This window comes from Neoarius graeffei, chromosome 10, assembly GCF_027579695.1.
Source record: "Neoarius graeffei isolate fNeoGra1 chromosome 10, fNeoGra1.pri, whole genome shotgun sequence".
In the NCBI taxonomy this organism is placed as follows: domain Eukaryota; kingdom Metazoa; phylum Chordata; class Actinopteri; order Siluriformes; family Ariidae; genus Neoarius; species Neoarius graeffei.
In genome coordinates this window covers 38,234,732-38,301,918 of record NC_083578.1, presented here as the reverse complement: position 1 = coordinate 38,301,918, position 67,187 = coordinate 38,234,732, and the positions used below count along the sequence as shown (strand labels likewise).

Sequence of the window (67,187 nt, the reverse complement as noted above, 5' to 3'; positions counted from 1 at the left end):
AGGCTGCTACAGAACAATCTGTTTGCTAAGGCCCAGAAATGCAAATTTCATGTTCCCGAGGTCTCCTTTCTGGGTTTTATTGTACGGACGGGCCAACTCCAAATGGATCCAGCCAAGACCCTGGCCATCCGGGACTGGCCCACCCCCAAGTCCGTCAAAGAGGTTCAACGGTTCTTAGGATTTGCTAACTTCTACCGTAAGTTTATCAGGAACTTCAGTTCTGTAGCAGCGCCCATATCGGACCTCGCCAAAGGGACAGGTGGATCGTATGTCTGGTCTCCTCAGGCGGAAAAGGCGTTCAAAGACCTCAAGCACCGCTTCTGCACGGCACCCATTCTGGTCCTCCCAGACCCTTCGCAACCCTTCATCGTCGAGGTGGACGCCTTGGACAGCGGCGTCGGCGCGGTCCTCTCTCAACGCTCGGAAGGAAGGTTGCACCCCTGCGCATACTTCTCCCACCGCCTGAGTTCTGCGGAGTCCCGGTATGACGTGGGGGATCGAGAACTGCTAGCAGTTAAACTGGCCCTTGAGGAGTGGAGGCACTGGCTGGAGGGAGCGCAACATCCATTTTTGGTCTGGACGGACCACAAGATCCTGGAGTACCTCCAGCAAGCAAAGAGACTCAATCCACGACAGGCTAGGTGGGCCTTGTTTTTCAGTCAGTTCGACTTTACTCTATCATACCGCCCCGGCTCCAAAAACACCAAACCTGACGCGCTGTCCAGGCTGTTCGCTCCCACCAACAGGGAGAGCAAAGTTGGGCCTATTATCCCTGTGTCCCGGATTGTGGCCCCTGTCCGCTGGGGTATTGAGGAGACCGTCCGACGAGCCCAACGCCAGGACCCCGGTCCTGGGATGGGGCCACCGGGCCTCTTGTACGTCCCACATCAAGCCCAGGCCAAGGTTCTCCAGTGGGGTCACTCGTCCCCTCTCACCACCCACCTGGGAGCTCGAAGGACCCTGGACTTCCTGAGAAGACGCTTCTGGTGGCCAAGCATGGAGAAGGAAGTGAGGTCATTCGTCCTTTCCTGCGAGGTGTGCACCAGAAGCAAGAACCCACGACAGCATCCCCAGGGCCTCCTGCATCCTCTGACCATTCCCCGGCGTCCCTGGTCCCACATGGCAGTCGACTTCATCACGGGTCTCCCGGAGTCACAAGGTAACACTGTAATTTTGGTCATAGTGGACAGATTCTCCAAGGCCTGCCGCTTTATACCACTGTGCAAGTTCTCTTCTGCCCTTGAAACTGCTAAACTAATGTTTAATCACGTCTTCCGAGTCTTTGGTCTCCCTCAGGATATCGTCTCAGACCAGGGGCCCCAGTTCTCCTCCCGAGTGTGGCACGGGCTTTGCAAGCTCATCGGAGCCACTGCCAGCCTCTCCTCTGGGTTCCACCCACAGTCCAATGGCCAGACGGAGAGGCTCAACCAGGACCTGGAAACCACCCTGCGAGGCCTGGCTATGGATAACCCGACTTCGTGGAGCACCTGGCTGCCATGGGCAGAGTATGCCCACAACACCCTGCAGTCATCGGCTACCAAGCTGTCGCCGTTCCAGTGCCAATTCGGGTTCCAGCCACCTCTGTTCCCGGACCAGAAGGAGGACGCGGGGGTGCCCTCGGTCAACCAATATGTGAGACGGTGTCGCAAGACCTGGAGCAAGGTCAGGAGGACCCTCATCCAGACCTCCAGAACCAACCAGACTCAGGCCAACCGCCATAGAAGACCTGCCCATGCTTTCCGCCCTGGGCAGCGGGTTTGGCTGTCCACCAAGGACCTCCCGCTGTGGGTGGAGAACCGCAAGCTTGCTCCTCGCTACATTGGCCCCTTCAAGGTGGTGCGCAGGGTGAACCCTGTCGCCTACCGGCTCCAGTTGCCCCGGACTCTGAGGATCAACCCCACATTCCATGTTTCCCTGTTGCGGCCCGTACTGACATCCACGTATGCCCCTGCCCCTAGGAATCCCCCACCCAACCCCGCATCTTCCAGGGTCAGACTGTGTTCATTGTGCATCGCCTGCTTGACTCCCGCCGGGTCCGCGGCAGGCTTCAATATCTGGTAGACTGGGAGGGCTATGGCCCTGAGGAATGCTGTTGGGTCCCCGCCTGGGACATTTTAGATAAAGGACTTTGTCGGGACTTCCATTCGGCCCATCCGGATCGCCCTGGGAATGTCAGGAGACGCTCCTGGGGGGGGTCCTGTTAGGACTGGGACTGTTTTGGCCTCTAGAGGCCGCTGTTATGTTTATCTTGTCATGTTTGTTTTGGCCTCTAGAGGCCGCCACTGTGTTTTGTGTTTGTCTTGATTGCCTGTTTCCTGCCCCGCCCTGTTCCTTAATTGTTTTGTGTATAAATACCCCTCTGTTTGTTCCCTTGTCACGGAGTCTTTATGCTATGCTGTCTTGTGCTAGTTTCCTCTGTCTCACGTATCTTGCCTGTGCCCTTGTGTTTTTGATATTTTTTGCTTTCTTTGGACTTTGTACCTTTTTTGATCTTCTGAGCGTTCAGCATTTTGCCTTTCCTTTTGTTTTTGGACATTTAACCTTTGGATATTTTTTTATTTTGGTTTATCTTCTGAGCTTTTGGATTTTTTTTGTTTTTTCCATTGGATTGTATATAGTGTAAATAAACTGTTTTTTGATACTCTACTTTCACCACATGCCTCTGCACTTGAATCATCCCCCTGGTGGCCTAGTGGGGGGGTTTGCTGGATTATCACACCAGTGACCCGGGCTCGAATCCCAGCAAAACCCTAACAATGTGCGATTGAGCTGAAGAGTTTATGGTATAAATTTATGTTTAACAGAGCGGCGGCTACAATTATCGACACCTTAATGATCTTTTGGCCATTGCAAAAGTAGAAAAGACTTTCAATATGTAAATTGTGCATGAATAATTACTCAAACTTGTGTCAGCCCTGGTGTGATGACCTGGTGACTTGTCCAGCGTGTACCCCGCCTCTTGCCCATAGTCAGCTGGGATAGGCTCCAGCTCACCCGTGACCCTGCACAGGATAAGCGGCTACAGATAATGGATGGATGGATGGATGGATACTCAAACTTCCACTGGAAAAAAAAAAACGAGTTGATTCCCAATTACTTAGCGTATCAGATCACCTGACACCGTTCCACAAGTATCGACACCTTTGTCCACAGTTATCGACACCCTTCCACAATTATCGACATCCAGATGATTATTTGTTTTAAAAAAATAATTGGTATGTGTTAAGTTAAAACATCGTTTTTATTTAAAATTGTTTTACATAGACTTATATTTAGTGCAAAATATCTTTTATATAAATATATCAATGTCGGTGCTTACATAAAAGAGGAAGTAATTCTCATGTTTGTAAACAAATGAACTGATCATGTTTAACCTGTCAGAAAATCCTTTTCTTCCACTTTCTACCCACTTTCTAAGTATTTTCATACACCCCCGATTCCAAAAAAGTTGGGACAAAGTACAAATTGTAAATAGAAACAGAATGCAATGATGTGGAAGTTTCAAAATTCTATATTTTATTCAGAATAGAACATAGATGACATATCAAATGTTTACACTAAGAAAATGTATCATTTAAAGAGAAAAATTAGATGATTTTAAATTTCATGACAACAACATCTCAAAAAAGTTGGGACAAGGCCATGTTTACCACTGTGAGACATCCCCTTTTCTCTTTACAACAGTCTGTAAACATCTGGGGACTGAGGAGACAAGTTGCTCAAGTTTAGCGACAGGAATGTTAACCCATTCTTGTCTAATTTAGGACTCTAGTTGCTCAACTGTCTTAGGTCTTTTTTGTCGTATCTTCCGTTTTATGATGCACCAAATATTTTCTATGGGTGAAAGATCTGGACTGCAGGCTGGCCAGTTAAGTACCCGGACCCTTCTTCTACACAGCCATGATGCTTTGCAATGTGGTTTGGCATTGTCATGTTGGAAAATGTAAGGTCTTCCCTGAAAGAGACGTCGTCTGGATGGGAGCATATGTTGCTCTAGAACCTGGATATACCTTTCAGCATTGATGGTGTCTTTCCAGATGTGTAAGCTGCCCATGCCACACGCACTAATGCAACCCCATACCATCAGAGATGCAGGCTTCTGAACTGAGCGCTGATAACAACTCGGGTCGTCCTTCTCCTCTTTAGTCCGAATGACACGGCGTCCCTGAGTTCCATAAAGAGCTTCAAATTTTGATTTGTCTGACCACAGAACAGTTTTCCACTTTGTCACAGTCCATTTTAAATGAGCCTTGGCCCAGAGAAGACGTCTGCACTTCTGGATCATGTTTAGATACGGCTTCTTCTTTGAACTATAGAGTTTTAGCTGGCAACGGCGGATGGCACGGTGAATTGTGTTCACAGATAATGTTCTCTGGAAATATTCCTGAGCCCATTTTGTGATTTCCAATACAGAAGCATGCCTGTATGTGATGCAGTGCCGTCTAAGGGCCCGAAGATCACGGGCACCCAGTATGGTTTTCCGGCCTTGACCCTTACGCACAGAGATTCTTCCAGATTCTCTGAATCTTTTGATGATATTATGCACTGTAGATGATATGTTCAAACTCTTTGCAATTTTACACTGTCGAACTCCTTTCTGATATTGCTCCACTATTTATCAGTGCAGAATTAGGGGGATTGGTGATCCTCTTTCCATCTTTACTTCTGAGAGCTGCTGCCACTCCAAGATGCTCTTTTTATACCCAGTCATGTTAATGACCTATTGCCAATTGACCTAATGAGTTGCAATTTGGTCCTCCACTGTTCCTTTTTTGTACCTTTAACTTTTCCAGCCTCTTATTGCCCCTGTCCCAACTTTTTTGAGATGTGTTGCTGTCATGAAATTTCAAATGAGCCAATATTTGGCATGAAATTTCAAAATGTCTCACTTTCGATATTTGATATGTTGTCTAGGTTCTATTGTGAATACAATATCAGTTTTTGAGATTTGTAAATTATTGCATTCCATTTTTATTTACAATTTGTACTTTGTCCCAACTTTTTTGAAATCGGGGTTGTATATTATTTTGTTAATCATTCGCTGTTGTTTGTATTAATTTCTAGTTTTGTAGTTTACCAGTAAATGTCAACAAGCAGTTGACATTATAATCACATGAAAATCCAGGTCAATGGTCGCATGTCATTCCTCGAACCAAAATATAAAATGTCTTCTGATATTGTAATATGTGGTAGATATTTACAACAAACTGAACAAAAAATATTTTATGAATGGAATAGAAAAATCTGAATATTTCAAGCATGTAATTTTTTATATGCTTGGAATTTAATTCTGGTCTAATTCTCTTTATTGCAAGAGGATTCCAAATACTCTATAAACATTCCATTCTGTTATGAATCAGAAAAAAATTATTATAAATCACAGCACTTTTATTTTTTTAAAGTACTACATCTACTTCAACACTGTTACACAAAGATCGATCCATAACAGTTGTAAATGTCCCTTAATTCCACAGGGTGTCGATAATGGTGGACACTGGTGAAAGTGATCACTATTATCGACACCTCATGTGACTTCTCAAACGCGCGTTGAGATATAAAATGGCAACAGTCAAATGAAAGAGCAAGAAACAAAGTAGGTTTCAACAAGGAGATCATGAAATATCGGTGAATTTGATAAGTAAAAACACGTCCATGATCTTTCCACCATACTTACCTGCGATGATAACGTCCGGATTTTCCTCAAATTACTGATTGTGCTGAGAAAATTCCATCTCAGGTAATGAGCCGTGTCATCAGATGACAAGATCAAACTGCAGGGGGGGGGGGTCTTCCGGTTGATTAATTAACCAATAATAACTGTTGTAACTGAAACTCACCTTTGTAAAATTGTTTTTTACTGGTAAATCTGAAAAGGTGTCGATAACTATGGACTGTCGATAATTGTAGCTGCCGCTCTAGTAGGTCCTAGCTTCGTTTTTTTTCGCTCGTGACATGAATGCAGTGAAAAGCGAGCTGGGTGAGTCCTGTTGGATTTTAACAGGGTGCGGGAACTTCGTGCATGGACATAATAACAGTGTGGTAAATAAGGCTGAACCGGCGGACATTGACCAGTAATTTTCACATTTGTCCGTCTGTATTTCAAAAGCATCGGACCGGACGGCCCATGAGAAATTGTAAAGATATGGGTCTAATCTACTTCTAATTTTCTTCCAAATGTTACACTGGGCGAATTCATTATGTCATAACTCGGCCTGTGATTGACGGATCGCGGACGCTCTTGATGAATGACAGGTCGCCTCTCATCAGCGAGTAGGAGTGCATTCTGGCCTGACACCATGCCAGGCTGTTATCAGCTGAGTAGGTTTACCACTAATGTTAAAAGAAAATAGACCACTACAGGTTTTGGACCCTGACAAAGTGTTTTCTCCATCATATTTTAACCCTCTGGGGTCGAGAGCTTCTCCGGTGAAGCTTGACAGGTTTACAATGAGTAGGTCATGGATTTAGATTAATATCTTCGTGAGTGTTTATCATACAAGCATGATAAACATATTAACAGAAACTTTATACTTTACACTTTCCTATGTGCCCACTGCCAAATAATATTATAGTTTTTAAATTCCCTAAATTAGATGAAACATAAAACTTGTCACCTTACTCAGTCACACCAGAGTCGGAGCGCTGAGCGCCCACTTACACAGTCATAAAAGTCATAAAAGACTTTTAAAAGACAGTCATAATAGTCATAAAAGACTATTCCCATGATAACTGCATGATAATCACTTTCACTCTTTCGGTTTCGATTGGTTTCTCTTTCGCGGTGTTTTAGATCTAAAGTGATGAGAGCGAGTGCAGGACAGTGGTGGACAACTTTGTCACGTGGAGCAGGAAGAACCACCTTCAGCTCAACGTGACAAAGATGAAAGAACTGATGGTTGATCTGAAGAGAATCAGGGCTCCGGTGAACTCTGTTAACATCCAAGGGGTCAGTGTGGACGTGGTGGAGGAATATAAGTACCTGGGGGTGTATTTGGATAATAAACGTGGACACTGTATACAAAAAGGGCCAGAGCTGTCTCTATTTTCTGAGATGGCTAAGGTCCTTCAACATCTGCCGAATGACGCTGCGGCTGTGCTATGAGTCTGTGGTGGCCAGTGCCATCCTGTACACTGTCGTCTGCTGGGGCAGCGGCTTGAAGGTGAAGGACACTAACAGGCTCAATAAGATCATCAGGAAGGCCGGCCATGTTGTAGGCGTGGAACTGGACTCTCTGACAGTGGTGTTGGAGAAGAGGACACTGTCCAAAATAAAAACAATCTTAGACTGTCCTTCCCACCCTCTACATGAGGAGCTGATCAGCCACAGGAGCACGTTCAGTAAACAGCTGATTCTTCCACGCTGCACAACTGAGAGACACAGGAAATCATTCCTACCTGTTGCAGTCAAGCTGTACAATGCCACTGTATAACTGTGGTCCACTGTCTTACCATGTATACTGTATCCTTAACTCAGGTGCAATATATGTATATAGGAATCAATGTATATAAAATCACTTCATTTTGCTTTGACTGAAGTTATTGAATTTATTTAAATTTATTTTATTTTTATTTATTCTTTTTTTCAGATGATTTTATCTTCTAATTTTAGACATGTTTACTTCTTCTTTGATTCAGGAGCTTGGTAGCAAATTTGAATTTCCCTCCGGGGATTTAAGTAATTCTGATTCTGGTTCTGATTCTTCTATTTTCTAAGTTCTAGTCCAGCAGATTTGAGTCTGAATGCCAAATGATATCATCATGTCTAGTTCTGAGTCATGTTAAAAGTCATTTTGTTACAAAGTTACTTAGAATCTCGTACTCAAAATTTTAACTCTATTATGTAAGAATTGTATGTATTGTTAATTACTAAATTTATTATAGACTTATAATAAACATCGTATAAAAATAGTCATTATTGACATAATGTTTCATGAGTGTTATTATAGTACCTATATATGAGTACCAGAGGTGGACAATAACAAAGTACATTTACTTGAGTACTGTATTTAAGTACACTTTTTTGAGTATATGTACTTTATTTGAGTATTTTATTTTGGCAACTTTCGTCCATAGTCAGCTGGGATAGGCTCCAGCTTGCCTGCGACCCTGTAGAACAGGATAAAGCGGCTAGAGATGATGAGATGAGATGAGATATTGTACTTTTCACTCCACTACATTTCTATCAAGGTCCTCATTACTCGTTACTATGAAGCAGCTTTGAAAGTGGATGTTTTTTCTTTTTTTTCTAAAACGTGATTGTTTTTTTTGCAGGTGACACTGAGACAGTCTATCAGTAATCACTAGGGTCACGTCACGTCCATAGACTGTATAAAATCAAGTTCAATGATTTCTCCCCAGTATTATTTGAACACGATCAGTTGATGGCAGAATGGAAGGAGGCGGTTCTTCTGGGGAATGCACACACCCATGGCTTTACCTAGAACCCATGTTTCAGTTTTCTGAAAGGATTAAAAATTAGTTTCGTTTTAAATGTTTGCTTTGTTCGCCAAAAACGAACCACATCATGGCCTACAGAAACTCGCCTATTGAGGGATATAAATGTTTTATTCCAAGAGAAAGCTTGTAATGAAGTTGTCTGTGTTTTTAGAGCAAGTGATAACATTGCAATAACTATGCAGTCTGGTTAGTCAAATGACTTTCTATGAATTTGCCCGCCAGGTTACCATAGCCTTGTTCATGGATAATGCTTACACAGAGCTAGTTAACTTGGACACTGTTAGTTAGCATGTAAAAACAGAGTTACACTAACAGGAATAACGTTAACTTATCTGAAGTCCTTTCAGAAATATGTTTTAACATAATCTTGCCAAATAAACAGAATGTAGAAATCTTTCTTTCCTAGTAGCATTAGCTACCCAATATGATTTCAAGTTTGAAAAGAGTTTGCTAGCATGTCAGATGAAGTTTCACTGACTAGCTAGCTTAACTTTAAACCACCATGATGGCACAGCATGTGTTCATTTTGTGAATTCACATTTCTGTCTTTGGTAACGGCATTAGGTTTTGTAAGCGTTGTGGCAATAATGCAACGATGTGTTGACAGAAAATTTACTTTTAATACTTAAGTATTTTTAAAAGCAAGTACTTCAGTACTTTAACTTAAGTAAAAAATTGACTGTACAACTTTCACTTGTATCGGAGTAACATTTGACCAGTGGGATCTGTACTTTGACTTAAGTAATGAAGTTGGGTACTTTGTCCACCTCTGAGGAGTACCAGTAAGTTGTAATCAACTAGAACATCCTTGCCCCCCATACTTTTTTCTAGACATGGAACTGACCTGTGTGTGCTACTGTTTTCTTGGGTATAACTTTAAGCATGTTTCTCTTGAATCTTCTGACATTTTCTTGTAAATTATATTCAGTTTCATGTGTAATTAGCAACTAATGTCTTGTGTAATTTGGCCTTTGAAGATCACAAAAATGTGCCTGGATAAAGCTGAGAAGCCATCTCCAGGCATCTAAAGCCCTTCAGCTTCTGGGGCCCTAAGGCAGGCCCTGGACCCCCAGCTGCATTTTTTGGGGACTTTGGCCCGTCATTCAGACAGGCTGACATTTGGACAGACAGACATTTCAGATTTAAGACATTGATGAGAGCAGTACTATTAAAACAGTAGTGAAACAACAAAGCCAGTGTGATGTGAGTAGAGATGCACATCAAGAGTTTTTCTTGTTTAGTGCAGTGTTTCTCAACCACTGGGTCATGGCCCATTAGTGGGCCCCAAAGTGCCCTCTAGTGGGCTGCGAATTTTTTTCAAGTTTGAAGCCAAATACTAAATAGTTCAGGATGTCATAGTGTCCCAAATCTGGTAGCTGGTTTGCCGTATACTTTTCAAGTGGAATAAATACATTTGTGGGTAAATTAAGAAGAACAAGCCTTTATTTTTGTCACATTGCTCCTCTATATTTAATCCATGCGTGTGCGTCCAAACATGCAGAGAGAGAGAGAGAGAGAGAGAGAGAGAGAGAGAGAGAGAGTGCGCAATGGGCAGAATAAATAAATATGTTTGTGGGTAAATTATATGGATCTGTGATGCCTGCTGGAAGAGAAGAGCAGGGAGGATTGGGAATCAAGCGGCTGTGGTATGTTTACACCCAATACTAAAACTTGTAGTGTCCTAGCAACCATCACAAAGACTCAGACAAAAAGCCCAGAAATTCCTCCTTCCCCAGGCAAAAATGATACACAATTTATCTTGTAGTGTCTTGATCCCCAGATATTTAACCCAGCCACATATAAAAAGTTGTACATCTCCATGCTTTTCCAGGTTTTCATCTGTTTGTCCGTGTAGAACGATGTCTGCAGCACCAGGTAGTTTGAGATCAGGGAACTCAACGGATTAGATTAGATTAGATTAGATTAGATTAGATTAGATTAGATTAGATTAGATTAGATCAGATCAGATTAGATAGAACTTTATTGATCCCTTTGGGCGGCTTCCCTCAGGGAAATTAAAATTCCAGTAGCATCATTACAGGATAAACAGAGAATAGAAATAGAGAAAAAACTTATAGATAAATTAAATTAAATTAGGTATTTGCATATACAAATATAAAAAAGAATAAGAATAAGATATGGGGAAGGGGGGGGAGGGCCAGAGGAAGAGGTATTGCACATTATATTGCACATTGTACAGTATTGTTTATTGTCAGGGTAGGCTACTGCCGGATGAATAATTTTCCAACTCAATGAATGAATGAATAACTATATTTAAACACAATAAGTCAATCAGCAGAGCTGGTGGGGTTAGCATTTACAGAGGCTAATAATTACAAATACAAAAGACTAAAATTATACACAATCTTAAAAAAAAACAACTAAAATCTGTTGATTATCTGATAATTATCTTTATATTAAGTTAATTAATAGTATGCATAACTATTGTCTTTGTATTTAGTTACGGCCACAATAGGATCAAAATTTATTCTACTAATGTCAAATTTAGCTAGGAAATTTTTCTTTCATAGGACAAATCCTTCTTTGTTAACGTGTAAGGACCTATCCCATTGAGTGGTTTCTATAGCCACTTATTTTAAGTGTACTTCTTGGTTTTAATAACTTGCTTGTTGTACACAAACATGGCAATAAGTTCTTGTGTTAATGGACCAGACTCCACTTTTGGATCATTAATCCCTTTTGACTGAGAATGCCCTGCATGCATGGTTTTATGTTGGCTTCTGGCACATCCATACAGTTTTAAATACAAAACATACAATTAAAAAAAAGTTTTTATTGCATTTATTTAATTCCTGGACTCCCATCTGTAACAGGGAGTGATGTGGCATTCCATTAATACATTTTACAATAGATTATTACATTCTAATAGAATAGATGATCCAAAATAACTGGGGATCTTTTTTAATGGGCATCGACTCGTTACAAGTATGAATAGGTGGGCCTTAAAGTAGAAAAGGTTGCAAACCCCTGGTTTAATGAGACACTCTTTGATTTTTTAGCTGTTGGTCTCAGCTGTGAATGCTTTCTGCAGCTGCTCGTTGTGCATCATAGCTCAACTGGTTGAAACGGCGAAGGAAGTAGACCACCACAGCAAGGAGGATTGCTTGCACCACGATAAAGATGATCAAGCTGATCTGTGAGGCCAAGGCCAGATCACACAGCCAATAATTACAGGAGTTAAGCACCTCCTCTTCAGATAGGTAGGCCACTAGTCTCCCCTGTAGGCCAGGAGGAAAATTGCAGCTCACATTTCTGGAAGAGGACAGAGAATTTAAAACTTGAGGAGTGTAAGAGCACATATACAGTACCCGAACATTTTTCTGTTTGTTTAGGTTGGACAATACAGAGCAAAGCCCTTCATAAGGCGCTTTATGGACCTTTTACACTTACAATAATTAATCAGCAATTTGTAGTTTCAGAGAGCCTGTCACTTTCTATATTTACTCTTTTTAACCAAAGCATGTTTTCATAAAATTACATGCAAAACCAAATAAACAACTTGAAAAACATTAATTAGTTGTCAGTTCAGGCTACAATCATACTAAATATGCTTTCTGAGCATTTGGATTTATTACAGCCATTCATGCCACTTGCCTTATCAAAGCATCATTGCTCTGTTTTAACAGCCATCCCCTCAGATAGAGCACAGCACAATTGCACTCCCACGGGTTCCCGTGCAGTGTGACAAGTTGCAACGCCTGCATGCTGTCCAGCAGTCCAGCTGGCACTGCCGTGAGGTGATTATCATGGAGCCAAAGCTCAGTGGTGCTCACGGGGAAAGATGAAGGCAGCGTAGCAGTAGTGAGTCCACGATTGCTACAGTCCACCACAGCAGCTGTGCAGAAACAGCCCTGGGGGCATACAGTCTCAGCTTCATCTACATGAGCTCCCAGCACACAGACGAGAATCAGTAGGTCAAATAGCACACACTTCATACCAGCACATACTGCATGAGGGGGAGAGGAGAAAAAACTGAGGATTAAAGTGGCGTATAATAATTTACTTATGCTTATGTTAGAGAGCCGGAACCTATGTTACCAGTTAGGCAAAACATTTCACCATCTTCACTGATATGAGCACATTTTGTTTAATGGAACAATAAACTGATAAAGTAAGGTTCCCTGGGATAATGCTTTTTTCTAATACGGTGTCTTGCAAAAGTATTCATCCCCCTTGGTGTTTGTCCTGTTTTGTTGCATTACAAGCTGGAATTAAATTAGATTTTTGGGGGGTTAGCACCATTTGATTTACACAACATGCCTACCACTTTAAAGGTGCAAATTGTTGTTTTATTGTGACACAAACAATAATTAAGATGAAAAAACAGAACTCTGGAGTGTACATAGGTCCCCCCCCCCAAAAAAAAGAAGAAAAGAGTCAATACTTTGGAGAGTCACCTTTTGCTGCAATTACAGCTGCAAGTCTCTTGGGGTATGTCTCTATTAGCTTAGCACATATAACCACTGGGATTTTTGCCCATTCCTCAAGGCAAAACTGCTTCAACTTCTTCAAGTTAGATGGGTTGTGTTGGTGTGCAGCAATCTTCAAGTTATGCCACAGATTCTCAATTAGATTGAGGTCTGGGCTTTGATTAGGCCATTCCAAGACGTTTAAATGTTTCCCTTGAAACCACGTCAATGTAGCTTTAGCAGTATGTTTCAGGTCACTGTCCTGCTGGAACATGAACCTTCATCTGAGTCTCAAACCTCTGGCTGACTCAAACAGGTTTTCCTCCAGAATTGCCCTGTATTTAGTGCCATCCATCTTTTCTTCAGTCCTGACCAGCTTTCCTGTCCCTGCAGATGAAAAACATCCCCACAGCATGATGCTGCCACCACCATGCTTCACTGTAGGAATGGTGTTCTCAGGGTGTTGGGTTTGCGCCACACATGGCATTTCCCATGATGGCCAAAAAGATCTATTTTAGTCTCATTTGACCCGACAATCTTCTTCCATGTGTTTGGGGGAGTCTGCCACATGCTGTTGGGCAAACTTCAAATGTGTTTTCTTAAGCAATGACTTTTTCTGGGCACTCTTCCATAAAGTCCCACTCTGTGGAGTGTAAGGCTTAAAGTGGTCCTATGGACAGATACTCCCATCTCCACTGTGGACCTTTGCAGCTCCTTCAGTGTTCTCTTTGGTGTCTTTGTTGCATCTCTGATTAATGCCCTCCTTGAGTTTTGGTGGACGGCCTTCTCTTGTCAGGTTTGTAATGGTGACATATTCTTTCCATTTTGCTATAATGGATTTAATGGTGCTTCCTGGGATATTCAAAGTTTGGGATTTTTTTTTATAACCCAATCCTGATCTATACTTCTTCACGACTTTGTGTCTGACCTGTTTGGAATGCTCCTTGGTTTCCATGTTGCTTGTTTAGTAGTGTAGCAGAGTCAGGGTCCTTCCAGAACAGGTTGATTTATACAGACATCATGTGACACTTTGATTGCACACAGGTGGATCTTAATCAACTAATTATGTGACTTATGAAGTGAATTGGTTGGACCAGCTCTTATTTAGGGGTTTTATATGAAAGGGGGTGAATACCTATGCACACTCCAGATTTCTGTTTTTTTCCATTTTAATTATTGTTTGTGTCACAATAAAACAACAATTTACCCCTTTAAAGTGGTAGGCATGCATGTTGTGTAAATCAAATGGTGCTAACCCCCCAAAAATCCATTTTAATTCCAGCTTGTAATGCGACAAAACAGGACAAACACCAACGGGGATGAATACTTTTGCAAGACACTGTATATTTGGGAAAGAGGAAAGACATACAGTATGAGAAGCAAAGATAAAGAACCGGAAGTAAGAGATAAGCAGGAGAATGGATGATGTAGCACATTTTTATTTCTTTTTTTCCTTCCCTCTGCCAAAGTTATTGCATAAGGTTATTCTACAACTAAGTGTGCTTTTCTCATGATTTTGATCAAGATTTTGGAGAGCTATAGTGAAATGGACATAAGACTAAATCAGTGGTGGGTTTTCCAAAAGCCTCTTAATGCTAAGAACATCTTAACTAGGAGAAAGCATTCACTGTGGTGCTCACTCTACCATTTAATGATAATCTTTGTGCTGTGATGCTTTCAAGAAACTTGGCACAGTTCAGTATGTGAACACACGTCACATCGTTAACCCAGAGAAGAGCACTTACACAAACTGTACAGATCACAATGGACAAAGTATTAAAATGTTTAAATGACCTAATAAAAGATTATTTCCCCACTCGTGTTTGCATGAACAGTGAGTCAAGTTAAAGAGACACTGTGCAGAGAATGTTCTGGACTATTAGAGGAGTTAAAGTTTACAAATCTTTCATGGAGTAAAAACAAGTTTTAAAAAAAATATATAGAATAAGAGCTACAATATATTTTACTGAAACTTAATACAGAATATATAGATGTGAGAATATGTCAAAACAAGGAGAGGTTCTTACCAGTATATAAACGTCTTCTCTGTGTAACAGGGGCCCAAAAGACGGACAGTGTCTGCTCTTGCAATGACAACAGTATTCTGGAGACACAGCTGGGTCACACTGATAAAGTTACACACACACGCACGCTTATATTCACTCCACCCCCTGAGGAATCTCACACAGGAAATGGGGCTTGAAAATGCTGCAGCATCCATATAGAACTACACTCGTTGTGGCAATGAAAGGTATCAGAAATTTTAAAATTCATTGCTTGGAGAGGGATTTTGGTAATAAAACAAAAGACAAAGCAATATGACAAAAAAAAAAAAAAACGACATACAAAAAAGTCTGAATTAAGCATATTTATTTAAACAGTAACCTGCATGAGAATTCCACACTCACCAAGAGCTAGCACTATAAAAATCCTAGTGTGCAGTTAAAGAAAAAGTGTAGCTTCACATACACACATTTACACATGTATGCACGTGCACACACATACATACACGCGCACGCACACACACCACACAGCCCAGATTCAGACCAAAACTTGAGCTAAAATGCCATTCCAAAACTATTTATGCACATTCTTACTAATCATTAAAATCAAGTCCATATAAATTAGATACATCTAAAAGTAGATTTAATTTAAATTAATTATACATAACATTACTTATTTTAGCTATAATCACACAGATATAAACACAAGAAATATTAAATAGATGCTTCACATTTGTACTTGGTAGACAAGCGCTCCAAAACACCAAGCAAATTGTTTTGCAAATATACAGTATAGATTGTCAGAGAGTGTTTCACTGTCTGAAGGATATGTCATAGTTAGAATATATACATTGCCACTTCCATTATCACTTGTGACAGAATACAGTATAAGATGTAATGTGACGTGTACATTTCTCTTTAAGTGCACATTTGCGTATGTGTATGTGTCTGTGTGTGATCAACACTGATCTTTTTCGTGCATCTGTTGCTGCATCTTCTGCAGCATCTCCTGCATTCTTTTCAGCTGCGTGCGCATGCACACAGAGAGAGAGAGAGAGTGAAAACAAGGACATTAGTGTGCTGTTAAATCAGTGCCGTCTGCATACTGTTTATACTTCAATTAATTTCATAATCAGTGTGGTCAGATTTAAGCCTCACCTCCTCATCCTTCATCTTGATGAGTCGCTCGGTTTCTGTGTCCGGAGTAGGCAGCGGCAGAATTGGAATAGGACTGTCCATGCGGTTGTCCTGTGCAAGTTTACTGCAAAACACATACACACACAATATATATATTTTCCATAACCACTTATCCTGGATAAGTCACCACATCATCACAGGGCTGACACATGGAGTCAAACAACCATTCACACTCAGTCAATTTAGAGCCACCAATTAGCCTAACCTGCATGTCTTTGAACTGTGCAGGAAACCCACACAGACAGAGGGAGAACATACAAACTCCACACAGAAAGGCCACCGTTGGCCACTGGGCTCAAACCCAGAACCTTCTTGCTGTGAGGCAACAGTGCTAACCACTACACCACTGTACTGCTCAAGACTGATACAATTTCAGGCTATATATATATATATATATATATATATATATGGAAACAAAGTCAGTATTTGGTGTGAGATGACCCTTTGAGAAAAAAAAAAAATATATATATATATATATATATATATATATATATATATATATATATATATATATATATATTAGTACTCAGCGTAAATGAGTACACCCCCTTTGAAAAGTAACATTTTAAATAATATCTCAATGAACACAAACAATTTCCAAAATGTTGACAAGAAAAAGTTTAATATAACATCTATTTAACTTATAACGTGAAAGTAAGGTTAATAATATAACTTAGATTACACATTTTTTTTCAGTTTTACTCAAATTAGGGTGGTGCAAAAATGAGTACACCCCACAACAAAAACTACTACATCTAGTACTCTGTATGGCCTCCATGATTTTTAATGACAGCACCAAGTCTTCTAGGCATGGAATGAACAAGTTGGCGACATTTTGCAACATCAATCTTTTTCCATTCTTCAACAATGACCTCTTTTAGTGACTGGATGCTGGATGGAGAGTGATGCTCAGCTTGTCTCTTCAGAATTCCCCATAGGTGTTCGATTGGGTTCAGATCAGGAGACATACTTGGCCACTGAATCACTTTCACCCTGTTCTTCTTCAGAAATCCAACAGCGGCCTTAGATGTGTGTTTAGTCATGTTGGAAAAGTGCACGACGACCAAGGGCATGGAGTGATGGTAGCATCTTCTCTTTCAGTATAGAGCAATACATCTGTGAATTCATGATGCCATCAATGAAATGCAGCTCCCCGACACCAGCAGCACTCATGCAGCCCCACATAAGGACACTGCCACCACCATGTTTCACTGTAGGCAATATGCATTTTTCTTTGTATTCCTCACCTTTGCGACGCCATACAGTTTTGAAGCCATCAGTTCCAAAAACATTTATCTTGGTCTCATCACTCCAGAGTATAGAGTCCCAGTAGTCTTCATCTTTGTCAGCATGGGCCCTGGCAAACTCTAGGCGGGCTTTTTTGTGCTTGGGCTATAGGAGACGCTTCTTTCGTGGACGGCATCCATGCATGCCATTCCTCTGCAGTGTATGCCATATTGTGTCACGGGAAATAGTCACCCCAGTTTGGCTTTCTACTTCTTTAGATAACTGCAGTGAACTTGCATGCCAAGTTTCTTCAACCCTTCTCATCAGAAGACGCTCCTGTCGAGGTGTTAACTTCCGTGGACAACCTGGACATCTCTGTGAGATGGTTGCAGTTCCATCTTTCTTAAATTTTTGTACCACTTTTGCTACAGTATTCTGACTGATAAGTAAAGCTTTGCTGATCTTCTTGTAGCCTTCACCTTTGTTGTGTAAAGAAATTATTTTCTTTGGGGAATTCTGAAGAGACGAGTTGAGCATCACTCTCCATCCAGCATCCAGTCACTAAAAGAGGTCATTGTTGAAGAATAGGAAAGATTGATGTTGCAAAATGTCGCCAACTTGTTCATTCCATGCCTAGAAGACTTGGTGCTGTCATTAAAAATCATGGAGGCCATACAAAGTACTAGATGTAGTAGTTTTTGTTGTGGGGTGTACTCATTTTTGCACCACTCTAATTTGAGTAAAACTGAAAAAATGTGTAATCTAAGTGATATTATTAACCTTACTTTCACGTTATAAGTTAAACAGATGTTATATTAAACTTTGTCTTGTCAACATTTTGGAAATTATTTGTGTTCATTGACATATTGTTTAAAATGTTACTTTTCAAAGGGGGTGTACTCATTTACGCTGAGTACAGTATAGTCTCAAGTACAATGAGTGCAGTTTTATAAGGAAATGAGCTGTAGGTTTTACTGAGCATCTCGCAGAACCAGCCGCAGTTCTTCTGGACACTTTGACTGTCACACTTACTTCTTAATTTTGCAGCAAAACCCAGTACCCTTCATGATGTCTTCTTTTTTTTATCTCAAAAATGGTCTTTTATGTAATATGCTGCTCAGATACAAACTTTCTGCATTTAATTTTGTGCTGGAAAATGAATGCTTGGAACTCAAAAATGGTTTTGTACTGAATCGATAATGTAGAACTCATAGAAATCAATAAAGTTTGTATGAAAATAATAGGGTGCCTAAGACTTTTGCACAGTACTCTGTGTGTGTGTATATATATATATATATATATATATATATATATATATATATATATATATATATATATATAAATCTCCTTCTCACCCCCGGCGGGGGGATGGTATCCATGTCATCCTCAAGCTCGGGTCCTCTACCAGAGGCCTGGGAGTTTGAGGGTTCTGCGCAGTATCTTCGATGTTCCTAGTACTGCGCTCTTCTGGACTAAGGCTTCAGATGTTGTTCCTGGGATTTGCTGGAGCCACTCTCCCAGTTTGGGGGTTACTGCCCCAAGTGCCCCCACTACCACGGGGACCACGCAACCCTTGACCTTCTACATCCATTCCAGCTGCTCTTTCAACCCTTGATACTTCTCAAGTTTCTCATGTTCCTTCTTCCTGATGTTGGCATCAGCTGGGATCGCCACATCTATCACCACCACCCTCTTCTGCTCTTTGTCCACCACCACTATGTCCGGTTGGTTAGCCAGGATCTGTTTGTCAGTCTGGAAGCTGAAGTCCCACAGAACCTTGGCCCTGTTGTTCTCAGCCACCTTCTGTGGTATGGCCCATTGGGACTTGGGTACTTCTATTCCATACTGGTTGCAGATGTTCCTGTATACTATCCCAGCCACTTGGTTGTGCCTCTCCATGTATGCTGATCCAGCTAGCATCTTACACCCTGCTACTATGTGCTGGACTGTTTCAGGGGCTTCTTTGCACAGTCTGCATCTTGGGTCTGATCTACTCTGGTAGATCCTGGCCTCTATGGCTCTTGTGCTTATGGCCTGTTCTTGTGCTGCCATGATTAGTGCCTCTGTGCTGTCTGTCAGTCCTGCATTATCCAGCCACTGGTAGGATTTCTTGATATCAGCCACTTCCTCTATCTGACGGTGGTACATGCCATGTAGGGTTTTGTCTCTCCAGGTTGTCTGTTCCTCCTCCTCCGCCTCCTCTGCACTCTCATCAGGGTTCTGCTGCCTGAGACATTCACTTAGCAGTTCATCCTTTGGGGCCATCTTTCTGATGTATTCTCGGATTTTCGATGTTTCATCCTGGACCGTGGTCTTGACGCTCACTAGCCCTCGGCCTCCCTCTTTCCGCTTAGTGTATAGTCTCTGGGTGCTGGACTTGGGGTGGAACCCTCCATGCATGGTGAGGAGCTTTCTAGTCTTGATATCTGTGGCTTCTATCGCCTCCTTTGGCCAGTTTATGATACCAGCGGGGTATCTGATGACTGGTAGTGCGTATATGTTGATGGCTCGGACCTTGTTCTTACCATTCAGCTGACTTTTCAGGACCTGCCTTACTCTCTGGAGGTATTTGGCTGTGGTTGACTTCTTTGTGGCCTCTTCATGGTTTCCATTGGCCTGTGGGATGTCAAGGTACTTGTAGCTGTCTTGGATATCACCTATATTGCCCTCTGGTAGGTCAATCCCCTCAGGCCAGATCATCTTGCCTCTCTTTGAGACCATCTGGCCACACTTGTCCAATCCGAATGACATCCCTATGTCATCGCTGTAGATCCGGGTGGTGTGGATCAGCGAGTCTATTTCTCGCTCGTTCCTGGCATACAGCTTGATGTCATCCATGTAGAGCAGGTGGCTAATTGTTGCCCCACTACGGAATTGGTACCCATAGCCGCTCTTCGTGATGATCCAACTGAGGGGGTTCAGGCCTATGCAGAACAGCAGTGGTGATAGTGCATCTCCTTGGTATATGCCGCACTTGATGTTGACTTGGGCAATGGGTTTTGAGTTGGCCTCTAGGGTTGTCTTCCACATTTCCATTGAGTTCTGGATGAAGGTCCTTAGGTTCCTGTTGATCTTATACAGTTCCATACATTCCAGTATCAGGAACTACTAGTAGATCTTCTTGTTCTGGGAGGTTGCTGTGGTCAGCTCTTAGGTCCACTAACCATTGGGCATCGGTGTTGTGTGATGCCTTTCTTTCCCATATGTCTTTCCAGTATTTTTCCACCTCAGCTCTTGGTGGGTCTGACCGGTTGTTGTTCCCCTGCCACTGAGAGTACACCTTGGCTGGTTCAGTGGAGAACAGCTTGTTTATTCTCCTGGCCTCTCCCTCCTTGGTGTATCTCTTCAACCGGGTGGCCAGAGCTGTTAGTCGCTGTTTGGCAGTTTCGAGTGCCTCTGGTAAGGAGAGTGAGTTGTACTTCCTGGGTGCCCCTTTATTCACCATGTTCCCTTTCTGTAGTTCAGCTAGCTGGCTAACTTCTCTCCGTGCTGCCTTTATCTTGGCCTCTAATCGTCTCTTCCATGGTGGATACTGTTTGTTATGTCACGAGCCCACCTTGTGTCCAAGCATCTCCATGATTATTGTTGCTGTACTGTGTATCAGCTTGTTGGTCTCAGTGATGGTTCTTTCAGAGCAGCATTCACATCTACTAGTAGATCTTCTGAAGGTACTTGGCAACTCAGCTTCGGTATTCGTCGGGGGCTCCAGGCGGGTCACGATCTTCCTTCTCAGGTCAGCAGCTCTTGTGTTGAGGCTGTTAGGGCCTGGTACCCAATCTCTGGTTGTGGGGATGATGATGACGACATCTCCCCGCTGACCTGTCTTCCTGGCTCCCCCTTGCCATAGCATCATTGTTGTATTTCATTAATCTCTAGTTGTGATAGTAGATTTCGATTACGAACACTGGGCTAATAGCTGTTTCTTTGTTAGCCTTGATTGTGGGTTTCGAAGTATCCAATGGTCCCACATTCGCTGCATGTATCCCCTCTCTCTGGGATTGCTTGTATAGTAGCATTCCAGCAACTCCGTATTTTCTGTCCTCGTCCATCGCTGTCTTGTTCCAGTAGCCCATTTCTCATCAGTTTGCCCTGCTTCCCTAGCAACTGACGCAGACCTTGTTGACCCGGGCAACGTCTGAGCCTGTATGACTCTATCAGTTATGTCTTCACTCATTCCTGAGGTAGGCTGATATATCATAAGGGGTCTTGCCTTACTGGATGATGTTTTGCCCCGACCGGGATTCGGACCCCGATCTCCCGCATCGTAGTCAGTGAGCATTACCACTGTACTATCCAGCTGATTTTATATATATATATATAAATAAAACAAAACTTCAGTTTATACAGTGTCTGCCAGAATTATTGGTACCCATTAAAACAAATTAGCAAAACTGTATAAAATAAAACTGACATACAGTAATTCCAATTTTTCAAGTGACATGGAAAAAAAATCTTTGTTCTTGGAAAAAAAAAAAATTTAAACCCGGTATTTTGTTTAATAAGAAAAGAAGCAATATTTCACCCATTGCACGTATTATACTTTTTATATATTTATATTTGCTCATTTACATGGAGGGTGACAAGAGTTCTGGAGGGAACTGTATGTTCAAATAGCACTGGTCTCATGGACAGTCGAGTAAAAAGTCAAATTCAAAAAGACTTAAACAAGCATAAGCACAAGCTACTACAACCCCCAGTCAGAAAAAGTTGAGACAGTATATTGAAATTAAATTTGAAAACAATGATTTGTAAAGAATTTTTTACCTGTATTGCACTCAAAACAATACAACAGCACATTCTTTGCTGCTTTGCGTCATGAATTCTATTGTTTTGTTGTTGTTTTTTTCCAAAAATAGACAGTTCAATTTTGATTCTTGCAACACATTTCAAAAAAGTTGGGACGATAAAGCATTTACCATTTTGTAATGATGCCATTCTTTCTCACAGTACTTAAAAGATGTTTACAGACTGAAGACACCAAGTGGTGAAGCATTTCAGATGTTATTTTGTTCCATTCTTCCTGCAAACAGATCTTAAGGTGTACAACATTATTGGGTCATCATTGTCATATTTTTTGTTTCAAAATTCACCACACATTCTCTATTGGGGCCAGAGGGGACAGGCAACCTCTTTTTCTGTAGCCATGCCTTTGTAGTGTGTGCAGAATGTGGTTTTGCATTGTCTTCTTGAAATATCCCTGGAAAAGATGTCATTTTGAAGGCAGCATATGTTGCTCCAAAATCTCAATATGCTTTATTGCATTAATGCTGCCATCACAGAAGTGTAAGTTACCTTTGCCAAGGGCACTGACACAACCTCATACCATGTGAGACCTTGGCTTTTGGACTTGTTGCTGGTAACAAAGTCATTTCGTCTTTGGTCCAGATCACACGGCATCATTGTGCTGTCAAAAAAAAAAAAAAGACCGGGAATACTGATTCTTCTGACCACAACACGTTTCCACTGTGTGATGGTCCATCCCAGATGCCCCAGAGCCCAGAGAAGTCAACGGCGCTTCTGAACACAGTTAACCTCAGGCTTCCTTTTTGCACAGTAAAGTTTTAACTGCCATTTGTGGATGAAACTCTGTATTGTAGCTTAATAAAGGTTTGCCAAAGTAATCCCGAGCCTATGTGATTATATCAGCTATAGATGAATGACTCTTCTTGATCCAGTGCCGTCTGAGGGATAGGAGATGACAGGTGTTCAGCTTCAGCTTGTGCCTTTGCCCTTTATGCACCAAAATTCCTTGAGATTCTTTGAATCATTTAATGATATTATGCACTGTAGAGGGTGATTCATCCAAATCTCTTTGTAGCTTTCTTTGAGGAACATTTCAGCAATTTTCTTACGCATTTGTTGACAAACTGGAGATCCTTGGCCCATCTTTGCTCCTCAAAGACTAGACTTTTTCTGGATACTGATTTTGTACCAAATCATGATTACAGTCATCTGTTGATATCACCTGTTTCAAATCACATCATTATTTAATTGTTTTACCTCATTACTAGCCCTAAACTGCCCCCATTCCAACTTTTTTTTGAATGTGTTGCAGGCCTGAAATGCAGGAATGGATGTACTGTATATTAACAAACGAAAATGAAGTTGACTAGAAAAAACATTAAATAGCTTGAGTTCATATTGTCTGTAATTAAATGCAAGTCAAAGTAAATTTAGAAATCACTGCTTTCTTTTTTATTTGCATTTTCCATGCTGTCCCAACTTTTTCTGATTTGGGGTTGTATTAATTTACTAGTAACTACAGGGTAACTAGAAGGGCACTCAGTAGCGTGCATACCTCAGACAATCCACATGTTCGGATTTGCATAAAAATCTAATCAATTGGGCCCATGGCCCACCTTTCATCAAAATTCGTTCACTACTTTTTACATTACTTTTTTACATAGAGGATATTACATGGTGGCATGAAAATATGAAGTTTGTCTTCAAGTGGTGAATGTATACATCATGATTGAGCAAAGCAAACGGGTGAAAATATTTTCAACATGAGAAGATAAACTTCATATTTCCACACCACCATATAATGTTCTTCATATTAAACTGACACATCTACAAAAAACAATATGCAAGTTAATCAAAAGAATTTTAATTTTGAACCGGTTCGCCATTTTGACAACGCGCATCAAGTCAGCGCGCAAACACTGGGACTGATGTCATCGGAGTGAAATATCAGGAATTATTATACAGACGGGCCAGTTTTTCCATGGAATAAAAACATGTAAAAACTATTCCCTTCAAGTGAGTTTATTGATTGCATGGATTATTGTTATCATATCGCTTATCTTCCATGTATTACACCACTATCCCCAATGGAGAACGAGAGGAGAACAGAATCGTTTCCTTGTCAGCCAAGAAAGAGAGAAGACGAGGCTAATGCTTGGTTTCAGCACTAAAAAAATAAACTGAAAACTGAAAATAAAAAGACACGCTGAACACCCAAAAGGCTACCAAAACTTAATTATATATTCTTCATGCATATTTACAAGACAGAAACATATCAGTGGACATCAAAAAACTGGAAAAGAGACACATCAGAGATGTAAAACTTCCGCACTAGCGAGTGACTGTGACAATTTGTAAACAAACATGGCCACGAGGTTTGCTTTGTTAAAAGCAGAAGATTTTGAGAGAATTTTGGCTGCCAGGTCACTCCGTTGTGTCATGGTCCTACCTGTGGGCTTCTCTCTTCAGGTACATCTCCACTCAGCATTACCGGCCACGCCCGCACTCACTTCCTCTTATTATCTTTCAGTGACTGTCATTGGCTGTTGCCGATCACCTGCTTCCCCCCTGTGTGTATTTAAGCTGCAGTCCTCCCAAGCTTCTGTGTCAGATCGTCTGCAACTCTCAGCCTGATAACCTGCTCTGTGTTCCTACTACTCTGATTCCTGAAATTATCCTGTTCCGTCTGACTCTGTCTGCTCTCCAGCCCTGGTAACCTGATCTGCCTTCCGTTCTGTCAACTCTGCCTCTTGCCTGCCTCTCCTGTACCTTCGCCTGATCTCCAGCTCGCTTAGTCCTGCTGCTCACCTGCCTCTCCATCTGCCTGGTCCTGCTCTCTAACTCCTGCCTGCTGTGGTACTGCTTGCTGGGAGACTGCCTAAAACCCAAGTACTGTCAGCCTACAACCACACCTCTCTGACTACGCCTGATCCCGTCAGATCTCAGAAGCTAAGCAGGGCCGGGTCTGGCCAGTACTTGGATGGGAGACCTCAGACGTCACCACCAGCCATCCCTGCCTCTCAGTTCTCCTGCTACTGGACTTCACCCACACACATTCTCCCAACTCCCTTTTCCCCTGTTATTAATAAACTGTGGTTTGAGCGCATTTGATCTCCTCTCCTGTTTGGTCCCTGACACCGTTGTGTGTAGGTCTCAATGTTGATTTTAAAAGTAACTAAGTAAATTACATCGGTAAATGAATACTTAAGTATGAGTGAAAAATGCTGTGGCAAGTGTGCGTGGAAGAAGAGTTTTTGGACAGAAATCTTAGTTTCTCCATCGTTAGCCTGTGCTACTGATGAATGCTACAGCGGCTGTAGGTCACTTCACTGCCATGCTGATGAATGCTACACCGGCTGGAAGATGACTTCACTGCTGCACTAACAGCGCCAAATTGCGGGTAAGCTAGTGTTGGCCTTTGAGAATGCTGATATGAAGAGAATGTGTATGTCTGTATTATAATAATAATAATAATAATGTTGGCTGACTTTTTGTGGTATATCAGATATATTCCATTCTGCTAGCATGATACTGACCTCGTCTTTGACTCATGCTAGCTGAATGGAATATATCTGATACACCATTCAACACCAGCCAATATTATTTAAATATGTCTCGGTTTTGGGTCTCCATGCCCCAGATGTGATGATGGCCGATTCCTTGGATCCAAGGATCAATAGACCCCTTTCACATGACGTCACTGCGCCGCAAGATTTTGTTAGGCGCCATATTGAAAGACCAAGTACATGCACTCACAATATAAAACAAAGTACGAGCGAGAGTAAAGTGACATGATGGCTGATAATTCTGGTTATGTGAGTACATTACCAGTTGCAGAAAGGGCACGGTATGTGGAGAAACTGGCTGTGATTGATGGGTTTGACCCATATGATAAGACTCGCGGCAAGGGAGAATGGAAACATAAGGAGGACCGGACACCAATTCTGCCATCTGTTTGCTACCCAGACATTGTAAACTATTTGTTGTTTACACCCAGTGCCTACACTCAGTGTTTGAACTATGCCGATATTTTCAGGGGGTCCCTTTTATCCCCTTGGGGCGCTTGCGCTTGTCTCGGAGCACGGATCTCCAAACACATGAGAAGCCTTGCACTTGTCTCGGAGCGCGGATCTCCAAACACATGAGAAGCCTTGTGCTTGTCTCGGAGCGAGGATCTCCAAACACATGAGAAGCCTATCTTACGCACATATCACGCGGACTCCACACCTCCACACACGCATCGCGTCTGAAGTCATAACTCATCAGGGGAAATCGTGTCCGCATTGGCATGTTCAAAAAACAACCTCGCGTCAACAATGATACCACACGCAAGAAAAAAAAAAACAGTCAGGCTACTCAACAACCAACCTGGCAGCAGCGAGCAAGCCCCAAACCATCCTAAATTATTATTATTATTAAATTGTAGAAGTCTGGGAGGCTTGCTCCTCATACAGTTATCAACTTGGGGCCAATTTAGCATGTTTTAAATCTGAATTTCTTGCGTTTGCTTACCTCAAAGTGTCCACAGATCATGCACAGACTTATCCATTATATCCACAGTTTTTTGCCAAGTCTCACACAGGTTTCTTTCAAGTCTACTGTTGGGCCAATAAATCATAACTAAAACAGCTCAGATTTGTTTGTTTAAGTCGTTTGCCACTGCACTTTATTCTCGTGAGTTCACATACCGCTGCTGTTATTTCCCCCTAATCACGAGATTGTTGGTCTTCCAAAATGGCGCAGGGTCTGTTTACTTCCGGTTTCGGGTGACGTCAGTGAAAGGGGTCTATAGGAAGATTGTTGTGAGCTACACAATTTCTAGTGGCTATATAGACCAATACTGGACCTGCATACTCTGTTACAAAATGGACATAGAAATCCTTGTGCAGGAGGGCTCTGGGCAACAGCAGCATTCCTTCATATATGTTTGTCCTCAATGGTAGCTTTTCTAACGGATTCAAAGAGGTTGCAGCCTTGTTTTAAGGTTGCCCGCCACCTTGCCTTGTCCCTGGTGATGTTCTCCCAGTCCTTTACAGGAATTCCTACTGGATTCAGCTGACACTTGAGCTGGTCCTTAAAATGCTTACATGGAGCTCCCCTATTCCTACTTCTGTTTTCTTCAGGCTTATTGTGAGGCCAAAGGCCTTAGCTGCAGCAGCAAAGCGATTGACTACAATCTGAAAGTCAGATTCGCTGTGTGCAAGAAGTGTGCAGTCATCAGCATAGAGAAGCTCAAGGACTACCATCTCCAATGTCTTTGTGCAAGCAGTAAGCCCCGGATGTAGTTCGTATGAAAAACACGAGTGGTGTATTTAAATAATATTGGCTGGCTTTGAGTGGTATATCAGATATATTCCATTCAGAATTGAATATAACTGATATACCACGAAAAAAAGCCAGCCAATATGATTATTATTCTACATACACATTCTCTTTTCTGGCAGCACGGTGGTGTAGTGGTTAGCACTGTTGGCTCACAGCAAGAAGGTCCTGGGTTCGAGCCCAGCGGCCGATGAGGGCCTTTCTGTGTGGAGTTTGCATGTTCTCTCTGTGTCCATGTGGGTTTCCTCCGGGTGCTCCAGTTTCCCCCAAAGGCATGCAGGTTAGGCTAATTGGTGGCTCTAAATTGACCGTAGGTGTGAATGATTGTTTGTGTCTATGTGTTAACCCTGCGATGATCCTGCCTCCCACCCATAATCAGCTGGAATATGCTCCAGCTTGCCTGCAACCCTGTAGAACAGGATAAGCGGCTACAGATAATGAATGGATGGATTGTCTTTTCCAGTTTTTCAATGTCTGTTGGCATGTTTTTCTCTTGTAAACAGAAGAGAACGGTCAAGACTTTCTAGGCATTCAGAGAAGGCCCAAACATATCAGCATTTCAAATGTTATATTTAATTTCTTTCATTCTTTAATTGCTTTCATAATTTCATTATAATTATTCTCTTCTAATTTTAATTCAGCCTCATTTTCTATCAAATTTGTTTCAGAAATGAAAGGGTTACTGTCCTGAAAACATTAAAATAGTTATCCAATGAGATTTTTTGTTTGTTGTCTCTAGGCAGAGAGTTTCGAACTGACTCACTCATTGGTTAGGACTTCATTGCCAGGACAGAAGGCCATGGCAGTGTCTGTTTATGTAGGAAGTGACAGATTAATTAACCAATCAGATTTTGATTTATAGTGGGCAGGACCACTGTAGGCTAACACGAGCTTAACCGCGAGTCTGCACTGTCAGCGCAGCAGTGAAATCACCTTCCAGCCGGTGTAGTGTTCATCAGTAGTGTTAGCGAATGCTAATAAAGCAGTCAAGCCAGTGCTATTGAGAGCAAATAGCACAGGCTAACGACCGAGAAACTAAGGCTACATCCACACGACAACGGCAACGAGATTTTTTTTTTTAAATATCGCGTCTACATGGGCAACGGATCAGTAAAATTTCAGGTCCATATGGCAACGCAACGCTTGCTGAAAACGATGTAATACACATGCCACACCACTATGTGCGCTGTAAGACGGTCCCATCGGAGACACCAGAACAATAGAAGAAGTAGACGCATGCGCATAAACCCCTTCTTCTGTAGCATTAGCCACACAAAGTTTTGATTATTAATCAGTAGCGTAAAACGAAAGACGTGGAAAGAGGAATGAATGGGGGTAGATGGAAGCCGGTACGCCAACATTCTGATATCCTCCAGAATTCTTTAATGGGCCGGAATAAATTGAATGCTACACATTGATGGATTACTTTGTTTTTCTACGCCCTTTTTGAGGAATGTATTGTCGGACTTAAACCAACATCTAAAGAGGTGAGATCGCTCCTTTTTTTTTTCCTATGTTTGCTGGCGGGATTGTTTTTGTTTTTGGAAAGCGCACGGGCGGTGCGCGGTTTGGTACTGCTTCCGCAGTGTTTGGACTAAAGACTCTGCCCTAAGGGCTATTCTCTCACTCACTCTCTCTCTCTCTCTCTCACTTTGCACCATTACACAATAAATATTCACAGTGAAAATATTTTGTAAGCGCATTTCATGAACCAAGTTATAGGATTTGTTGACAACTCGCATCGAGTTGGTTACACTTCTACCCGGCGTGAAGCACTGAGAGTCATGTGGTTGTGACGTCATCGTAAACAAATCCGTTCTACTCATCCAGACGACTTCGCAATGGCGCCGTTGCCAGATTTTTTCACTCTGGAACCCGTTCTCAAAAGATTTCATTTTGGGGCACCCAAAACACTGGTGCCGTGTGGACATCAGGCCGAAACGATAAACAATTTTATCAGATTCACCTGAATCCGTTGCCGTGTGGACAGGGCCTAAGATTTTTGTCTCCAGACTGTTCTTCCATGCACGCTCGCCACAGCCTTTTTAACTCAGACTTAAGTATACATTTCCCTATGTAATTTACTTAGTTACTTTTAAAATCAACATTGAGAACTACACACAACAGAGCTACCACTAATCCCTTGCAAAATCCTTTGCCCTGTTGCATTTTTGGCGTGTCTGGCCAAAATTTATTTTGTTTGGCTGAGCTCTAATAGTAACAGTTTGTTCCTGCTTGTAAATGTGTGTGAAGAATATCTTTTTTTTTTTAAAGATATTTTTTTGGGCTTTTTGCACCTTTATTGGATAGGACAGTGTAGAGACAGGAAATGAGCGGGAGAGAGAGAGACGGGAAGGGATCGGGAAATGACCTCAGGCCGGAATCGAACCCGGGTCGCCCGCATTCATGGTATGGCGCCTTAACCACCTGAGCCACGACGCCCCCAGTGTGTGAAGAATATCTAAGGAAGTTTTAGTAGCCTTTCGGATGTTCAACACATCTTTTGTTTCAGTTTTCAGTTTATTTGTTTATTGCTCAATTATAGCATAGCGAATTCTAGCACTGGATTAGCCTAGTCTTTCTCTTTCCCAGCGAACAAAGAAATGATTCTGTGCATGCACAGAAGAAAATTTTCTCATTGGATGTTGGAGCTCAGGTCATGTTGTCTTGACAACCTACAATATCGTGAACCATATTCAGCGCTCATTCTCCATTGGGTAAAGTGACATAATACACGTAGGATAAGCGATACGCGAACAATATTGCATGCTATCAAACCAAATGAATGAAACACGCTAGAAGGGAATTGAATACATGTTTTTATTCCATGGAAAAAAGTGTCCTGCATGTATAATAACTCCTAGTAAAACACTCGGTTTGATGTAATATATTATGTCATGTTGGGAACAGACAAACAAATGGAGGTGAAAACATAACCTCCTCCAACAAAGTTGGCGGAAGAAATGAAAAGGGTATTTGGAAACGAGTGAGAAAGGTAAGTACACACACAAACCTGGTCATCTCCTGTATACAATGGGCTCTGTAGTTCTCATAGTGTACATCACAGGTCACATCTTTCAGGTCGTGCATATGTGAGCGAATTAGCATGTTCCTCAACTTCACAAAGTCACAATGGGACTGGTTCTCCACTGCAGGAAACACACAGCAACATGAATCAAATATGTAACAGTCTTCACTTGACAGAACACACACACTTAAAAAAAGACTACATTTAACAGTAAGGTTCCTACGCAAATTATCAATTTCACAATACATGTCCATGATTACCCTTTACTGTGTCATATATAATAATAAATACATAATTACCGCACCTTCAACAATGCCCCAAGGGTAGAGGCGGCCTCGCACTCTTTGACCTCTTGCTTCTACCACTGTATTACTGCCAATAACAGCAAAGGGAGTACATTCCTATAACAAATTTAAGCACACACATACACACGCACACAAAAGTTCATGATCAGAACATTTGATATGAACATAAGAACAAAATTGTCTCCGTTCCAATAAACACATCAGAAAGAAATTTCCTTAAGGGTGGTGTAGTTATTTTCATTAATTTTAATCTTATTCATGAGTGTATATAAAACACATCTCTTACTCTGAAATTTACAGCTACTGGCTATTTTTAATAAATTGATGTTGAGTGTCTTTTACTGCCTATCCAACATATAGCCCATTTTCAATAAGAGTGAGAACACCCACTAGCCATTTATGTTCATAAGAAGACTACTGATATTGATTATCTATCCGATATCCATAACTGTTTATCCTGTGCAGGGTCACGGGCAAGCTGGAGCCTATCCCAGCTGACTATGGGCGGGGTACACCCTGGACAAGTTGCCAGGTTATCGCAGGGCTGACATATAACAAACAACAAATAACCATTCACACTCACACCTACGGTCAATTTAGAGCCACCAATTAGCCTAACCTGCATGTCTTTGGACTGTGGGGGAAACCAGAGCGCCCGGAGGAAATCCACACAGAAGGGCTCCCGTCAGCCACTGGGCTCGAACCCAGAGCCTTCTTGCTGTGAGGTGACCGTGCGAACCACTACACCACTCTGACATCTGATATTGATTGATATTCATTAATTGACTAGAGTTAATTCTGTAATATGGTTACAGCTCGCCATTCATATTAGTGCGAGTTTGAGACAAATACAGCAAGAGGAGCAAATATTCAACTGTTAAGACTAGTGTCAAGTTACTTAGCTGTAGGAACTGGACCAAAATCTTTTTTTTTTCCAAATATATTTATAGGTCTTTTTGCATTACAAAACACTAACAATTGAACTACTGTCACAGATAGAACATAACATTCACACACACACACACACACACACACACACACACACACACACACACACACACACACACACACACACACCTAAACTTGCACAAGCCACATATAAATGCACAATTTTGCAAAATTAACATCAATGTAAAATTTGAAATTAAATACTCAAACTTCAATATAATAAGGATCACACTTTAAAAAATATATACATAATAAAATGAAATAAATAAAAGTTTACATTTCAGACTCTATAATGCTCATATACAGTTCCCAGAGATGAACAAACTCTTTCTGTTTTCCCTTAGCAATATATGTTAGTCTTTCTAGACCAAGGCACTCTGAAAGTTCCTTTATCCACTGTTTCATAGAGGGCGCCTCTACACTCTTCCAATTAAGTGCAATCACTCTCCTGGCTTGTAGAAGTCCAAAGTCCAATAGTTTAGTCTGTTTCTGCATTTGTATGAAGTTCAATGGATAGATTCCAAGTACACACAGCTTAGCATTTAGTGGTATGTTAATATGAAAGACCTCTGACAGACAATTTATAACATCTTTCCAGAACTTCTGAATCTTTGGACATTCCCATAAACAGTGAAAAAGGGTTTCCTTGTTATTTAGACATTTATGGCCCTTTTCCACTACCCTTTTTCAGCTCACTTCAGCTCACTTCAGCCCAACACGGCTCGCGTTTCGACTACCTTAGAGCAGCACGACTCAGCTCACTTCAGCCTTACTCAGCACCCAAAACTCGCACGGTTTTGGAGTGGGGCTGAAGCGGGCCAAACCGAGCTGAGTGAGGCTAGGGGTGTGAGGAGACACTCCCCTGTGCACTGATTGGTGAGGAGGAGTGTCCTCACATGCCCACACACGCCCCACGAGCACGCTGGGATCTGTAAACACCGTAAACCCGGAAGAAGAAGAATTACGAATTACGAGAATTTCTGAAGCCTTATGCGCCTCGCCTCATCTATACACTCTTGCCAGTATCTGTTGGCGTTGTCGGTGACAACAAGCCACAGCACCAAGACCAGCAACACTAACGACTCCATGTCCTCCATGTTTATTGTTTACTATCCGGGTCGTGAGACTACCGCTTAAAAGGTCACTGATGTCACTGTTTGCGCCGCCTAACGACATCACGTGACGTCCACCCACTTTCGCTAACTCCACCCAATATGTCCACCCACTTCCAGCCAGCACGGTTCAGCGCGGTTGTAGTCGAAATGCAACTCCAACAGCCCCACTCAGCTCGACTCAGCCCAACTCAGCACGGCACGGCTCAGCCCAACTCTGCCACGTTGGTAGTGGAAAAGCAGCATTAGTACAAGTGTCTGGAATGTTGCCAGACATATGGTGAAGTTTGACAGGGGTCATGTACGTCCTCATCAACCATTTATATTGGAGGAGCTTAAACCTTGTATTTATTGTTTGTGCCTTTAAACAAGCCTTATTCCAATCCATTTCAGTTATGTCTTCTTGTATGTCACCTCTCCAAGCATTTAACCTGTCCATTGCTGAATCTTTAGAAGTAGATATTAGCAACTTATAATAAATAGAAAGTAGGTGTTTCCTTCTCATACACCCAAGGGAGACTTCTTCTATTTTTGATAATGGTGGGACACGCATAATCTGTCTGGATCTGGATGACATGAAATTTTTCAATTGTAGATATTTTAAAAAATGCTTTGGAGGAATTTTATATTTTTCACGTAACTGATTGAAGGTAAGCAACACTCCATCCATATACAAATCTTTCACTCTCTGGATGCCTTTCACATGCCATGATCTAAATCCCCCATCTTTTTTACCAGGTGTGAATTGTTCATTACCCCAGATGGGGTGAATTGGGAGAATACTAGAGAGTCTCCCATATGTTTGTGTGCAGTGTGCCACACTAAAATTGTGTTTTTCAGGAAGGGATTTTTTGTATGTTTTTAAAGGTTTTTTTTTTCATCTGAAGAGTATAAATAACTATGTAAGGACAATTCTGGAACTGATTCTTGTTCAATGCTTACCCAAGATGGGGGTGAAGTACAAAAATAATGTGTAGCTGATGTTAACTGGGCCGCCATATAATACCACCTGAGATTTGGAAACTGAAGCCCCCCTCTCTCTCAAGGCTGGTATAGTAATTTTAGGCGAAGTCTTGCTTTCCTATTGTTCCAGATGAACTGACTGAACAACTTGGTTAAATGATCATAAAACGATGCTGGTAATGGCAGAGGAAGCATCTGGGAAAAGTACAGGAATTTAGGTAAAACTGTCATTTTTATAACATTTATTTGTCCCATCATGGATATGGGTAAATTAGACCATCGGTTTAATAATTTGGTGACTTCATCTACCAGAGGGTCATAGTTTGATGGGATTATTTTATTGAGTTGTGGAGTGATTTTAACACCCAGATATTTGAAACCTTCAGTAGTTGTTGTAAATGGTGTTGTTATTGTGGGGTTTCCCCTCTCTTCCTCATTAAGAAACATTAATACAGATTTGGAATTATTAATTTTGTACCCAGAGAATTTTCCAAAGTCTTCTAATAGCCTTGTCAGGTTCAGGATGCTCTTTTTTAAATCTGTCAGAAAAAATATGATGTCATCCGCAAATAAAGAAATTAGGTGGTCTCTTTTACCAATTCTTATGCCTGATATTCCCGCACGCGTTCTCACCGCTACAGCTAAAGGTTCTATTGCAAATGTAAAAAGTAGTGGTGACAAAGGGCATCCCTGTCTCGTTGATCGCTGTAGGCTAAAGGGTTTTGAAATGTTATTAGTTAGAATTTGTGCTGTAGGATTTGTATATAGTAGTTGAATCCATTGAAGGAATGACTCACCCAATCCATATCTTGGAAGTAGTTCCAGGAGATAATTCCATTCTATTCTGTCAAATGCTTGGCATGCATCTAGAACTAACATTGCTGTGTCTTTAGTGTTGTGTTTCTCATATAATATATTTAGAACCCGTCTGATATTGTGATAGCCCTGTCAATTTCTAACAAAACCTTGTTGGTTGTCAGTTATCAATTTAGGTAAATATTTGTTTAGTCTCCTAGCAAGAGCCTTACATAATATCTTGGTGTCACATCCCATAAGACTAATTCCCATGTAGGAGGAACATTCAGTTGGGGATTTATTTGGTTTTAATAAAAGAGTTATAGTTGCTATTCTCAATGAATCCGGTAGCATTCCCAATTCATATGATTCATTATACATGTCTAGAAGTGGCTGTACCAGTTTACTTTTAAATTCTTTATAAAATTCTATTGGCAGCCCATCTGGTCCGGGTGCTTTACCACTATTCATATCTCCTATAGCTTCTAAAAGGTCCTCTATTGTTAGTGGATTATCAAGTATTGCTTTATCCTCCTCTGATAATGTCTGGAATTGTAACTGGTCAAGAAAAGTATTCTGAGCTTCTTCATTTCCATTATATTCTGATTTGTATAACAGGTTGTAAAACTCTCTCAAGTTATCGTTTATCTCTGTGGGGTCAATCGTTAAGTTACCTGTTTTTGACTTAATACTATGAATTGTCCTTTCAGCTTGTGTTTTCTTAATTCGCCAGGCCAGTAATCTACCTGCTTTTTCTCCTTGATCATAATATGCTTGCTTAGTCCACATTAAACTCTTAGTCACTCTTTCAGTTGTCAGTTTATCATATTTAGCTCTCATAATAGTCAAGTTTTGTAGTTTTTTGGGATCTTTGTCATGATAGAACTCGTTCTCTATGTTTTTAATTTGTTTTTCTAATGACTATTTCTTGTTTGTATTGCTTATTTTTGTTACTGGTGTAGCTTATAATTTCTCCCCTTATGTAGGCTTTGAAAGCTTCCCATCTAATACTAGCTGTGGTTTCATCCTTATTTAATTCAAAATACATGTCTATAGAGTTTTTTATAAATTTGACAAAGTTTGGATCCTTTAACAAAACGATTGTAATCTCCATCTTTTTGGACAATAATCAATTTTACCCAGTTGGACTTCCATAAACACTGCTGCATGGTCACTAATTACAATGCTGTTATACCAGCATTTTTTAACCTGAGGTTGTAACTCTATAGATATTAGGAAATAATCAATACGTGAATGACTTTTATATGAACTAGAGTAACATGAATATTCCCGGTTATTAGGGTTTTTAATTCTCCAGATGTCATATCGTCTAAGGTCTCGTATATAATCATGGAGTATTTTTCTGGTTTTTGTATGGGTGTTGTCAGTTTGAGTAGCTCTATCTAAAACTGGGTCTAGGGTACAGTTAAAGGCTCCTCCTATAATGTATAGGCCCTCCAGAGCCGACGCAGTTAGGAATAGTTTTTCAAAAAAGGATGGGTTATCATCATTGGGACCATATATATTAATAAGGTTTATTTTTTGTGACAGAATACTGACTTGTACTATAATGTACCTCCCGTGTGGGTCTTTGATGAGTTTTATTGTTTGGAATGGTATTGATTTGTGTATAAGAATAGCAACCCCTCTAGCTTGACTATTAAGGGAAGCATGAAAAACCTGACCAGACCATTTTTTTGGTTAGCCTTTGTATATCTGTTGTGGTCAGATGTGATTCTTGTATAAAGATAATCCTAGATTTTAGATCTTTTATCCTGTTTAATACTTGTTTTAGTTTAGTTGTTTTCTTCAATCCCCTGACATTCCAACTTGTAATATTAGCAATCAGACTATTTTCCTGTTTAGTCCTCTCCATATACAATTATAACATTATTCATGTACGTCTGGGGTAATAATAATGATAAAAGAAGAGAAAAAAAAAAGAGAAACCTTATTACAGAGATGCAAGTTTACACATACATTCAAGCACTTACACACACTGAACACTGAACCTAATATAAACTACCCCTTACTAAACATGGGCATTTCCCTTGTAAAATGCCTCCCTCTCCCCTGGAATCAAGGTGGATTTGGAAGACGCTGATCCCCAATACTGGGGAGCAACTAATCAGCGTGAACTTAACAGATAGCGCTCCAACAGTATCCATCAACCATGTTATTAAGTTTACATAATAATTACTGTAACCCTTATCCAAAGTATCATAATTTATTTTAAAGTCTTAGCTTTCAGCATGTAAATAAGAAAGTTCAAAAATGGAGTGAATTTTAATAAGCCTTTGAACAACACAATAGCCTACACTGCTGTGATTCGTTGTGTAGTACATCCAAGTGTCTTTATGCAGCCACCAGGCTACATCAGAAACATGTCCCTCACAACTCACTCACATGGCTCCTCTCCTGCTGCTGCTTGTAGTGGGAGAGTTTTATAAAAATCTTCGGCTTCCTGTGGTGTCGAGAAAATATAAATCTTCTTGTCATACAGGATCCTAAGCCTGCAGGGGCTGTGTAAGAATCCACGAAAGGCGTTGATGTCAACAAACAGTTTTATGATCGGGTGAAACCCCCATCGGATGCGTAATGTCTCCGCGGAGAGATCTTGAGCAAATGTGATCTTGGCCCCATTGTGCATGATTTCTAATTTCCTTGTCACCCAGTACACAAGTTCCTTCTCTTGGAGATTTAGAAAGCGGACCAGCACCGCTCTGTTTTAGTTTGGTTTCCTCGAGGCCATTGTGCGATGAACCCGCTCCAATATGAATGACTTTTCTGGTGGTAGTTCCAGCCATCTTGGCAGCATGTAGGTAATAAAGTTGAGGAGAGTTTGTTCTCCCTCTGCTCCCTCTTTTAAGCCCAATATGCACAGCTTCTTTCTCCTTCCCCTGTTCTCCAGGTCGTCTGTTTTGGCCTCAAGGAAAGTGATTCGCTTGGTAGCCAATTCCAAAGCTGTCTCAGCTTTCTCTAGTGCCCTCTCAGTCTGGTCAGTGCGAGTTTTGGCTTCTTCGACACTAGCTGTATTAGTCAAAACATCTTGTTTTATCTCCGTCACAGTACCTTCAAGTGCGGCCAAAGCATTTGACATTCCAGTCAGTTTTGCGTCGATGTTATTCAACTTTGTTCCAAAGTCCGACCGTAATGATTTTAGCTCACTTAGTACCTCCGTTATGTTAGCCATATTAGCATCTGTGTTGCTCGATGGACTCAATGGAGTTGTTTTAGTGCCTTGCTTGCGTCCACGAGTAAAAATGTTGCACTGTTTCACCGCAGAGGACTCTGACATACTGCACTGTGTCTTTATTGAGAGTTGTTGAAAGTTTGTAAGGGTATTTAAAAAAAAAAGCAGCCCACAGTTTCAGAGCTTCTCCACTAAGCTGCCATCTTGGTCACGTGACACCCCCCCCGTTTCCACCAAAATCTATTTTTTAAAAATTACTGTCTAGAAGCATTTTACATTTTAATACAAGTGAGTGTATTCTTTAGAATGAGTGTTTTGCAACCTGCTGTTTATGAAATAATCAATGGAGGGATTTATTGTTGAAAAAAATGACACATATCCAAGCTGTACTCGAGTTGGTTTTACTCTTTACTCTAGACGTCTTGCACTTCTTACTGTTGAGTAAATATTGATTTGACTGGCTGATATTAGCTCACTACAAAACTGTGTTGAAATTCATGGCCAATGGTAACTATAAATTTACAGTGAATACATATTTTCTCGGCGGCACGGTGGTGTAGTGGTTAGCACTGTCGCCTCACAGCAAGAAGGTCCGGGTTCGAGCCCCGTGGCCGGCGAGGGCCTTTCTGTGCGGAGTTTGCATGTTCTCCCCGTGTCCGCATGGGTTTCCTCCGGGTGCTCTGGTTTCCCCCACAGTCCAAAGACATGCAGGTTAGGTTAACTGGTGACTCTAAATTGACCGTAGGTGTAAATGTGAGTGTGAATGGTTGTCTGTGTCTATGTGTCAGCCCTGTGATGACCTGGCAACTTGTCCAGGGTGTACCCCGCCTTTCGCCCGTAGTCAGCTGGGATAGGCTCCAGCTTGCCTGTGACCCTGTAGAACAGGATAAAGTGCCTACAGATAATGAGATGAGATGAGACATATTTTCTCGGCGGCATGGTAGTGTAGTGGTTAGCACTGTCGCCTCACAGCAGGAAGGTCCTGGGTTCAAGCCCAGAGGCTGGTAAGGGCATTTCTGTGTGGACTTTGGATGTTCTCCCCATGTCTGTGTGGGTTTCCTCCAGGTGCTCTGGTTTCCCCCACAGTCCAAAGACATGCAGGTTAGGTTAATTGGTGGCTCTAAATTGACCGTAGGTGTGAATGTGAGTGTGAATTGTTTGTCTCTGTGTTAGCCCTGCGATAACCTGGCAACTTGTCCAGGGTGTACCCCGCCTCTCACCCATAGTCAGCTGGGATAGGCTCCAGCTTGTCTGTGACCCTGTAGAACAGGATAAGTGGCTACAGATAATGGATGGATGGACGTATTTTCTCATCATTGCTGAAACTCCTTATAATCTAAAAATGATGTAGGTTAAGGCTATAACTGCGGTTGGACTTTATGGAGGTTTATATGTTTGCATCTCACCTTCAGCTCTTTGTCCATCTGTTTAAACTCCTCATCTTCATCAGAGTCACATTCTGGAAACTGGTACACTTTAATCCCAAAGCGTTCAATCTCATCTCGTACCTCCAGAAAAAGAGACAGCAAAGGGATAATTTGAGGAGAACAGCATACACTGAAGAGAACATAAGTGAATTAGCTGTGTTCAGTTGTAGTACAGGATGAAATATTGTAAAATGTTGTGTATTCACCCGGTCCTTAAGCTTCTTTATCTCACTCGGAGTGAGACAGTCTGCTTTGGCAATGAGAGGAATAATGTTCACTTTCTCATGCAGTGCTTTCATGAACTCCACATCTACCGGCCTCAAACTGAAAATAACGCACACACACACACACACACACACACAAATTTTCTGATAGACCTTTAATTCTCCAGAGACAACTCTGTATATACATGATATGGCCAAAGGTTCATAGACACGTGACCCATATGTGCTTTTTGAACATCATATTCCAGATTTAGTCCCCCTTCCCTTTGCTATTATAATAATGTCCACTCTTCTTTGATGGCTATGCCCACTCAGTCACAAGAGCATTAGTATTCGAAGACATAGAGCATTCATACGAAGATATTCTTTTATAATTTTGTATTTTGTGGCAACAGCTTTCAGAGACCCACATATGGGTGCAATAGTCAGGTGTCCACACACTTTTAGTCATATAGTACACACACAGCATGTTACAAACCCATGTCCAAACGGTGGTATGAAATAAAGACAGCAGTGCACTCGGTTATCCAATATGTTCTTCCTGTTGAGTCCACTTTCATCCCTGAAATATTGCTCAAATTGCTGATCAATGTAGTCAGTGATGGGCTTCCAACTGGAAAATACACACAGAGGAAATATCAGACTGGCAAGAAATATTCAACCCTCTTTAGCAACAGCTTTACCCTGGTCAGGGTGGATAAAGTGGATTCTGGGTGCAAGACAGACACACACTACGAATGGAACACCAGTCCATCACAGGGCTCCATGCCCACATACACTGACACCTAAGGGCAATTTAGTGTGGCTACACCTATAGGCATGTTTTTTGGGTGGTGGGAGGACCCTGGAGAAAGCAGAAGAAACCAAGGCAGACACAGGGAGAATGTATGAAACTTCACACAGAAAGCAACTGGAGCTCAGGATTGAACTGAGAACCCTACAGCTGTGAGGCGATGCATGCTGCACCACATTCCATCAGAAATCAATCACTTGTGAGCTGATTTGCCAAGTTCTTACCACTCATTATTGTTTACAGCGTCTCCAAACCCTGGTGTGTCCACAATGGTGAGTTTGAGTTTGACACCCTTCTCCTCAATATCCACAGTATGTTTGGTGATCTCCACTGTCTGATTAATGCGCTCTGAAAGAAAGGGAGAGACAAAAGATTGACTGTAAATGTAGCATTTCCCAACAATACAAGCATATCCTCAGGAGTGGAACTTGAATAATATATTCTAAGTGAAATTCTAACCATAAAGGTTTGTTAGTGTAATAGAAATCCGAGTTCTTATTCCAAAGCCTTTATTTGTTACATAAATATTACAGTACAGTGAAATTCTATTCTTTGCATATCCCATCTTGTTAGGAAGCTGGGGTCAGAATGCAGGGTCAGCCATGAGGCAGCACCTGGAGCAGCTGGGGTTGAAGACCTTGCTCAAGGGCCCAACAGCTGGGTGGTGCTGGGGCTTGAACCCCCAACCTTCTGAACAGCAGTGGCGGCTGGTCAACAGGGGGCACTGGGGTGCCGCCCCCTTCCAATTATCCAGATGAGAAAGACTACATGATATTAAACATAAATTAATTAAGCAAAAGTATTTATTAAGTCAGAATTGTTCACCTCATTCTACTTCACCCTGTATCCATCAAATTATTTTTAACCTGTTTTTCCATTCATCCATCCATTATCCATAAACGCTTATTCTGTGCAGGGTTGCAGGCAAGCTGAAGCCTATCCCAGCTGACTATGGGCAAGAGGTGGGGTACACCCTGGACAAGTTGCCAGGTCATAGCAGGGCATCACACATAGAGACAAACAACCATTCACACTCAAGGTCAATTTAGAGCCACCAAATAGCCTAACCTGCATGTCTTTGGACTGTGGGGGAAACCAGAGCACCTGTAGGAAACCCACGGGGAGAATATGCAAACTCCACACAGAAAGGCCCCTGTTTGCCACTGGGCTTGAACCCAGAACCTTCTTGCTGTGAGGCGACAGTGCTAACCACTATACCACTGTGCTGCTGTTTTTAAACTGTATCTATTTAAAATTTATGTGAACACCTACACTTCCTGTATACTTCTACCCGCTGGGGCACCGGCCAAATGAGTGTCTATGTGGCTACACAAACTTTGGAAGAACAGGTGACTTGAGGCTGCGTTTTAATTGGCAGCTTCAAGATTTGGCCTAGGGCATAGTAAAGTATGTCCCAGACACGCCTTCTTTTATTAGCAGCCAACTGGAATTGTTTTTAAATTTTCTTCCACATGATTGGACAGTTTCCTACAGACCTTCATATTTGCAGCTGCCACTCACTGCTGCTTGTTAGACCAGAGTTTTTACAAGATAGCAAGTTCAAGTGGATCTGTGAAAAAAGAAAATTCTGCTATTTCTTTCCAGAAACATGATTTACATAGCGTACACTGGAATTAAAAAAAAAGTGAATAAAATAGCTTGAACTGGACCAGCTCAATTTAAACATTAAGCAGCAGGCAGGTGATCAAGGGTGGGTTTACACTTAAGGCTTCTTCCACTCGTTATGACAAACGGAGCTGGCTAGCTGGATGCAGTGTGAGTACTGCTTTTAATTGCTTTCCCTGTTTGCGTTTTCAAAGTATTGACACTGAAACATTGTGGACAATGACAGGGATACAGTCTGTGAAAGTTCTCAGTCATCCAGGTCATCGTAAACCATAGGTGCTAAAGAAGGCAACTGAACTTGCTTGAAATCCTTGAAAATGTTTCACCTCTCATCCGAAAGGCTTCTTCAATTCTGTCTGACTAGTACAGAGTTTGAGGTATTTATCCTCTAGTGGACCAAAAGCAACCCTAAGGAGTCATTGAGGTCACATGGGTCGTCTGTAGGTTGTTAAGGTCCCTGAATGGTGTTAGCAGTCTAGAGGGTTGTTAGGGTGATCTGTGGGTCATTGGCTCTCTTTGCCATCATGTGAGTCATGATGATGGGGGTACAGGACCTTAAACACTTTTCTGAAGAGTGCAAAATAGCACACCTGCAGCTAGCTTGACAACTGTTTGAAGCTAAGTTTCTTTGGTAGGCTTAGCATTGCTGAACAGTAAGATGCAAGAGAGGCTGAATGCATTGGCCATACTATCAATTGAAAAGAGACTGGTGACCGAGATGACTTTAACCGGAAAGTAATCGAGACGTTTGCAGGCCAGAAGGAAAGGAGGGCAAAATTTATATTCAAGTAGTGCTTGTTTTTAAACCTAACTATTGGCAGCTTCTCTGTACTTGCTCTGATCAATAAGCAGTACTCAAGCAAGAATTTACTTGGACTGTGTGATCACCACTTCACACTTTAATGTTACTTTAATTTGTGCATTTACACTTAACATCTCTCACACCGTTAACTGCTTGTTGGCTGTAGAATGAGACTCCATGCATTCTGTATGCTGCTGTTGCAGCGTTTCTGGACAGTGCTTGGGTAACATTAGTGTCTTGTTTTTTGATTAGTTTGAAGGTGTACAATAGGGAACCTTTTCAGAAACAATGGTTTTATAGCTCATATTTAATGGCATTTAATTCCCTTTGCTGTGTTGTTCATCAACACAATATATGAAAGTACAAAAAAATTGAAGAAATCATTCAAATTTCCTTGTTTTTGATTATAATTCGTCAAAGTATGCGCATGTTCGAGTGTACTGGAAAAGCTCAGCTCAGAGGGGTCCACATAATTATAAGGGCAACGAGGGTCAAGGACATTGTGTGTCAGCAGCACGGTTGAAGCGGGCAGGTGTCAAACTTGGAACTTTTATATCACAATTGGAGTTAATAATAAACGATATCACTGAATAATGTTCCTTACCTCTAACCAGTATATATTACGATTTTTTTTGTTGTTTTTAATGGTTTTGTATATTTCATAATATTTTTATTTTCTAAATATTTATCAACATACCGCCATTGTGGCATGACAGCCTGTGATTGGTGGACAGCTGACAAAGGGTGTCTCCCATTGGTTGTAAATTGTGGCATAAAAATCGTAAACACATGCGGGGCCCGCTGATTGGCTGTTCACATACTGAAGTCAAGCGGCGATGTCCAGCGTCTGTTGCTGTTGTCCAAAGAAAACTACAGCTAAAAAAGCTCTACTACCGGATTACTTGGACAATCTTAGTCAGAAAGTAGCGAAAGATAGATACACACAGAAATTAGAGTTTATTAGCGGTTATGATCTGCAAAAAATTCCTCAAAATGACTGGAGTGATGGTGCAGATTTGTGGCCTAGCATTAGCTATATGTTGGAATATACATCAGGACTTTTTTCCTGAAAAGTCCCCACACGGAACAGTTTTAAAAAACTACAGAAGCAAGAAAACCTTCTTTGTGTAAAGACTTTTTCCTGACATCAGCTTTTGGGAACAGAATGTTGCAAAAGCCAAAGTATTTACTCTCAAACAGCTCTGACCTAAACTGTGGCTAGACGGTATCCCCACCCCTCCATGTCTCATCAACCCCAAGGACATGTAGTTACACAGCTATCTGCACTCCATCATTTATACAGTGATTCTTATTGTTAAAACAATATCTGAAGTGTTATTTGTAAAATAACTCTTGCTTTAGACTTTCAAACAATATTGTAAGATTTTTTAATTTTATCTAATAGTGGATGGTGCAATAATTACAAACACTAACAGAATCAGCACATTTCAGTTGTAGCTATAGTCATATAGTAACTGTAATCATTCTTGTAGTAATTTCAATAAATGGTTAATGTTCAGTTCCCTTTTCATTAATTCTCAATTCAAAGGCACAACTGAGTCACACAGGTTGATCAGTATGTAACGGACAGTAACAATTTTATCCAAAATAGTTTTTCTTGCCTTAGTCAATTTATTTCCATTTTGCATGCATGCAGCTGTTATAAAGTTCAGTGTGTTTGTGTAGAACTCTCTTGAACTGTAGGTTCATTTCTACACTCTGGTTCCAGGGTGACATTTTGCAAAGGACTATGTTCCTCTGATAACAGAAACAAAGCTCCAGCATTATTATACTCATTCAAAACTCTCCACAGTTTAATATAACCTAAATTATTCATTCCTCTGTGACTAGAACTTCTCTCTTTCTGAATGTATCTGCATATATTGGTGTTATGGTTTTGTGGACTTATGATAATTATGCTGCTTTACCTATTAACAAAAAAAAATCAACTGCATTCTGTCCTCTCCAAAATAAAATAAAGCTCTAGGCAAGTGGAATTGTTTTTTGGGCAAGTATGTTTTGGGTGCTGCTTGCCCATTGGGCAAGTAAGGCTGGGAGATTTTTTTTTCCCCCTTCGAGGACTGTAGGTAATAAAGATGCTTTTACAGATAACTTTTGAGTGTGTATGTTTGGCTACTTCCATGACACAATTATCCCTTTACCATTGAGCACCTGTGCCTCAGTGACTCCACAAGATTTGATGACATGCTTAAGTGGCTGTTCCAAGCTCTGGGGAAGGAATTGGGCTGCTGAAGCTCATGCAGACATGCCAGAGGCCAACAGCATGGCCCTCAGTGAAGCACTCCTTCCAGAGGTCAACAGTATGCCAGGCTTCTGCCAGAGGTCAACAAGGGAGACCTCTAAATGCCATGCCTATGCTTGAGCATATGTCCAGGCTCATGCCCATGCCAGAGATGAACCTGGCAGTCTCCAGCATCATGCAAACACTGAAGTCCACACCTGTCAGATACTGACGTGATGAGCCACAGCGTCGGGCCCATGTCCATTCTTAGGCCTATGCTCATGTCAGAGACCAATGGGGTAGTCTTCAGTGCCATGCCTATGTCCTTGCCAGAGACCGATGGTTGGGGGCTGCTGTTCAGCACCCTGTCTATGCCAGTGACTGACTGGCCAGGCTCCAGCATCATGCCGATACCGGTGACAAGGCAGTCTCCGATGTCAAACTCATATCGGACACTGACGGGGCGGCTTCCAGTGACAAGCTAGAGGCTGGCAGGCCGGTCTCCAACATCAAGCTCATGCCCAGATCTGACAGGGTGGCCTCCAACACAAGACTCATAATAGGGTCCGATGGGGCAGCCTCCAACACCATGTCTATGCCAGTGGTCAACAGGCCAGCCTTTCAAACTCTAGCACCTGACTCTGGCAAGGACATTGTCACTCTACTACCAGATTCTGGTGAGGGCATTGTTGTTCTGCCACAAGATTCCGATGAAGATGTCACCCTCTCTGCTCAATGGAGGACATCACTCTGCCTCTATGCTCAGCTAAAGACACTGTCCAGTCTGTTAGTTCGGCCAGGAATTTCACTTTGCCTGCCAGGTCCACTGAGGATGTCCTCATCCTGCCTCTCTACTCCGTCAGGGTCATCACCCTGCCACAAGTCTGAGAACATCATTCTACAGGTCAGCTTCATGGAGAATGTCAGTATTACACAAAGTTACTGCAGATCTGCCCTCTATCTGCTCCTCTGCCTTGAACAATGCCTGCCTCAGATTCTGGGACTCAGGTGAACATTTTACAAAGATTTTGGTTTCCTCACTTTGCTCTTTGCCTGTTCTAGTTTATTCTGGAGGTCACCTGACCATTGCTTGCTCCTCAATCTCATTTCTGTCTCACAATTTAGACCAGTTTGTAAGCCCTTTATAAATACCCTTGAGCTGTATTTACATCTGCCACTATTACATGACGCACATTTTTTCACAAGCAAATCTTGCTGCAATTTGACTTGCTGGGAACATGGTATCGTTGCAAGATTTATATGAATAATATGGATCTGTAACTCTTAGGGCTCAAAGTATCTCAACAGTCAAAGCTTTGTTTTAGGTAGTAGCTGTAGATGTCTGTGTTCTGTATCGGAGGAAGTTGTAACAGGATTAGTGTTGGGCCTATTATCTGACAAAACAAGATAATGACACTGATTTCTCTGCCTCTGCAGTAGAGGTCTGCGCGGGACAGAATTTTCAGTCCCGCTCCCGCCCGCTCCCGTATTGTGCAGTCCCGCTCCCGCCCGCTCCCGCAAAGAATTATGATTTTCAGTCCCGCTCCTGCCCGCCATATTTTGTCCCGCTCCCGCCCGCAAATCCCACATGATGCAGACATTCGCGTTATTTCTCACGAAAGTTCTTGTCATTGGCTTGGGGAATTAAACATGCTGAGCTTAGCTGAGCTCTCCACTGACCGATCCTTCACCTAGCGCACGTAGTGAGGGTGTGCGATGCCAGGCGGCATGCGCAGCTGAGGTTTTACAGAGATACCCATTGTGAGCTTCACTAGAGGAGCTTTGCTCTTCTGCCATGATCGGAGATCTCAAACAGGGAAGAGCGGAAAGGAATCGGAAACGTACGCGAGATTAGACCACTGTGGCAGCGGGGGCGTGGCCAAGCAGCAGTCTGTGAATGGAGGGCGGGGTCGGGGAAGGTAAGTGGCTAGGTCATTACACCTGATGTCAATTTGTGTGTGTGTGTTTGTTTGTTGCAGGGATGAAGTATAAAGGGAGGGGGAGAGGAGCGAAGAGGGATTCGCTCCCCGACCACAACACGTGTGAGTGAGTGAGTGAGCGAGCGAGTGAGTGAGCGAGTGAGTGAAAGAAAGAAAGTTGAAAAGCTCAATAAAGTGCGTGGGTGTGAACATGAACTCTCGCCTGCCATGCTTCTATGCTCCACCCACATCGGGGATTACTACAGTGGTGCTGAAACCCGGGACGCACACCACTCACTTTATTGAGCTTTTCAGCTTTCTTTCATTCACTCACTCACTCACACACACACACACACACACACACACACACACACACACACACACACACACACACACACGTGTTGTGGTCGGGGAGCGAATCCCTCTTCTCTCCTCTCCCCCTCCCTTTATACTCCATCCCTGCAACAAACAAACACACACACACAAATTGACATCAGGTGTAATGACCTAGCCACTTACCTTCCCCGACCTAATGACCTAGCCACTTACCTTCCCCGACCCCGCCCTCCATTCACAGACTGCTGCTTGGCCATGCCCCTGCTGCCACAACCACATCCGCAAATTTAGGCATCTTAAAATGTTTTTATTAATGCCAAATAAAATATCCAGCACAAATTATATATGATAGACATAAATTTGTAATTGATAAATTTTATTTTAAACACGTTTTTAGTTAGCGGGACTGCAGCTTATCACCTCTCCCGCCCGCGCCCGCATTGTGCACTCCCCCTCCCGCCCGCAATGAGCTTTCAAAATTTGTCCCGCGCCGCACTGCTTTGCGGCGGGTCCCGCGGGACTCCCGTGGGAGTGCAGGGCTCTACTCTGCAGTACCCTGATTTTTTTTTCAATACATCTTTGATCAAAGCTGCCTCTCTCCCATTTTAACAATACTGAATATAGACCTCTTGCATGTGATGTCACGCATCACATGATGATTTCTCCTGGGGGACAACCAGATACCATCTTTCCTGTAAGCAAGGCTTAATCTGTCTTAAATATGGTTCATGTTTGTCCTGTTTTTGGTTGTTCTAATCATTCAAATAGAGAAAAATATGAAAGGTATTACTGTCTGCCTGAAACTTTGTCTTGAACTTCTGATTGTGGCTTAGGAACTTGAGTTGGGCATTCCTTTAGAAAGGAAATATCTCTGATGTGGGAGTAGGAGATTTTTTTAAAAATTATTTTTAAAAAAACAGCAATAGGAAGAATCCAGTACACTTTTTTAAATCTTTAACTCACAGTGAATCCTTAGTTTCACTACAGCTCCAATAACCGATTACAACAATGCTATGTGAGAACAGCTCTCTCCAAGGCCTGCTATTGAGGTATTTCACTCACGTGACCAAGTCATGTGAGGCTGCCATTTTGGACGGCACGGCTCGAATCAGTTTGAATGCGAGGAAGGCGACAAACGAAAAACAAAAGAAAAAGGAGCGAGATGCAGAAAACACCTTCACTATCCAGCGACGTAGGGCATTTACAGGGCGAGCAGAGGGAGAGGTATTTGCAAAAATTGAGGTTAGCAGGCTTAGAGAACGATGTTTACCTGCTTCCACCAGGATTGTTCACTGACGTACGGAAGTACACGAAGCCCTCGTCTTTACCTGACTTCAGCCCACATGATCTGTATACCTATGTCGTTAAAAACCCATCGCCATACACAGGTATTGATCTGAAAGCGTATAAGAGTTTGGATGCCTACAAATATTTTGTGTCAGGCTGGGTAACATGCCTACATCAGCGGGTCGTCCCTGGAGCCGGTGGTCGCCATCTGATTACAGCTAAGGTTTGTTCACATTTTCATTTACTTTCGGTCCTCAGGATAAACAAAATGTTATTAAATGTCATTGAAATAACTTCTTAGTCTGTTGAGACATGGCCCGTTATAAATTTGCTGTTACCAGGCAATGACCAAGAACTGTATTATTAGGGTCGGTGTCTGTGTTGTAGCAGTGTACTAGCAACTAGCTGTTAGCACTAGCTAATGTCAACAACATAGTAGCTGGTATGTTACTGTAGCAAAGTTTACGTTCAGTCATTTGGATGACTGTTAAAACCTTTCAGTCTCAAGTTTTTCCTTTACTGGATTTACTAGTTTACTGAGCTAGCGCGCTCGGCCAAACCGGGAGCCATTGCGTGCTCTCCGGCCAGGCCGGGAGCCATCGCGCGCTCTCCAGCCAGGCCGGGAGCCATCGCGCGTTCTCCGGCCGAGCCGCGAGCCATCGCGCGCTCTCCGGCCGAGCCGCGAGCCATCGCGCGCTCTCCGGCCGAGCCGCGAGCCATCGCGCGCTCTCCGGCCGAGCCGCGAGCCATCGCGCGCTCTCCGGCCGAGCCGCGAGCCATCGCGCGCTCTCCGGCCGAGCCGCGAGCCATCGCGCGCTCTCCGGCCGAGCCGCGAGCCATCGCGCGCTCTCCGGCCGGGCCGGGAGCCATCGCGCGCTCTCCGGCCGGGCCGGGAGCCATCGCGCGCTCTCCAGCCGGGCCGGGAGCCATCGCGCGCTCTCCGGCCTGGCCGGGAGCCATCGCGCGCTTTCCGGCCAGGCCGGGAGCCATCGCGCGCTCTCCGGCCAGGCCGGGAGCCATCGCGCGCTCTCCGGCCAGGCCGGGAGCCATCGCGCGCTAGCTCAGTAAACTAGTAAATCCAGTAAAGGAAAAACTTGAGACTGAAAGGTTTTAACAGTCATCCAAATGACTGAACGTAAATATTGCTACAGTAACATACTAGCTACGATGTTGTTGACATTAGCTAGCTTGCCGTCCAAAATGGTGGACACCGGGGCGTCACGTGACCCTGTGACGTCAGGTGAAATACCTCAATACAGTCGCAGTGTGTGGCCATGACCTTATTTTTTTTTTCTCTGACGATCCAGAGTTAAAGGTTTTCCAATCATTCTTTGTGAGCGGTTAACCTGGACTAGAATATAGGTTGTATTCAGGTCACATGACTTTTGCTTGCATGTTTACTTCCAGCGAATGAAGTGGTGGTCAGACAAACCGGTTTGGCCATTGTTATGCAAAGAGCTAGTGAAACTATCTCTGACTATTTTTGCAGTTTAGAGGCCAATGCACAGTCAAGATACCTTCAGAAAGTTGCTCTTTGCAATGGGATAGATCCTTACACACTAGTAAAGAAGGATTTTTCCGATGATTTGAAAAATTATCCATCTGTTGAGTTCCCCAACATCTCAAACTAGCTGGTGCTGCAGACATTGTTCTACACGGACAAACAGATGAAAACCTGAAAGAGCATGGAGGCATACAATTTTTTATAGGTGATTGGGTTGTAACTTGATCTGGGGATCAAGACACAAGATAAAGCCTGTAACATTTTTGCCTGGGTCAGTAGGCATTTTTGGGCTTTTTGGACGCATCTTTGTGGTAGTTGCCAGGACGCTACAAGAATTAGTATCAGGTGTAAACAAATCACAACCGGTCGATTCTCAATCCTCTCTGCTCTTCTCTTCCAGCAAACGATAAGGTTGTTTTTTTTTTAATTAAAACAGAGAATGCAGTGAGAAGGTACAACCCCGATTCCAAAAAAGTTGGGACAAAGTACAAATTGTAAATAAAAACGGAATGCAATAATTTACAAATCTCAAAAACTAATATTGTATTCACAATAGAACATAGACAACATATCAAATGTCGAAAGTGAGACATTTTGAAATTTCATGCCAAATATTGGCTCATTTGAAATTTCATGACAGCAACACATCTCAAAAAAGTTGGGACAGGGGCAATAAGAGGCTGGAAAAGTTAAAGGTACAAAAAAGGAACAGCTGGAGGACCAAATTGCAACTCATTAGGTCAATTGGCAATAGGTCATTAACATGACTGGGTATAAAAAGAGCATCTTGGAGTGGCAGCGGCTCTCAGAAGTAAAGATGGGAAGAGGATCACCAATCCCCCTAATTCTGCGCCGACAAATAGTGGAGCAATATCAGAAAGGAGTTCAACAGTGTAAAACTGCAAAGAGTTTGAACATATCATCATCTACAGTGCATAATATCATCAAAAGATTCAGAGAATCTGGAAGAATCTCTGTGCATAAGGGTCAAGGCCGGAAAACCGTACTGGGTGGCCGTGATCTTCGGGCCCTTAGACGGCACTGCATCACATACAGGCATGCTTCTGTATTGGAAATCACAAAATGGGCTCAGGAATATTTCCAGAGAACATTATCTGTGAACACAATTCACCGTGCCATCCGCCGTTGCCAGCTAAAACTCTATAGTTCAAAGAAGAAGCCGTATCTAAACACGATCCAGAAGCGCAGATGTCTTCTCTGGGCCAAGGCTCATTTAAAATGGACTGTAGCAAAGTGGAAAACTGTTCTGTGGTCAGATGAATCAAAATTTGAAGTTCTTTATGGAAATCAGGGATGCCGTGTCATTCGGACTAAAGAGGAGAAGGACGACCCAAGTTGTTATCAGCGCTCAGTTCAGAAGCCTGCATCTCTGATGGTATGGGGTTGCATTAGTGCGTGTGGCATGGGCAGCTTACACATCTGGAAAGACACCATCGATGCTGAAAGGTATATCTAGGTTCTAGAGCAACATATGCTCCCATCCAGACGATGTCTCTTTCAGGGAAGACCTTGCATTTTCCACCATGACAACACCAAACCACATACTGCATCAATTACAGCATCATGGCTGCATAGAAGAAGGGTGCGGGTACTGAACTGGCCAGCCTGCAATCCAGATCTTTCACCCATAGAAAACATTTGGCGCATCATAAAATGGAAGATACGACAAAAAAGACCCAAGACAGCTGAGCAACTAGAATCCTACATTAGACAAGAATGGGTTAACATTCCTGTCCCTAAACTTGAGCAACTTGTCTCCTCAAGGCCTCTGCATGCTCTTGCGACAAGGCTTTCGCAGATAGCTTTTCGCAGACAGTTGTAATTTATTGTTAAGCGGGGAGTAATAGGCGTGCGCAATGTTATTCACCGCCACAACGCAAGGGGGCGCGAAGTCGCGAAATCGCTAGGAGTAGTTGGTGGGTGTGGTTAGTGGAGTGTTTATCCTCCGGTTACTTATAATGACTAGAACTGGAGTCGTATAGATGTACGTACTCCCTCACTTCCTCGATCAACCGCTCTTCGTGCTGCTCCATCTTCGCTCGTGTTTTTAAAAATGGCGGTAGTGAAAACAAAACAAACCGGGAAAGTAGGGAAGCGGAAGTGCGTGTACAGCGGATGTAGAGTGGACCAATCAGAGCCCTCTTGTCTGCGACGCTGTCTGCGAGGCTTCTGCGGTGGTCACAATTTTTGGGAGGTGCGCGCAGAGCGTCTGCGAAGGTGGGGGGGCTACGCAGACGCTATCTGCGATGCTATCTGCGAGGACTGCGTTGTCAGCATAAATTGGCCTTTAGTCCCCAGACGTTTACAGACTGTTGTAAAGAGAAAAGGGGATGTCTCACAGTGGTAAACATGGCTTTGTCCCAACTTTTTTGAGATGTGTTGTTGTCATGAAATTTAAAAATCACCTAATTTTTCTCTTTAAATGATACATTTTCTCAGTTTAAACATTTGATATGTCATCTATGTTCTATTCTGAATAAAATATGGAATTTTGAAACTTCCACATCATTGCATTCCGTTTTTATTTACAATTTGTACTTTGTCCCAACTTTTTTGGAATTGGGGTTGTACATTCCAACATCTATGTAGGTGATGCTAGGCCACAAATCTACATTGTCATTTCAATCGTTTCGAGGAATTTTGTATGGATCATAACTACTAATAAACTCTAATTTCCACATATATCTATCCTTTGCTTCTTTCTGACTTTATTATCCAAGTAATCCAGTAGTAAAGCTGTTTTAGCTGTAGCTTTCTTCAAGCTACAGATGTCAGACATCTTCAATATATCTTGTCTTCAGTAGGTGAACAGTCTGGAAACAAAGTTTGCTTTTCCCCCAGGCCAAGGGTAGCAATGGTTGCTAACGTAAGTGTGACGTGAGTACAAGGGGTCAATTGGAAGAAAGTTTACATTTTACACATCCTGCATTTTCATCTTTTGTAAGCCAAGACTGTTAATTACACATTTGTCTGGTATTTATTTTCACAGTGGAAACAAGACAGTGCACTGACCTGAAAATAAAATAGAATCTATATCAGTGCTATGGCAGAATGATATTATACACACCCTGATATACTATAGCAGCAACAACAAGGAATAGTTGTACTTATTCAGCTGCTGACTGAAGTGTAGCATACCACATTTTAGAATAATACATTTCAGTAAATAAAATACATACAGCCTCAAATCAGTAAAAGTTGACAGTATGTGGAAATTGAATTAAAACCAAAAATTCTCAATAATCTTTGACCTGTATCACATTCAAAACAACACAGCAGCACATTTTTTTTTTTTTTCAAAACAAACACCTTCAATTTTGATTCTTGCAACATATTTCAAAAAAGTTTTACAGTAAGACATTTACCATGTTATAATGTTGTCATTCCTTCTCACAATATGTTTTTAAAAAAAAAAAGGTTAAGGGGCTGAAGACACCCAATGATAGTGTTTCAGGTGTTTTTCCCCCTCTATTCTCCCTGCAAATAGGTCAGGATGTACAACAGTATGGAGTCATCATTGTCATATTTTTCATTTCAAAATTTGCCACATGTTCTCTATTGGGGACAGAGGGGACAGGCACCCTCTTCTTCCATAGCCATGTCTTTTGTAATGTGTGCAGAATCTGGTTTTGCATTGTCTTGTTGAAATATCCTGGGAAAAGATGTCTTGAAGGCAGAATGTGTTGTTCCAAAATCTCAATGGACTTTATTGCTGCCATCACAGAAGTGTAAGTTACCTTTGCAAAGGGCACTGATGTAACCGCATACCATGACAGACCCTGGCTTTTGGACTTGCTGTTGGTAACAGTCTGTATGGTCCTTTTCATCTTTGGTCCAGAGCACACGGCATCCATCCATTCATTATCCGTAACCGCTTATTCCTGTGCAGGGTCTTGGGCGAGCTGGAGCTTATCCCAGCTGACCATGAGTGAGAGGCGGGATACACCCTGGACAAATCGCCAGGTCATCGCAGGGCCGACACAGAGACAACCATTCCCACTCACATTCACACTTAGTCAATTTAGAGCCACCAATTAGCGTAACTTGTATGTCTTTGGACTGTGGGGGAAATAGGAGCACCAGGAGGAAACCCACACAGACAGGGAGAACATGCAAACTCCACACAGAAAGGCTCCCATCAGCTGCTGGGCTCGAACCCAGAACCTTCTTCCTGTGAGGCGACAGTGCTAACAACTACACCACCATAACCCCCCCTCCCCACCACACACACACACACAGAGACAGAGCATCCATTTATAAAAAAAAAAAAAAGACCTGGAATACTGATTTGTCTGACCACAGTATATGTTTCCATTGTGTAATGGTCCATCCCAAATGCCTCTGAGCCAAGAGAAGTCAACAGAGCTTCTGGACACAATTAACCTAAGGCTTCCTTTTTTCCCAGTAAAGTTTTAACTGCTATTTGTGGATGTAACTCCTGTATTGTAGTGCTTGACAAAGGTTTGCCAAAGTAATCCTGAGCCCATTTTGTTACATCAGCTGTAGATGAATGATGGTTCTTGATGCAGTACTGACTGAGGGATCAGACATCACAGGTGTTCAGCTTAGGCTTGCACCCTTTATGCAACAAAATTCTTCCAGATTTCTTGAATCATTTTATGAAGATATGCACCCTAGAAGGTGAAATATCCAAATCCCTTCAGATCTTTCTTTAAGGAACTTTTTTTTTTAATTTCAATAATTTTCTCATGCATTTGTTGACAAACTGAAGATCCTTGGTCCAGCTTTGCTCCTTAAAGTCTAGGCCTTTTCTGGATACTGATTTTGTACCAAATCATGATTACAATCACCTGTTGATGTCACGTTTCAAATCACATCATTATTTAATTGTTTTACCTCACACTAGCCCTAAATTGCCCCATTGGTCAATTTTTTTTTGGTATGTGTTGCAGGCCTGAAATTTAGGAATGGGTGTATATTAACAAATGAAATGAAATTGACCAGACAAAACATGACATCTTGGGTTCATACTGTCTGCAATGAAATAAGTCAAAGTAAATTTAGACATTTTTCTTTTTTTTAAATTTGCATTTTCCATACCATCCCAACTTTTTCTGATTTGGGGCTGTAAATTTGAAAATAAATGATCAGAGAAAAGGCTTTAAAAAAAGTACACATCCTTTAAAACTTTCTATATTCATTCCCCCCCAGTGACATTTCCAGGTCTGGAGAACACATTTGTACATTTCCCTGATTTTTCCAGGATTTATATGACCTTACAAATCCTGTTATAAATAGCTCAGAAAGTATTAAAAGGTGTGCTGTTGGTGTATGACTTAAATTGAGTGACTGATATAAATACATCTGATTTAATTACTTTATAAATGTAATAAAATAAGGGAATAAAAATAAAATGCTAATGACATCTCAAACATGCTGCATGAGGTTTTTACCTTCTGCATTTAGTAGTTTTCTGTCCTTGTAGAGATCTGTGAGGAAAAGGCTGTTTACTAGAGTAGACTTGCCCAAGCCAGATTCACCTGAGACATACACATGCAAAGAATTCTTGTTAATGATAAATGTGAGCACGCAGATACTTGCAATATCTAATGGCAAGGGAAAAGACAGTTGACAGTGATGTCACTTGACAATGATGTCAGTTGTTGAGACGGTTTCAATAACCTGCTACCATGAGTGTGAAATCAAAGCCTTTCTTGACAGACTTCCTGTGGACCTGGTTAGGGAGCGTTGCAAAGCCGACATACTGCTTATCCTGAGAGACACAAACAGCAGAGACAGCAATTATAAAAAACGGCACTGTGAAACTGCCAAACATCACAGCTTGTAGAATTTATCATTCTGAGCAATCTCAATATCCAAACTGGTGCACACAAAAGCACAGAATAGTGCTAGACTCAGTATATTGGACACCACTGTGGAAAGACGAAGCCTCCAATTCATGGCTGTTCACAAAGAGAAGAGCTCAACATGTCCATACAGACAAATAGGGAATGTGAAGTATAAAGATTATGAAATCAAAAGAAAATAAAGGCGCATGCACACACACACAGGCAAAAAATGCCCTGTTGAATGTGACTGAATAGCCCTTTCAAAAAAAAAAAAAAACAACTCACAGACTGGCCAAACTGCTCAGTCTGCCAGCACTCCTCATAACTTGTAATAAACATTTCCGATGTCTCTGTGGGTGACTGAAAAGTTTCCCACAGTGGCCCTGCATCTACTCCATCACTCACATTCATAATAAAATTCACTCACATTTCCCATCTTTTAAACTCTTTGTTCACCTTTCTCTCAATTTAACACATATTTAAAAAAATCTTAGAATAACTTGGAATATCTTTCGCTAAACAGAGTATATATTATTATATTAGCCACACACCCACACCCACACCCACAACCTTCTGACGAGTAGTCCTGCTTCGAGCACACAGCAGTTTCTCCACCAGCTTCTCCTGTAGCATAATGGCATCCATCCCAGTCCAGCACCCTCAACCCACGCACCACACAGAGTATGGGAAAGTCTCCAGAACTGTTCCTCAAAACTGCTACACCTCAAGTTTACTTGGATCCTTTAACTCCTTTCTTTTCTTCCTTTCCTCTTTCTCCCTTATTCTGTGTGGCTTCTAGCCTGCAACACTTTGCTTGTTCAGACAGGTGGGTAGAAGAATTCTCATGTAGAACTCCGAGAAAGCACAAGAACAAAAGAAAAAGAAGACGAGAGAAGGAGAGAGAAAGGGAGAGGAAAATGGCACAGAAAGGTAGGGAAGGAAAGGAAGCAATTTAACCAGAGGAAAGGGGAGGGGTGAAAACACGAATAAAGCACACTCATTCATCCATCGTTCATTCCTCCCCCCTTTTTTCCAGAGTGGATAAACAGAGTAGAAATGAGGTGCAGTGAACCCTGGTGCTGTGCCTAACCACATTCAGTAAAACTGGAGTCACACCCTTCCTGTCAGTCCTGCTCTGTGCCACATAGTGTTCATACATATGAACACACATAACAGCCCAGTGAGGACTGATGAAAGTACTCTTTTCTCCCAGATCATCAGAACATTTAAACAGTTCTACATTTTGTTTCCTGTTAAAGACTTTGTTTCACAGTTTATCACATTAATCCTCACCTGCATGATTACCTGGTCCTTCTACTGATCTAATTAGGATGCAGTTTGGAATGGAACATTGAAATGGACAGTGAAGGACTGCAGTACCACATGAATACCAAGAGAGGGCACTTTCGTCATTCAAGAAATCAGAATCAAGTTTATTGCCAAGTACGTTCTCACATACAAGGAATTTATTTTGGTGACTGGTGCTTGAACAGTTAAGATAGAAGAATTTAACAAAGACAAAAGTAGCTATATACATAGAATAAAAAAATAGAAGAATATGAAATATACAAATTAGAAAAGTGGACAAATTTAAGGGGTATGTGCAAGAGTTGTTGAAGTCCAAGCTGTACAGTATATCCCAGAATGTGCAAAAATATGTCATATGATGAGGATGGAGAAGAGACATGATATGAATGTGTGAGAGGAAGAGAATATGTGTAATGGGCTGTCAATAACCAAGCTGTACAGTGTGTGCTGGAATGTGCAATAAAAGTTCACAGAGTGAAGATGTATGACATGACCTTGAAATGTGCAAAATTGCAGTTCAGAGACAAAGTGCATTAATGTTACAGACTGGAGTGTGAGGTTGGAGTCAGTGGGGGGTCTCTGACCTTATTGATGAGGCCAGCTGCAGTGGGGGAAAAGCTGGCCTTATGGCATGAGGTTTTGGTTCTAATGGACCACAGCCTCCTACCAGAGGGGAGTGATTCAAAAAGTTTGCCTCCAGGGTGAGATGGGTCAGCCACAATCCTTTCTGCTCTCCTCAGGGTCCTGGACTCATACAGGTCCTGGAGAGATGGAAGGTTGCAGGAAATCATTCTCTCATCAGAGTGAATGATGCACTACAGTCTGTCCTTGTCCCTGGCAGTGGCAGCAGTATACCAGATGGTGATAGGGGAGGTGAAGATGGACTCAGTGATGGTGGTGTAAAAGTGCACAATCATTGTCTTTGGCAGATCAAACGTCTTCACCTGCCACAGGAAGTACATCTTTTGCTATGTTTTCTTGGTGAGAGAGCAGGTATTCGTCTCCCACTTGAGGTCCTGAGTGATTATAGTCCCCAGGAAGCAGAAATACTCCAAAGAGGTAATTAGGGAGTTAAACAGGGTGATGGGGAGGGTGCGACAGAGCTCCTCCTCATCTCCACCATCTTTAGAGCTCCAAGTTGTTCTGCCTGCACAAGGACACCAGATGGTCAATCTCCCACCTGTAGGCAGACTCCTCCTCATCAGAGATGAGTCCAATGAGGGTGGTGTTGTCTGCAAACTTTCGGAGCTTGACAGACTGATGACTGGAGGTGCAGCTGTTGGTGTACAGGGAGAGGAGTAGAGAAAAAAAGACGCAGCCTTGGGATCCGGTGCCGATGGTTCGGGAGTCAGAGATGTGTTTCCCCAGCTTCACATGCTGTTTCCTGTCAGACAGGAAGTCAGTGATCCACCTGCAGATGGAGTCAGGCACACTCAGCTGGGAGAGCTTGTCCTGCAGAAGAGCCAAGATGAGCATGTAGAAGGCAGAACTGAAATCCACAAACAGGATCCTAGCATAGGTTCCTGGGGAGTCCAAGTGCTGGAGGATGAAATAAAGAGCCATGTTGACAGAATCGTCTGCAGATCTATTGGGTCTGTAGGCAAACTGCATGGGATCCAGAAGTAGGTCAGAGATGGTTTTAAGGTGGTAAAGCACAAGGCACTTGAAGGATTTCATAATCACAGAAGTCAGGGTGATGGGTCTGTAGTCATTTAATCCTGTCCCCAAAATCCTTGGCTTTTTGGGGACAGGGATAATGGCGGAGGCCTTGAAGCAGGCTGGTACATGGCATATCTCCAGTGTGGTGTTGAAGATGTCTGTGAACACTGGAGACAGCTGATCAGCATAGTGCTTCAGGGTAAATGGTGAGACTGAGTTGGGACCTGCTGCTTTGCGGGGGTTCTTAAAAAGCTTATTGACATCCCTTTCCAGAATGGAGAGAGTTGAGGCTGTGGTGGTGGGTGGATGGGCCTCCGAGGTATGAAGTTGTAGAGAGGCCCTGGCAGCAGTAGAGGTGAGGTGGAGCTGGAGTCATGGGGCATGTTATCAAGACAGTCCCATTGTCTTTCAAAGCAGCAGTAGAACTCATTCAGTTGGTTGGCCAGGTGCAAGTCGTTAATGGAGTAGGGGGCTGAAGGTTTGTAGTTAGGTGAACTGTCTGATAGAGCTGTGCAATATATCGTATTTTTATCACGATATCGATATTGGTGTCAAACGATATCAAAATTCATAATGTCGATATGAAACGATTTTTTGTCATTTGTCGAAAGGGACGTGCACAATATTTCTACAATGGCAATAAAACAACAATAACATTGACGTGACAGTAAGGTAAAACGAACCCTTCTGTCCCCTAAGGCACACCGTAGCCTTGCATACGTCATCCATTCTACTCCCGCGATATCTCCGCAACAGTAAAAAATCAGTTCTTCTGTTTTCATACGTGTCGGGTGATTTGATATATTGATTTCTTAATATGTTGTTTGATTTGCTTGCTAATAGTTATAATAATACAATTAACATATATTTACGTCATATTTTTGGATGTGGGACTGGGTAATGTAAAAATGGCATCTACGGAACAAGCACAACAATATTAGCACATATCCAGCTTGCTAGCTGTGTTAGATGTGTTAAACCGTGTGGATTTAAGTGGAATAATTGCGAGTCGTCCTGTGGTCAAGGCAGCATTTTAAGGTAAGGCAATTTGGTTATTAATGTTGCCCGCCGCGGCATGTTTACTTGGGTTCATTTGATTTTGACTTGTGCATCTGCAGCTAGCATCATGCTTTGAAGTAGGTTCTGCTAAGGACGGGTTTATTGCGCGATGTAGACGGACTCAGATGTAATTACATTGTTTTTAAAATTCCGTGTGCTTAAAACGGTGTCCCCCTGCTAATCATGTAGCCCTAATCATGTGTTGCTTTTACTTTTCTTAATGGTGAGTGAAATATCTCTGCAAATGGTATTTCAATGCTGACATGCCAAAAAGATAGCGGAGTCCACATTTGGAAGATGAAGGAAGAGAAGCCTGATGCTTGAAAATAGATCGCTTAATCCACAACGCATATCTGTATTTGAGACATAACCTGCAACTAGTGGGGATGTTTTGGAATGACTGTGCATAGGGTGTTTTTGGCCACAGAACACTAACCCACAGTAGTAGGAGAACTACTGGGTTCGTGGATTTTGTCTGTTGACTGAGCAAAGCATGGTGTTTGCCTTGTGCCATTTCACGTAGCATCTAGCCGCAGTGCCACCTACACTTTCAGGGAATGTTTACATGCCGCTGAGCTATTTTCATGTATGTTAATTCTTAAGGACTTGTCTCTATATTGTGCGTGTTCACACACGGACTGGCCATCGGGAGTACCGGGAGTTTTCCCGGTGGTTCAGTGTGGGCCGGTGGAGAAAAAAACAAAACAGTTGCGCGCTGGCCTTTAATATGATAAGCAATGTTAACAGTTTCTTAAAGAAACTGTTAACATTGCTTATCATATTAAAGGCCAGCGCGCAACTTTTTTTTTTCTCCGCCGGCCCACAAACTCCCGCTACTCCCAATGGCCAGTCCGTGTGTGTGCGTGTTTTAATGTTGGTGTCTTAACAACACACAAGCTTACGTTGTAGTGTGTGTGTGTGTGTGTGTGTGTGTGTGTGTGTGTGAGAGAGAGATTTTATCCTTGGCTGGCTACGAGCCAGTGTGGACGTTACGCAGTAATCACTGGTAATACCAGCGCTGGCTCCATCCTCTGTGATCGGAAATGTTGAGTGAGGAGAACGTGAGCCTTGTGCAGGCGATAGGACCTATGCAAAGTACGCGCTTGCACAGTAAATAGTTTAAGTAAAAGGCGTTTCAGGGTACAACGGGAAGGGTTGACAGGTAGCCTATGAGGCCTGTACTATAAAAATGTGGCCCGGTGCCTCAGGTGTTGATGATCAGGGCTTTAAAAAAAGGTGTATAAATATCGTTTTAAAAATCGCGATATCAATATTTACTGAAAAAATCGTGATATTGATTTTTTCCAATATCGAGCAGCCCTACTGTCTGAGCTCTTTCCAGACAGACATGGTCATTGGCTGAGAACTGGTGTTGGAGTTTCTCAGAGTAAAGCCTTGCTAAACCTGTTCCTTGACTCTTTAAACCTGTTCCTATCCCTACTTCTGAACACTTCTTCCTTTTTCAACCTTAGCTGTCTGAGCTTATCTGTGAACCAGGGTTTGTCATTATTGTAACTCACCCTGGTTCATGATGGAATGCAGCAGTCCTCACAGAAGCTGATGTATGATGTCACAGCCTCTGTGTACTCATCCAGGCTATTGGTATTAGTCCTGAACACATCCCATTTTGTACAGTCCAAGCATGCCTGAAAGTTCTCTGCAGCCTCATTACTCCACATCTTTGATGTCCTCACTACAGGTTTCCTCTAGTCTGGTTAACACCAGACCATATCACAAGTGAAATATGGTCTGGAATCCGCCTATTGAATTTCTCGTAGGGGAGGTGTGGTTTACGATTGTCAACGGCCGTTTATTGGACGTTGAGAATGTCTATCATTTGGTGTATATGTAGCCCATGGCCAATCATGGCAGTTGTACCCGGTGACGTAGTTAGAGTGATGAAGAAGCGAAGAAGAGAAGAGAAAGGCATCTGTCTTCGTGTCAACGAAAGACTGTAACGCCAAACGCTGTTCTTTTTTTAAAACAAACTTTCGCTCTAAACTATTCAGAACAGTGTCTAAAGCTTGATCGAAAGTTTGGTTTGTATCGCTCGCCGCCATGTTAAATGTGATCCGTAAACAGTCCCAAATAAACTACAAGCTTCCGTTTGTCGAGTAGTACACATCACCGTCTTTCCACCCCTCCCCACTCTCTGATTGGCTCCCTAACTCAGGTGAGCCTTTAGACCATAGCTTCCATGCTGTCTTTTCAGATCGGAACGATTGTGCAAAGCAGCATGGGATTTTCCAGGCTAGGTTTCCTCAGGTTTAATTTCTGCCTGTATGTAGGAATCAGGTGGACCATGATGTGGTCAGAGTGGCCCAGTGCAACATGGCAGACGGTGTGATAGGCATTGTTGACTGTAGTGTAGCAGCGATCCAAAATATTCTCCTCTCTGGTCGGGCATTTAATAAACTGTTTGTATTTTGGTAATCTGTGGCAGAGGTTATCTTTGTTAAAGTCACCGAGGACAATAACTAGGGAGTCCAGGTTAGTCTGCTGCACACTCAGTATCTGGTTGGCCAGCATGCGCTATGTGTCCTGCATGTTGGCCTGCAGTGGAATGTAAACACTGACCAGAACGAATGAAGTGAACTGATGGGGGGAGTAGAAGGGTTTACAATTAATGATAAATGATTTTAGGTCAGGAGAACAGTGTTGCAGGATCACTGACATCACTGCACCAGCTGCTGTTTACATAAAAACAGATTCCACCACCCTTTGTTTTACTGGAGAGATCCGTGTTATGGTCCATTCTGAAAAGTTGGAAGCTGGCCAGGTGCAGTGCAGAGTCTGCATAGACACTTCTCCATGAAGCATAAAACAGAAGATGTAGAAAAGTCCCTGTTTCTCCCCACCAGCAGCTGGAGTTCATCCAGTTTGTTGCACAATGAGTGCACATTCGAGAAAAATATCACAGGTAGCGGAGTGCGAAGTCTGCGCCAATGGAGGCGCATGAGCACACGAGTGCATTTTCCTCTCCTCCGGCATCTCACTGAGTGAGCAAAGGTGAGAGCACCTTTGACCAGAATGTCAAATATTTCCACAGAAGACACCAGAAAAGTTGGTAATAAGTCTGCTGGAGTTGTTCCCCTAATGTTCAAAAGCTCTTCTCTGGTGAAAAGCTTCGAGTATCGCAGCAGTGAACCAAGTTAAAGGTGGGGTATGAGATTTTGGAATAACGGTTCCTGCAAGCCATATTTTGAAAAGAAACGCTCCCACCCCCCGCGTCTCCACCCCTCCTCCCCCTTATAAAGCCTGAGAAAATCAGCCTTTATAATGGGTGTCTATTGCATTACACACCAATGGAGCAGAGTGTAGAGAGCTTGGAAAAATAGCTCAAACTTTCTCATTTAAACTGTGTTTTCAGCCCCAATTTTCACTCCACACACATAATTTTCTCAAAAGTAGTAGCCACACTTGTCCTGATTCACACAATGTGTCTACCTACATGATAGGACTTGCAGTTTTTGAATGAGAAGCCTGAAAGTGAAGAGAGGACAGGCGCTCAGCCCCATAGACTGCCATTATAAACTTGGCAGAAAAGTCACTCGTTTTTAACTCGCTCTAGTGACCTCATTTTTTACACTACAGACAAAAAAATTACATCAGTGTGTTCAGGAGATCCTTGTGGCACTCACTGTCAAAGAATTTTGTGAATATCTCCTTCTGTTTTCGTGTAAATCTCCGTTGTTTGGAGGGAGCGCACTGAGAAAATCCTGCACTCTGTGTGACACTCTGCTCGCTCTCTCACACACACAGAAGGGACGGGCTGCTCGCGGGCTTCAGTCTGATTGACGTGTCAGTATCCAATCATTTTGAGGTGGTACCTCGATATGATTGGATGGCGTGTTTCCTTTATTTTACACTGTAGACTGGATTAAAATATTTCGTTTTTGGGTCAAACCTTCTATTGTACTGCTTGCAACATGGGTGTGAGGAGCTTTTCAAGCAATATGGTAAAAAATACTCCTGAAAAAAATCTCATACCCCACCTTTAACAAACAAAATAAGAGAAAACAACGTGCACCAACACACCAAGGCAGCCATCCGCTGCACCATCTTGATGAAGAAATCTGGGCAGGTGCCCTTTAACTCAATTCTTGAGCTGTGTCTCAAATGGCAGACTGTGGCCCAGGACTCAAAAGTATGTTTTGAACTGCATTTTTTTCACCATAATCTCTACCATAATTTTTCAACCATGCTTAACATCTGTAGCACATATGCAATTTCCACAGACGGTAATTTCATCATGATTTCTGTGTACTGAGAAAAGAATAAAAAACTTATTTTGGACTCAAATTCACCTTTAAAGGCATTTATTGCTTATTATCCATGTTTAAACTACCATATAAAAACAACACTATAAAAGGGTGGCATGGTGGTGTAGTAAGTTCCTGGTTTGATCCTGAGCTCAGGTTATTGTCTGTGTGGAATTTTTATGTCTGCATGAGTTTCCTTTCAGTTCTCTGGTTTCCACCCACTTCCCAAAAATATGCGAGTATTTAGAGTCTTAATCATAGCTATTCTTAAGTTATGAATGTGTGTGCACATGGTGGTCTACAATAGGCTGGCATCCTATTCAGGGTGTATTCCCACCTTGCACCCACTGTTCCCAGGATAGACTCAGGATCCACCATGACCCTGACCAAGATAAAGCAATAACTGAAGATGAACAAAACTATTTAAAAAAATGTAATTACAACTTTAGAAAAAAAAATTTACATTTGTATATTCTCAAATGACTTTCCCAAATGTATTGCCAAAGCCATTTTTGTGTTTTGTCCCATTTTTGAACAATGAAGCAATACAGTAAAAGTTCTCCAATGTTTGCAGTATCATATCTATCTTAAGAACACACAACCACAAACTCTTCCCTCTGAAAATGTAGTCTTATCTCTAAATGTTTTATGAAACAGATTTGGAGTTTAATTTACATCGACAATAATATATGTTTATTGACTTCCAAAACAACCACCATTGTCCAAATTTTGAGTAAAAGTTGTTGTTGTTGTTTTTAACTAAATACAATACAGGAAAATACGTGGAAATTGTTGTGATATATGCACATGTGCTACAGATGAGATTGTGGCAGCAGGGGCGTGGCCAAGCATCAGTCTGTGACAGGAGGGAGGAGTCAGGGAAGGTAAGTGGCAAAATCACTACACCTGATGTCAATTAACCTGTGTTTGTGTGTCTTCCCAGTGACCGCGCCCTATATAAAGAGAGAGAGAGCAGAGGAAGGCAGCTCTCTCTGGAACCAGTCAACTGGTGTGTGTGGTGTGACTGGAGAGATTTGTGTCTGAAAAGAACAAATAAAAGAGCATTATGGAACTTTATTCTGGCCTGCCGTCTTTCTGTGCTCCTCCCCCTCCTACAAACTGCCACAGTGGTGCTGAAACCCGGGACGGAGCACAAGAAAAGAACAGCCCCATGGAGCCCTCCACCTTCGTGGACCTGGTCCACGCCCTCACCACGGCCCAGCAGAGCCAGCACTAGGCGCTAATCACCCTCCGGAAGGAGCAAGCGCGCCGGTTCGAGGCCCTGGTGCTGGCGCAGCATGAAGATCGTCAGGCGTTCCGGCACCTCCTCGCGTCGGCGGGGTCCACCAGCGCTCCCACCGCGGGCCCGTCCCCCCTCATCCTAACCAAGATAGGCCTGCAGGATGACCCTGAGGCATTCATCACGCTCTTCGAGCAAGTCGCGGAGACCTCGGGGTGGCCGATGGAGCAGCGTGCGGCACGCCTTCTCCCCCTGCTAACAGGAGAGGCGCAGCTGGCCGCGCTACAGCTCCCTGCTGACCGCCGGCTGGCCTACGCGGACCTTCGCCGGGCCGTCCTCCAGCGGGTGGGGCGCACCCCCGAACAACAACGACAGCGCTTCCGCGCTCTGCGGCTGGGGGAAGTCGGCCGGCCATTCGCGTTTGGCCAGCAGCTCCGGGACGCCTGCTGGCAGTGGTTGAGGGCCAACAACTGCGACGCCGAGGGAATCCTCGATCAGGTGGTGCTGGAGCAGTTCATCGGCCACCTGCCAGAGGGAACCGCGGAGTGGGTCCAGTGCCACCGCCCGGCGTCGCTGGATCAGGCCATCGAGTTGGCGGAGGACCATTTGGCGGCTGTTCCGACGGCAGGACAGCGAACATCCTCTTCTCTCCTCTCCTCTCTCCCCCTCTCTCCTCCTGTGTCTCGTCCTCACCCCGTTCCCCCACCGCGGAGGCGGGGGCTGGCCCCACCCCAGCCGGCCCGTCGCACCCGCAGTGTCCTCCCGTTTTTCCCTTCTGTGTCTGTCTCTTCCCCCCCTCAGGTGAGTGAGCCCCGGGGCGCCGGTGCAGAGAGGAAGCCCGGGCCGGTTTTCTGGCGCTGCGGGGAGCCAGGCCACCTCCAACAGCAGTGTTTGGCAATGGAAATGGGCGCGGTGGTTTGGATCCCCAACGCGCCAGGAGCTGCCCTCGATCGGGCCGGAGCGTATCGCATACCGGTGAGTATCCAAGGGGATACATATCAGGCTTTGGTGGATTCCGGTTGTAATCAGACCTCAATCCACCAAAGCCTGGTGCAAGACGAGGCATTGGGGGGAGCACAGGGGGTGAAGGTGTTGTGTGTGCACGGGGATGTTCACAGCTACCCGTTGGTGTCGGTCCACATTTTGTTCTGAGGGGAAAAATTTATAGTAAAGGTGGCAGTTAATCCTCGCCTCACTCACTCGATAATTTTGGGGACTGATTGGCTGGGATTCGGGGAGTTGATGAGTCATCTAGTGAAGAGTGGGTCCTGCCATAGGTCAGCAGGGGGAGGTCCCGGTGTTGCTTTGGTGGGGGCAGCTGTCGCAGAGCCGTCCACGTCATCTTCGCGTCAGAGTGAGGGGCCACAGGCTCCTCCTCCCTCTCTTGGGGAATCCCTTGCGGATTTCCCGTTAGAGCAGTCGCGAGACGAGACTCTGCAGCATGCGTTTGACCAAGTGAGAGTAATCGATGGTCAAACACTCCCACCGAACGCCACCCCATCCTTCCCCTATTTTTCTATTATGAAAGATAGATTATACCGAGTGATGCAGGACACTCAGACGAAAGAGCAAATCACCCAGCTTTTGATTCCAAAAAGCCGCCGGGAATTGGTATTCCAGGTGGCTCACTTTAATCCCATGGCTGGACACTTAGGGCAGGATAAGACACTAGCCAGAATAATGGCCCGATTCTATTGGCCGGGGATTCACGGCGATGTCCGTAGGTGGTGTACGACGTGCCGCGAATGCCAGTTAGTAAATCCAGCGGCCATTCCAAAAGTGCCTTTGCGGCCCCTACCATTAATCAAGACCCCGTTCGAAAGGATTGGGATGGATCTCGTCGGGCCATTAGATCGGTCAACACGAGGGTACCGCTTTATATTAGTTCTGGTGGACTATGCAACGCGATACCCGGAAGCGGTGCCTCTTCGCAATATCTCAGCAC

The 67,187-nt window shown here is 42.8% G+C and overlaps 2 protein-coding genes across 4 annotated transcripts; both read right to left on the bottom strand.

Annotated features, from left to right (window-relative positions):
* Positions 1–11,236: 11,236 nt before the first annotated feature.
* Positions 11,237–15,195, bottom strand: gp1bb (glycoprotein Ib platelet subunit beta). 2 transcript variants are annotated; one of them, XM_060931773.1, is made up of 3 exons: positions 14,915–15,195; positions 12,073–12,424; positions 11,237–11,730 (listed from the first exon to the last, which is right to left on the bottom strand). In XM_060931773.1, the coding sequence occupies exons 2-3, from the start codon at positions 12,411–12,413 to the stop codon at positions 11,487–11,489; spliced, it is 585 nt and encodes a 194-aa protein (XP_060787756.1). In that variant the 5' UTR covers positions 12,414–12,424; positions 14,915–15,195; the 3' UTR covers positions 11,237–11,486. The 2 variants fall into 2 exon arrangements, with proteins under 2 accessions (XP_060787756.1, XP_060787757.1); XM_060931774.1 differs by lacking the exon at positions 14,915–15,195 and having other exon boundaries at positions 12,073–12,661.
* A 45-nt stretch (positions 15,196–15,240) lies between these two features.
* Positions 15,241–56,761, bottom strand: septin5a (septin 5a). Of its 2 annotated transcripts, none has more exons than XM_060931770.1 (11): positions 56,266–56,761; positions 55,548–55,638; positions 55,319–55,405; positions 40,392–40,515; positions 39,853–39,987; positions 39,357–39,474; positions 39,130–39,231; positions 30,712–30,808; positions 30,393–30,528; positions 16,049–16,151; positions 15,241–15,914 (listed from the first exon to the last, which is right to left on the bottom strand). In XM_060931770.1, the coding sequence occupies exons 1-11, from the start codon at positions 56,353–56,355 to the stop codon at positions 15,849–15,851; spliced, it is 1,149 nt and encodes a 382-aa protein (XP_060787753.1). In that variant the 5' UTR covers positions 56,356–56,761; the 3' UTR covers positions 15,241–15,848. The 2 variants fall into 2 exon arrangements, with proteins under 2 accessions (XP_060787753.1, XP_060787754.1); XM_060931771.1 differs by having other exon boundaries at positions 56,285–56,761.
* Positions 56,762–67,187: the final 10,426 nt, after the last annotated feature.

Coding starts and splice junctions, on each gene's coding strand:
- gp1bb (XM_060931773.1), bottom strand. CDS start 12,413: ATGAAGTGTGTGCTATTTGACCTACTGATTCTCGTCTGTGTGCTGGGA. Junction 11,731..12,072: donor AGCAATGATGCTTTGATAAG/GCAAGTGGCATG, acceptor GTCCTCTTCCAG/AAATGTGAGCTGCAATTTTC.
- septin5a (XM_060931770.1), bottom strand. CDS start 56,355: ATGCCATTATGCTACAGGAGAAGCTGGTGGAGAAACTGCTGTGTGCTC. Junction 55,406..55,547: donor TTTCACACTCATGGTAGCAG/GTTATTGAAACC, acceptor TGTATGTCTCAG/GTGAATCTGGCTTGGGCAAG. Junction 39,475..39,852: donor ATACCACCGTTTGGACATGG/GTTTGTAACATG, acceptor CGTTATTTTCAG/TTTGAGGCCGGTAGATGTGG.